Source organism: Microtus pennsylvanicus, chromosome 9 (assembly GCF_037038515.1).
Source record: "Microtus pennsylvanicus isolate mMicPen1 chromosome 9, mMicPen1.hap1, whole genome shotgun sequence".
In the NCBI taxonomy this organism is placed as follows: domain Eukaryota; kingdom Metazoa; phylum Chordata; class Mammalia; order Rodentia; family Cricetidae; genus Microtus; species Microtus pennsylvanicus.
In genome coordinates, this window is record NC_134587.1 from 77,549,597 (window position 1) to 77,621,685 (window position 72,089).

General features: G+C 44.0%; 1 protein-coding gene across 2 annotated transcripts; it reads right to left on the bottom strand.

Moving 5' to 3' along the window:
• Window positions 1-23,340: 23,340 nt before the first annotated feature.
• On the bottom strand, window positions 23,341-57,858 carry Lonrf1 (LON peptidase N-terminal domain and ring finger 1). 2 transcript variants are annotated; one of them, XM_075986536.1, is made up of 12 exons: window positions 57,069-57,858; window positions 41,769-41,887; window positions 39,837-39,959; window positions 36,618-36,767; window positions 35,892-36,129; window positions 35,692-35,788; window positions 33,985-34,099; window positions 32,469-32,590; window positions 29,922-30,080; window positions 29,653-29,815; window positions 26,746-26,898; window positions 23,341-24,736 (listed from the first exon to the last, which is right to left on the bottom strand). In XM_075986536.1, exons 1-12 carry the CDS (start codon window positions 57,751-57,753, stop codon window positions 24,578-24,580), a joined length of 2,283 nt encoding a protein of 760 aa, XP_075842651.1. In that variant the 5' UTR covers window positions 57,754-57,858; the 3' UTR covers window positions 23,341-24,577. The 2 variants fall into 2 exon arrangements, with proteins under 2 accessions (XP_075842651.1, XP_075842650.1); XM_075986535.1 differs by having other exon boundaries at window positions 35,889-36,129.
• Window positions 57,859-72,089: the final 14,231 nt, after the last annotated feature.

Consider the following 72,089-nt stretch of genomic DNA (forward strand, 5'->3'; position numbering starts at 1 on the left):
TCTCCCCTTTTTGTCTAAATAAGACAGAACTAAACCAAATACAACTACATACAATAACAACAAATAATAAATATAACAAACAATATTGAGAACAAAAGCTTTGCTAAACATTCTATCTCAAGGAGCCTAAATAATGTAGAGAGTAACTACAATTATATAATCTTCAACTCCATCAAAGATCTCAGAAGGGAATAAATATTACTTAACAAACGAGATATATCCAAAATGTGCAACAATTGACAGAGACAACTGACTACCTGGGCAATCACCCAAAGTCTCGTTTGCAATGTTGAGTCAACCAATTTTGGCTAAGGCCTAACATAACTGACATACCATTATTAAAGGCAAGGAACTTTTCAAAACTATCTTACCCTGTCTTGGCAGGATATGACAGTCCTGTTTTGTCCATTGATGCACGTTCTGTATCTGTGTCAGTGGCTGAGGTATAGGCATTTCTTTGCCCAAAGGCCAGTTCTGCCAAATAGAAAGGCTCCAGGTGGAGTGTCTTTGGTGCTCAACATTCTCTCGGGAATGGAGTGGTATTGCCAGGAGCAATTGTGTCTCACTATCACGAAACTCTGAGTTAGATTAAAGGCCATTTTCTACAGCTCTTTGAAGAGGTTGAAGATTATCTATCTATACTGAGTATAATCTCTCTATATCTAAAGAACCTGATTAGTCTGATTATAAATGACAAACTTAGATGACTATTTATCTATATAATTCTCAATATCTATCTAACTTAAAGACTAAGACAATAAACAACTGTGTAACAAATGAGGATAATGACCTCCAAATATAAACACTGTACAAATATACATTGCAATATGGTAAATATATATCAATGCACAAACATTATATAAGTATCTTAATCAGAGGTAGAAATGTACATTGCAATATGGTAAATGTATACACTATATATATCAATACAATATATGTCAATACATAAAAATGTTTTAAACAGACATAGAAACATGCATGCATACAATAGTCAATATAATTTAACTTTGTTTCAATATACAAGAATTGATACCAATATATTTGTCTAAAAGCAGTAACTCACAATTATAAATCTATTATCCCATCATTCCCTCTTTTTTTTTTTTTTCAAAATGATCCCTGAGCTTATAAAATTCCTCCCCCAACCTCCCAACCCCTAAATGATGTCCCTAAACCCAGGGGTAAACTTTACTGGGAGAGGGGACGTCGTCCTCTAGAATTACTTCCAGCTGTCATGGGGGCGACGTTCTTTCTGGGGGATCCTGTGAAAGTAAAATGATGGTTAAATTTCAAGATCAATGTCTTTTAAAATTGCAAATAGTCTCTGAGTATTTTGTGGAGGTCTGGCCAGAATTTTGTACAAGATGTGCACCATTTCAGCTAACCAAGTTGGGATCGTCTTGTGCAGCTGGTATCCAAAACAGGTCTTGTAGTAGTGCTATCAGTATCATGACGTCATATCAACCAGGTAGAGTTGTTGTTGTGGGGCCCCATCTTCTTCCTGGAAACTTCAAATGTCACTTCGAGAAAAACTCATTGTTCATTGTGAAAAACTTAAACATTAATCATATAGACATATATATACATACATATATATATTCAATAAAAGGCATGATACATATATTCAATGAAAAGTATGATAGATATGAAGAAAAGCAAGGATGTTTTCTAAACTCATATTTCTTTCTGTCCCATATCATGGCTCTTGACATGAGACAGAAACTCCAGAAACTCTGGGTTTTTCTCTTACTAACAGGCTTGGAATTGGAGAGGGACTGAGCCAGAGTCCAACTTCAAAACCAGCTCTATATATTTATAAAGAAATGTTTAATAAGATATATAAATAAAAATTAATACTTACAAAATGTGTCCATCCATCAGTAATTAAATATTCAGGGTCCCTCAATTTCTTTGAAGATGAGTATTTTCCTGTGGAGATAAGAAAAGAACCCTGCCTCCAAACCTGTCTGTATTTCTTACCATCAGTATGTTCGCCATCCTTATGAAAGAATTGTTATTTATCTTTTCCAAGTGGCTTCTCTTCTTCAAACCGAACCTTTATTAATTTTGATGGTATCCATAATTTTTCCTCACCTGTGGAGATAAGAGCAAAACCCCTTCCCCAACGTAGCACATATCCTGGCTTCCATTGTGAGGTCAGCACATCCTTGAAATAAACTGGTTGATTTAGTTCAGTAGACTTTTCCATTATCCAATGTCTTTCTGCAGCCGTTGTTCCCTTCTCATTAGCGTTGAGAAAATTCAAGGTTAACAAAGCATTATGTAGCCTATTTCTGGGGGTGTTTTCCACCCCTTTCTGTTTGTTCAACATATCTTTTATAGTTCGATTTGATCTTTCTATGACTGCTTGACCTGTAGGATTGTATGGTATACCTGTAACATGCTTGATATTGTAATAATCAAAAAACCGTTTCATTTTCCTAGAAACATAAGCAGGACCATTGTCCGTTTTTATTTGTGTAGGTATACCCATGATAGCCATGACTTCTAATAAATGAGTGATTACTGAATCAGCTTTTTCTGAACTTAAAGCAGTTGCCCACTGAAAGCCTGAATAAGTGTCAATGGTGTGATGAACATATTTTAATTTGCCAAATTCTGCAAAGTGGAACACATCCATCTGCCAGATTTCATTCCTTTGGGTGCCCTTTGGATTAGCCCCTGCAGGCAGTGGCGTTTGGTTATAGAAAGAGCAAGTAGGGCATTTCTTTACAATCTCCTTAGCTTGTTGCCATGTAATTGAAAACTCTTTCTTCAAACCTTTGCTATTAACATGATGTTTTTTATGAAATTCAGAGGCTTGTAGCACACTACCAATCAGTAATTGATCAATTTCTGCATTACCTTGTGCTAGAGGACCTGGCAGACCCGTATGGGATCGGATGTGTGTTATGTACATAGGGCAAAGCCTGTTCCTGATCAAATCTTGAACCTGGAGAAACAATGAGGTTAGTTCAGTATCATCAGGTATAAATTCAGCAGTTTCAATATGTAAAATAACTCTTTCTGCGTATTGTGAATCTGTAACTATATTAATAGGTTCTTTAAAATCCCTTAGCACCATAAGAATGGCATATAATTCTGCCTTCTGGACAGAATTATACGGACTTTGTTCCACCTTATCCAAGTCTTCTGATTTGTAACCTGCCTTCCCTGATTTATTGGCATCAGTATAGAATGTACGGGCTCCAGTTATTGGAGCATCACGGACGATTCGAGGAAGAATCCAAGAAGTTCTCTTTATGAAGTTAAGCCGCTTGCTTTTTGGATAGTTGTTATTAATGTCTCCCAAAAAATTAGCACAAGCTCTTTGCCATGGTTCATTATCTTCCCATAATTTCTTTAGTTCATCAGCAGTGAAGGGCACTATAATTTCTGCTGGGTCTATGCCTGCTAGTTGACGAAGTCTCAGCTTGCCTTTTATAATTAACTCAGAGACTTTTTCCACATAAGTTTTCAGTTTCTTACTTGGTTTATGTGGTAAAAAGATCCATTCCAAAATAATATCATCTCTCTGCATTAAAATTCCTGTAGGAGAAATTTTTGATGGTAGTATGACAAGAATACAATCGAGCTCTGGATTCACCCTGTCCACATGTGCCTGTTGTAATTTTTCCTCAATCATTGTCAGTTCCTTTTCTGCTTCAGCTGTTAATTCTCTGGGACTGTTTAAATCTTTATCACCATCCAAGGTTTTGTTCAAATGAATTATTAGATCAGGTGTTATTCCAATAGCTGGTCGTAGACTGGAAATGTCTCCTAACAGTCTTTGAAAGTCATTAAGAGTCCGTAGGCGATCTCTCCTAATTTGTGCTTTTTGTGTCTTAATTTTTTGCAAACCTATTTTATAACCTAAATAATTAACAGAATCTCCCTTCTGAATCTTTTCAGGAGCGATTTGCAATCCCCATTTAGGTAAAAGTATCTTTATTTCTTCAAACAGTCTGTTCAAGGTATCCATGTTTGAATCGGATAACAAGATGTCGTCCATGTAATGGTATACTATAGATTTGGGAAATTTCTTGCGTATTATTTGCAATGGTTGGTTCACAAAATATTGGCACAGGGAGGGGCTATTTAACATACCCTGGGGGAGAACGGTCCAGTGGTACCTCCTCGAAGGTTGAGAATTGTTATAAGTAGGCACTGTGAAGGCAAATTTTTCTCTATCTTCTTTTTGCAAAGGTATAGTGAAAAAACAATCCTTTAAATCAATAACTATGAGAGGCCATCCTTTTGGTAATAAAGAGGGCAAAGGAATTCCAGATTGCAGAGGGCCCATAGGTTGAATAACCTTGTTGATGGCCCTGAGATCTGTCACCATTCTCCATTTACCTGATTTTTTCTTAACCACAAATACAGGAGAATTCCAAGGGCTGGTAGATTCTTCTATATGTCCAGCATCTAATTGTTCTTGTACCAGCTGTTCTAAAGCCTGTAACTTTTCCTCAGCTAAAGGCCATTGCTTTGTCCATATTGGTTTCTCAGTCAACCATTTTAGAGGCAAGGCTGTTGGTATCTCTGAAGGGACATCAATTGCTTGTTCTTGTACAGCCCGAATGGCCGGTTTTCTCCATTTGTAATATCTTTTAATATTATTCTCAGAACTATAGGCTCTAGAAGTAGCAGGAATGTTAATTTCGGTATTCCATTGTTGTAATAGGTCACGACCCCATAAATTCATTGCGATATTGGCTACATATGGCTTTAATTTTCCTATTTGTCCCTCTGGCCCTATACATTCAACCCATCTCGTGCTCTGCCTTACTCGAGATAGGGTTCCAATTCCCAGGAGCTGAACATTTACATTCTGAAGAGGCCAATACGGATGCCAAGATTCTGGGGTAATGATACTTACATCAGCACCTGTGTCCAGCAGGCCAGTAATAAAAATGCCATTTACACACACTCTCAGTTTAGGTCTTTGATCATTTATAGAAGTTTGCCAAAACACACGTAACTTATCTTTCTGATCATTATTGCTTGTAACAGTAGGCATGGGGCTTCCTAATTGTCCTGATGAGGCACGTTCTCTGCAGAAACTGGATATGACTGAACCATGTTTGCCATGGGGGCCTGTGAGGCCCCCCCTCTCACGTTTCCCGACTGTATCAGGTTGCCTTGTCTATCTCTTGTAGACCTGCATTCATTCGTCCAATGTCTGCCTTTTCCACATCTTCTACATAAACCTGAAGGCTGAGTCCTCCTATTTCTGTTATTTCTAGAAGATGCATTATTATTATTATTGTTTCTGAAAGATGCATTATTATTATTATTATTTCTGAAAATCCGTTGTCTACAATTCCTTTTCATATGACCCATTTTGCCACAATTAAAACATTTGGTATTCTGGTGTCTCCTTTTACCATTGGAAATTGCTTCTTCTACCCATGCTTCAGTGCCATAATCAAATGTATCAACATTGAGTGTATGCAAGACCCATTCTTCCAAAGGCGCTGATCTGAGCTTTAAAGGCCCCAAAATCCTTTTGCATTCCACATTTGCATTTTCATAAGCCAAAGACTCAATCATTATACGTCTTGCTTCTGGGTCAGATATCCCTATTTGTACAGCCTTAGTTAATCTTTGTAAAAAGTCACTAAAGGGTTCTCTCTGACCCTGTTTAACTCTGACAAATGATTCTATTCTCTGTCCTGGGTCTTGTACCCTGTCCCAAGCCCTTAAGGCTGCTGTAGTACACATGGAGAGTGTGTTTTCATCCAAATTAGCTTGTTCCTGAGGGTCGGAAAAGAGCCCTTCACCTATAATTTTATCTAGGGAAATGTCAATTCCCTTTGCTTTTTCCTGCTGTTCTAAGAGTTTAGCCTCTTGCCTGAATAAGCATTGCCATTTCAATTGTGGTCCACTCTCAAGTACTGCAGAGCTCAGCTGGAGCCAGTCCAAGGGGGTTGCTTTGTTTGTCGTGGCCCAAGATCTTAGCATCTCTTTAACAAAAGAGGCTTGCATCCCAAAAGTCATGACAGCCTGTTTAATTTCCTTGAGGTCATTCATACGGACAGGCTCCCATGTATCCTCCTTGATGACCCTAGGGTTTCTGGAACCAACCACCTTCTCTGTTGTTATTACTGGAAAGGCAGGTAGAGCTGTTGGTAGAGCTTTGTGGAAATTGTCCCGGAGAGATTTACCCACAGATGTAGTTAAAATTTGCCCTTCTACCCTTTGCTCTTCTTCATCAGAATTTAGAAATTCCTCAATCTTTTCAATTCTATTCACTATTGCCTTCTGCAATGTCTGAATCTCCTGTCCAGAATTATGTTCCAAAGCCTTCATTGAGGATTCTAAAGTATGAAGTTTGTCCGTTAGAGATAACATCTTATCTTTGGACATAATTTTTATGGCATAAACTGTGCCTTCTTGTATTGACACTCTTTCCATCAATTTGTCATAAGCTTTAGACAAAATCCAATTGTCACATTCAGCAGTTTTGATTCTCTCAGTTAATGTTTCATTTCCTACAGAAAGGGACTGAATCTTATTGTCCAAATCAGCTGTTCCCTCTTCCATAGTAATGAATTTCTCCTTAATATCAGCCACTAATGTTTCAGTTCCTACAGAGAGGGACTGAACCTTACGATCCAGATCAGCTGTTCCCTCTTCCATAGTAATGAATTTCTCCTTAACATCAGCCTGGAGAGCCTCAAACTGATTCTTGAGAAGATTGTTATCAGCCTGGAGAACTTCAAACCGATTCTCGAGAAGATTGTTATCAGTCTGGAGAACTCCAAACTGATTCTTGAGAAGATTGTTATCAGTCTGGAGAACTTCAAACTGATTCTTGAGAAGATTGTTATCAGTCTGGAGAACTTCAAACTGATTCTTGAGAAGATTGTTATCAGTCTGGAGAACTTCAAACTGATTCTTGAGAAGATTGTTATCAGTCTGGAGAACTTCAAACTGATTCTTGAGAAGATTGTTATCATTCTCAATTGTTTTTAAGCGTTCTATCTCTGCCTTAAGAATCCTGGATTCATCTCGTAAAGACTTTATCATATTTCTATTATCAAACCATTTGGTGCCAATGAAAACTACGAATCCCAGAAGGATCCATAGAGGTGGCGTGACAGACACCTCTTGTAAAATCTCCCACATGGTACAATTAAAAAAACTGTTAAATTCTTGAACAGTAATGTGTTCAGACATTTTATTTATAAAAGAAAAAATTTTTTACCTCCAATATTCGGTTCCTGCCAGTTGTTGGTCTCTGTGTTTTTGGAGCCTGTCCTAGAACTAGCTCTTGTAGACCAGGCTGGCCTCGAACTCACAGAGATCCGCCTGTCTCTGCCTCCCAAGTGCTGGGATTAAAGGCGTGCACTACCACGGCCTGGCAGGCCTCAAACTCACAGAGATCCGTCTGCCTCTGCTTCCCAAGTGCTGGGATTAAAGGCGTGTGCTACCACTGCCTGGCAGGCCTCAAACTCACAGAGATCCGTCTGCCTCTGCTTCCCAAGTGCTGGGATTAAAGGCGTGTGCTACCACTGCCTGGCCGGCCTCAAACTCACAGAGATCCGCCTGCCCTTGCCTCCCAAGTGCTGGTATCAAAAGCGTGCGCCACCACTGCCCGGCCAAGTCACTTTGTGTCAGACCAAATCTGCCGCTGTGGCAGCTTTTGTTGTAAAACCGCAGGTACTTAAACTTCCGCTAATTCAGGCAGTGGGGTTCCGCTGTAAAACTTAGCCAAGGCAGGCAGAATGGGCCTGTGTGGCCGAGTATGTCTCGGACTCGGCACTAGGGCCGGAGTCACGAACTGAAAAACAGCACCCAGGAGGGTGCTGTGTTAGCTAGCGGGCTACCCGCTTGAGTCGAGGGCAAAATAGCCCGACGTTGGACGCCAAAATGTAGCGGCGTAAACGAATGCAGACAGTTTGTAAAAATATATATAGTTTTAATGTAGAAATAGACTTACAGAACCACCGTTCCCGCGGAGACCAGGAAAGTAGAAGAGGCCGCTCGGAGCACGCTCGCCAAATTTATAGGCAGACATTAGCCCGAGGCGAACACGCCCCCTAAGGGGCGGGACTTATCCCTACACCCAAAGGACTGTGTGTTCTACTACGGAGAAACTTGCTCATCCATATTCATGGTTGCTCTGTTTGCAGTAGCAGGCAAAGGGAAGCAGCCCAGATGTCCATAATAAGATGTGGTAGATTTACATAATGGAATATTAGTCAGCTATTAAGAAAAGTGAAATTCGAGGCGAATAAGCAGATCTGGACATAATCGTTCTGAGTGCTGTAATGCAGATGCAGAACCCTCCTGAACTTATGTTTGCATGATTTATCATTTATGAGCCTTTGTTCAGCCCTGCCTCTTGGCTCATAGCCCCCACTGCTTCCCAGCTCTCATGGAATTCTGGTCATGTTTGCGCGATATATCTATCTTCCTACTAAACTAAGTTTCGAAGGAGTGGCATTAACACCCAAGCAGCTGTGTGAGGGCCGGGCACAGGGCAGACTCTAACAAGTAATTTTAAGGACCACAGACCTGAATTTTAAAATGATGTTAGCTTATCTAAAGGATCTAAGTTTTCTCCCTGTTGCCAAATGCCAACCTTGAGATATTGCCAAAAGTCGCTTGCAAAGCTTGTGTAAGAATCCAAATAACTTAATGACCAGATTGCATTATACTAATAAAGACACGGGTACATGTTGGCCTCCAAAATTCCATTCTCCTGTAAAATCTGTTCATCTTTTTTAACTTTCTCTTTATTTATTCGTTCATCTTTCTATCTTGACACAATGGGGAGGTTGCCGATAGCGAGAAAGCCACGCAGTCGGTGCCTCTCCAGGCATTGGTTGACCGACTCCTGTGTGCCTTGGTTACGGGAGCCCTTAGGATACTCTGACGTGGGGCAGGAGCACAGGCTACCCTTGCTTGTCTCACAGTTCACAACTCCTCTCAGTAGACTTGTGGAAACATTTCTGGAGCCAAAGTCATGATGGCTCAGAGTCTGTGGTGCCGCTCATCCTGGACTCCTGAAAATCCCCCAGCGCCGGGTCCCTACCATCAGCTACAGTGCATGGTCTAGCTGCTTTCCTCCTCACGGCTGTGTTGACGTCTTTGTGACCCGTCTGAAATTATAACCGAGCTTTCTAGGGCTTCCATAAGAAAACACCGCAAAGAACAGAATCATTCCTTCATAGGATGAGGCTACAAGTCCAAAGTCCGTCTCCCGTCTCCCCCCCCCCCACTCTTTCCCTTCCTCTCTCACTCTCTGGCTCCCTCCTCGTCTTCCCCCATCCCTGTTGCCCCCTCTCAGAAATGATTCTCCCCCCCCCCCCACCGCCCCTCCATCCCTCTCATCTCTCTCACGTCTCTTATTCTCTATTTAGGAAATAATCACCGCCCCCGGGATTGATCCTTTTGAGAATCTTCCACCCTAACATTCTTAGGCTTGTGGATTCTGCCCTTCTGCTTCTATGGTCACAGGGCTTGCTGGTCTTTGTCTGCTCTTGCCTTTCAGTGGCCTCTCTTCTCCATGGGGTGGCAACCATCATACTGGATTAAAGACGCCTTCTTCAGAGGGACCTCTGAAGATGTTTTAATGTAACCACAACTGCACAGATCCCATTTCTATATAGAGATGACTCTCAGATATTCAGGGTTAAGACTGCAACATAGAGATTTTGGGTGACAAGCAGCTCAGCCTACAGCAAGCAGCTTTAGTCAGCAAAGCTAAACACTAAAAATAGCCCAAATGCCCTTCAACCTGGGAATGAATGAACAAACATGGTATTTTTGTACAACAGGATATTACTCAGAAACACAAGCAAATGATTTATGGATACGTACAGAGCCTTGGATGGCACTCAAAGGCCTCGTGCTAAATGGGGACCACATTCAGCATTGGTGCAGAAGCTGCTGCTTACAGCACTGTGTATGAGGGAAACACACAGGACAGAAAACAGATCGCTATTTCCAGGTATAGGGAAGATGGAGAAACCATTTCAAGAGGGACTTGGGACTGATAATTATCATCAGCAGCATCTTGGCATGAAGCTGGCTCTATGACTGTACATGTTTGTAAAAACCCATAGAACCACACCCCAAAAGGGAGAATTGAACATATGCAACTTACACATAGGATGCTTGGCCAATCCCCCCCACAATGGTATATGGAAAACCGGATATCAATGGCTATGGGATGAATATAACTTGTTTCCCCCAAAAGTTTGTTGAAATTGAATTCTCATCAGGACATGCAGAAATGGGACCAGGGGGCAGGGTGGGACATTGAAGAGGTGATTGGGGTTCTGCCTTCGTCCATAGGTGAGTCTGGTCATGTGATCTATAGGATGGTAGCACAATGGATTATCTAGAGAGTGGCTCTGCTGTGGAAGCCAGTCTGGCTCCATCTCGTATATGTTCCCCACCTCTTGCCATGCATGTCTGATGCCATCTTGAATGTAGGCCCTCAACCATGGACCAGAGTGTTGAGCCAAAATAAGCTTACCCAGGGACTGGGAAAATGGCTCAGTGGGGGAGAGCCCTTGCCTTGCAACCCTGAGGAACTGAGTCAGAAGCCCCATGTGGACCCCATGGGACATGCGCATAGATACACATAGATACACACACACACACACACACACACACACACACACGTACACACACCATATACACACAAAAACAACAATAACAACAAAAAAATAGGCTTTACCTATACTATGGTATTGTATTCTTAGCTGTAAAAACTGGAGAAGACAGCCACATATGAAACACACACATACACACACACTTCCCCAACTGTAGTGGTTTGAAAGAAAATGTCCCCCATAGGCCCACAGGGAGTGGCACTATTAGGAGGTGTGGCCTTGTTGGAGTAGGTGTGGCTTTGCTGGAAAAAGTATGTCTCAATCACTTTCTGTTGACTGTGGATCCAGATGTAGAACTCTCAGCTCCTTCTCCAGCACCATGTCTGCCTGCACACTGCTTTGTTTCCTGCCATGATGATTATGGACTAAATGTCTGAACTGCAAGCCAGTCCCAATTAAATGCTTTCCTTTATAAGAGTTTCTGTGGACATGGTGTCTCTTCCCAGCAAAAGAAACCCTAAAACACCCTCACACACAAGCATTAGCTTAAAATTGATCACTAACTTCAAGGTGAAAGTCAAAACTACCAAACTTCTAGAAGAAAACAGAAAAGCCCTCACAACCCAGGAGAAAGTAAAGTCTTCTTAGATGTGATATGAAAAGCAGAGTTTATATAAAGAGAGGGAGACAGAGACAGACAGACAGATGACAGACAAGAAAATAGACCTTCACCAAAATTTTAAATATGTATGCTTTACAAAGGAGTCCTTTCTGGGATATTTAAAGAATCCTCAGAGTTCAGTAAGAAAACAAATGACATCAAGGAGCAAGATTTGGGTAAGTATTTTTGAAAGTGGATAAGCATAAAAGATGCCCACGGTAAATAGACGTCAAGGCGCTGTAGATGGCGATCCAACAACCATGTTGAGAACGCTTTAGAACAGCTAAAATAAAACAGACAAAACAAGTGTTGGCAAGCACTTGGAGCAGTTGATGGAAAGAGCCAAGCATCGCATTACTAAAGGGAGTATAAATGGTATTGCCACTTTAGATAACTAATTGCCAGGTTTTTACAAGGTTAGACATGCATTTAAATATTATTATTATCTTCTTCTTGTTATTAGTGTTTATGTGTGTTTGAAACAGGAGGGGGCATGCATGTACCATGGCATGCTTGTGGAGGCCAGGGCACAGCCTTTGAACCCCTCCTTCTATTGTGGGCTCCAGGTAGTAAACTCGGTTATCAGGCTTGTGCTGCAAGTATCTTTGCCTGCTGAGGCATCTTGGTGACTCCCAAATAAACAATTAATATTCGCCTAATTTTCAGGTCTATGAAAACATATTTATGCAGAGATGGCTACCTCTCTGGAGGGTTGTGACTCCTGGGTCCCATGAGAATCCTGTTTAACCTGATTAAGGAACTTCTAGAATTTTCCAAAGTGATCGCACCGTTTTGCATTTCCTAAATTAACAGACTATCAGGGTTTTAATTTTCCACATTTGGAGCACCACTTCTGGTTTCCCGTGGAGCTCTTGTTGGTGGTGGCAGCCGGGGTTGATGGCGAGAGACTAAGGGTAATGCGTGGCTGTGTTCTCGCCCCTCTGACATGGAAGAGTTCTTGAGACCAAAGGCACACTTTCCTTTCACTCTCCTGTCTTGCACAGGATTTCTTGAAGCCTTTAAAAGACAAACAAAATGCCCTTTGTTATGCCATCTTGTTTTCTTCCTTTGGAGTGTTTTAACAATTACACTGCTTGCCAACGATACGTCTGTATGTTGCTGTTTCTTATTTATCTTCTGCTCTATTTGTTCCTAGGTGTGTATGTCCTCCCTCCTCCCTCCCATTCTCCTCTCTCCTTCCAGCCTTCCTGTCTTCCCTTGGAAGAGTCTGACTTAGCTTCCTGGAGTAACTGACTCATGGGGCTCTGCCTTACATCGAGGCCAGGTGAATTAAGATAGGGACACATTCATTTAGCTCTCCTTAATAATCTTGAGGAGTGAAGAAGACATTTTGATTATGCACAGATCGTAGTTTTTTTTTCTGGTGTAATTATTATAGATGAAGGCTCCGCTTGTGGTTTTGTTATCGAGTTTTGACTTCTGCCAAGTGAAATTCCATGGAGATGAGAATACCCACCTTGAAATTTGATGGAATCATGTAAATATATGTCGAGGTAATTATCATACCTGTTGGGGCTCGCCTCTCATCACGGGGATAAAACTACTTGAGACAAATCACCTTGCAAGGAGGAAAAGTTTGTTTGGCTCATAGTTTTCAGTTCATAAGCACTCGGTCCTGTTGCTGTGTGGCCAGACGACATGCCATTGCAGAAGGGCGTGAGTGAGGGAAATGGCTCACTTATGGTGCCTGGGAAATAAAATGTGCAGAAGGAAGAGGCTGGGTGGGGATATCTCCCTCAAGAGCAGGCCTCCCTGTCCTAACTTCTTCCCAGTAAGTCCCACATTCCACACGTTCCACCCTCTGCTGAGGTCACCACAAGCTGGTGGCAGAGCTCAGGGGCTTGAGGGACATGCCCACTAGGAAGTGGGATGAACTCTATAATCAGACCAGGTAGTTAAGAGCTGCAGAGGAAAATGGATAAGAGGATTTCACATTGCTTGAGGGCAGAGACGTGTGTGTGACAGGGGAACTGGTGTTTTTTGCTCAGCATTAGAGGATAACCAGAATTTTACAACTTAGGGCAAAGGAACATGGCTTTTGGGCCACAGAACCAGGGCGAAGAAAAAGACCCTTAGTCTGTTTCAGGATAGGTGGGAAACGCGGCAGGCTGAGGTCAGAGCCAAGGAGTCGGACTTTCTCCTGCCCTTGACTAGGGCGAGCGAGAAGAGAGAAGCAAGGAGAGAGGAAAGAAGCAGTGTGAGGAAAGATCATCCTGGGAAAGGAGAGGACAGAGGATGTCGGGGAGGGGCTTCCAGAATAACTCAGGGCTGAGGGAACAGTTGAAATAGTCTCTTGTGCCAACACATTTGCTAGCGACTTCTCTAAAGCAAAACTAAGACCATGCTCTTCCTTGTCTACTTTTAGGTTGAGTATACATTTTTTATTATAAATTTAAATGACAAAACACACTTTTCGGCATATATTTTTTAAAGATTTTATTTATTTATTTATTTATTTATTATGTATACAACATTCTTCCTCCCTGTATGCCTGCAGGCCAGAAGAGGGCGCCAGATCTCATTGCAGATGGTTGTGAGCCACCATGTGGTTGCTGGGAATTGAACTCAGGTCCTCTGGAAGAACAGTCAATGCTCTTAAGCACGAGCCATCTCACTTCCATGTACCTAGCAGAATAAATTTCAACTCCACTCTCCTTCAAGAATGTTATGGGCATATGTCTAATACTTGAAAGTCTATTATTTTTTGGCATTTTAAAGAATTTTATGTTTATGGTGTTCTATCTTCTTGTACACCTAAATGTCAGAAGAGGGCATTGGATACCATTACAGATGGCTGTGAGCCACCATGTCGGTGCTGGGAATTGAACTCAGGACCTCTGGAAGAGCTGCTAATGTTCCTAACCACTGAGCCATCTCTCCAGTCCCATGATACATTTCTTTGCAACAGGAAGTGTGTATATTTTATTTACATATTATAAATGTTTATCTCCTTGGCAACGAAGCTCTAAAAGAAGGAATATTTCCTTCTGGGTTGCGTTTCTTCTGGCTTGAGTGTACACATGGAAGTGTAAGTAGTGATAACTTAGAAGTGATCAGAATTCTAGATGCACATTGTAGATTTTGATAATTTGTCTACTCATGAAATAGATTTTCATCCCAGATAGAGTATTAAAGAACACAGGGTTTGCCCTTCAGGTGTTTTATTACAACAATAACAAATGTAATTAAGCCATCAGGAAACAGAAAAGCTTCAAACTTTCTAGGCCAATGGGGATATCTTCAATCCAGGAGAGTCTTTATGTCTGAGGACTTGACCCCACATGTTTTTAGTAGATACAATTTGTGGAGCACTCAACTGGGCCTCCCAGAAGATAAAGTTGTACCCCCATCTTCAATTCAGTGGGGTCACAGATGTGAGAGTTCTCAGAACAACTGTGTAAGCGGGAAGAATTTTTGCAAACATCCTCTTCCCCGACCGTAGGATGTTAACACTTTGAATTCCCGATTTCCACCTTTGCTTTCTTCTCTGAGGTCCCAGCACAGAATTTGGGAAGTGCGAATGCCTAAGCAGCCATACATAGCCAATGATGGGGGAGAGGATTATGGGCAAGAAAGCACATGAGTCCAGCTTCCTCCTTAGCACCCATAGAACCCTGAGTGGATTCCTGACAGCACAAAGAACTTCCAGCATGAGAAGCATAGGAGACCTTGATTTTTTTCTCAGTTATTTGTATTTATTTTTAGGACAGAAACCAAGTAACTCCTTTGTCTAATCAGAACGGAAGGTACAGAGTGGTGGATCCCTAAGGCCTCTGGGAGGGATTTGTGTCCTAGCGTTCCTCATTATCTCTGGTTCCCTGAGGAGGAAATAAGCAAAATCTCCCAAGCAACCTTCCCTCCTGACCTCCTGCCTCTTCCACGTGATGACAAGTTCCAGGGTGTATCTTATCTATTACAAAAATATTTTTAGCTTTGAAAAACAATCTTTTAGGCTAGAAAATTACTAGAATCACATATCTGCTATCTTCTGCAAGCCAGCACTGTTTTGGTTTTCTCTCCCAGGTTTGAGATCTCAGCTTATGCTAGAATCCTTGATTCCGTTGATCCTCTGTTGCTCCGCCAGCCAGGAGACCTCCTGGTTCCTACTGCCTAATACTCTCTTGAGGTGCCCACCACCCCACCCCCTACCACTCCGACCCAGCTCCTTTGTTCCCCTTTCCTTGGCTCCTGAACATAAGTACAGAGGATCTGAGCCTAGGGACCCAAACTCAGGTGTGAAGCAAACATTCCCATCGTTTCATCTTAACAAAACATCAAACGCTGACTCTGAATTTACACCATGGTGGGATTGTTGGGGGGGGGGGATCAACTCCTATCATTTTATAAAAGTTTGCCATCTCCCACCACACAGTTGTTAGGTTTCTAACATCCAGGTCTTTGGGGGGGAAAGACAGATCTCCGTAGCAGAGAGTATATTTAGCCAATAAAGTCCTAGGTTCAGTCCTTAACACTTAATATAAATAAAGCAAGTCTTTGGCATGCCTCTGTTTTCTGCTTGGTGATACAGACCAGACTCTGCTGCTATGCCTACCCCACCACGAGAGACTGTGTTCATTTGAGCTGAGAGCCAAAGGAAACAAAGACTTCTTTCCTTCAAAAGACAAAGACAAACCACAAAACTTTCGGGGTGGTGTGATGGGCGAGCAGGTAAAGGCATTTGCCAAGTCTTGAGACCTGAGTTTAACCTCGGAGTTCCACATGGCGGAGGAAGAGAACAGACTCATGGAAGCTGATTTTTGACCTCCACACATATTACTTGTGCTGATTCTCCTCCACCCCATCCAGGGTTGGGGGGTCTCAAATGTAATAACTATTCACATCAAAATAAACAAGTTCATTACAGGTCTGGGGAGGCTGCTGCTTCTCCACTATTCTTGGGGTGTGAGGCACAGGAAACAAAATGGATACTGCAACCTATGGTCTCCATCTACTTAATTATACTCTCAGCCACCACTCTCTAATGCCTTGCTAATCAAGATATTCTCCCGTGTGACACAAAGGGGTCCCGTTTTCTCCTAAGATCCCAGATCTCGGAAATGTTTTATTCATCACTAATGCATAGGCTTTGTTTCTCTCATCATTTCAAACCTTGCCCAATTGCTTAGATGATGGTGATGATGATGATGGTGATGATGATGGTGATGATGGTGATGGTGGTGATGATGATGATGGTGATGATGATGGTGATGATGATGGTGATGATGATGGTGGTGATGATGATGGTGATGATGGTGGTGGTGATGATGGTGATGATGGTGGTGATGATGGTGATGATGGTGGTGGTGATGATAATGGTGATGATGATGATGATGATGGTGATGATGGTGATGATGATGATGATGGTGGTGATGATGGTGATGATGATGGTGGTGATGATGATGGTGATGATGGTGGTGATGATGATGATGGTGATGATGATGATGGTGATGATGATGGTGGTGATGATGATGGTGATGATGATGGTGATGATGGTGATGATGGTGGTGATGATGGTGGTGATGATGGTGATGATGGTGGTGGTGATGATAATGGTGATGATGATGATGATGATGGTGATGATGGTGATGATGATGATGATGGTGATGATGGTGATGATGATGATGATGATGATGGTGATGATGATGATGATGATGGTGATGATGATGATGGTGATGATGGTGATGATGATGATGGTTGATGTGGGAGTGTCATATATCAATCTGTTGATTTCATTGGCTAAGCAATAAAGAAACTGCTAGGCCCATTGGATAGGCCCACCCTTAGGTGGGTGGAGTAAACAGAACAGAATGCCGGGAGGAAGAGGAAGTGAGGTCAGACTCCACAGCTCTCCTCTCCGGAGCAGACGTAGGAGAGACGCCATGCTACCTGCTCCAGGGAAGATGCACGCTATGAAGCTCCGACCCAGGATGGACTTAGGCTAGAATCTTCCCGGTAAGCGCACCTAGGGGTGCTACACAGATGATTAGAAATGGGCTAAATTAATATGTGAGAGTTAGCCTAGAAGAAGCTAGATAGGAATGGGCCAGAGCAGTGTTTAAATGAATACAGTTTGTGCGTTGTTATTTCGGGGCAAAAGCTAGCCGAGCCAGGCGGCTGGGGTGTTGGGGACGCAGCCCCACCACCGCTCATATTACTACAGATGGTGATGATGATGATGGTGGTGATGATGATGGTGATGATGATGGTGATGATGGTGGTGATGATGGTGGTGATGATGATGATAATGGTGGTGATGATGATGGTGGTGATGATGGTGATGATGGTGGTGGTGATGATGATAATGGTGGTGATGATGATGGTGGTAATGATGGTGATGATGATGGTGATGATGGTGATGATGATGGTGGTGATGATGATGGTGGTGATGGTGGTGATGATGGTGATGATGGTGGTGATGATGATGGTGGTGATGATGATGATGGTGATGGTGGTGATGATGGTGGTGATGATGATGGTGGTGATGATGATGATGGTGATGATGGTGGTGATGATGGTGATGATGGTGGTGATGATGGTGGTGATGGTGGTGATGATGGTGGTGGTGATGATGATGGTGGTGATGGTGGTGATGATGGTGATGATGGTGGTGATGATGGTGGTGATAGCGATGATGATGGTGATGATGATGATGGTGATGATGATGATGGTGGTGATGATGATGGTGGTGATGATGATGGTGATGATGATGGTGGTGATGATGGTGATGATGGCAATGATGGTGATGATGATGATAATGGTGGTGGTGATGATGGTGATGATGATAATGGTGGTGATGATGATGGTGATGATGGCGATGATGGTGGTGATGATGATGATGGTGATGATGATGATGGTGGTGATGACTGTTGTTGTTTTTTGAGACAGGACTTCTCTGTGTAGCTCTGGCTGTTCTGGAACTCATTCTGTAGACCAGGCTAGCCTTGAACTCAGAGACCCACCTGACTCTGCCCTAGTGCTGGGATTACATCACCACCTGGCTCAGTTTTAACAAGAAACAGAACAGCTACCATTACGGTCTCCCTGTATCATGCCAGGCTACTTCCAGAGGCCAGAAATGTAAAACTAAGATATCTACTTTCAGTGGCTATATAAATTATGGGCATGCAGCCACTCAGTAGTGAGGGATACGAACATTTCAATTTACTACCCTGTCACCTATGCACAGAATGGAAAATTTGGTTATAGATCTTCACACAAACAGGGCCTATCCTACATATAGCCTCTCATGTGGACAAAATCATCATCTCAACACGATGCTCTAAGACGGCAGTGTGAAAGAGCACGACTTTGCATCCTGACTACAGATTCCTAAGACAGCAAGAGTTGTTTCTCAGACATGTAAACAAAAAGCAAAACTCAAATTGCAACTCAAATCTCTCCACTTCTTATCCAACTCTAGACAGAGCTCACTCAGCCTGCAGCAGTTACTAAAGTCCCCACAGATAAGTCCAGAGCAGCGCCAGTGTCTTGGATGTCAGGAAAACCGAAGCTGAGGGTGTTGCTGCATAGTAACTACTGAAACCTTCCCAGCATGCTCTTCTGTCCTGCTGTCATTTACCTGTGATTCCTAAGAGTAAAGTGCTGCAGACCAAAGCCAAGATTCCCCCTCTTAAATCCCAGATTATATGAGCCACTTTCTCCATGTCCAGTTCCTCTGTATTCCTGCCCTATAGTACAAAGCTGTTTAATGTTCAAAGGTTGCCTCTTGTTTCAGATACTGCTGGTCCTTTTGCAGATTTACATTGTGTTTGTCTTCAACTCTTATTTTGAAAAGGGGAAATCTGAAAAAAAAGGGGGGGGGGATCTGGGAGTGGAACTTGATTCTCACTATCTTTCCTGTCACAGGAAGTGACATCCTCTGACATACAGCCACTTAAGAGCTACAGCACTTGGGAGGTAGAGGCAGGTAGATCTCTGAGTTCAAGACCAGCCTGGTCTACAGAGTGAGTTCCAAGACAGCTAGGGCTACAAAAAAGTCTTTATAATCTTATGAAAAGTCTATAGGTCTGATGACAATTAGGGCATAAAAATGTCATACTACAAAGTCATTTTATTTTTAATATTCTGTCCATCGTCTACATTTTAACTGTAAGAATGTCCTGATCTCCACAGTTCAGCATCCTCATTGTTATAATGTCTTCAGACTGACTTCTCTTCATATATCCTATTACTGAGCCATAGCAAGAAGACACCAAAGTCACTGTTACTGGCATATGGGCATTCAGTTCTTAGCCATCTAGTTCTGACGTACCTCAAAGACAGTGAACTTCTCAGTGACCACAATGCACACTCAGACACGACAGTCTCGATCCTAGCTCCCAGTTACCTTCATAAAGCTAGGTTTCCCACAGAGAAGCCAAATTACACAAGAATACATCCTTACATTTCGGTTTGCATCCCATCTTCTAATCACTGTGTTACATGCTGCAGGGTAACCATGGTATAACAACAAAATTGAATCACACATTTTTGTTCATTAGTCCCGACTGAATACTTAAGTTTCTCTTTGCTGTTTAAATTGTTGATTATTTCTGTCTTTGCTGTTCTAGAGCCATTGAAAAATATTCCACCTATCATGCATGTAGCTTATTTACTTTTAAATTACTCCAACCCCACCCAAATTCTATTGGCTCCAAAGTATGGACATTGTAATGATCTTGATACATTATGAACTATCGCTGTCTAAAGAGCGTATCAATTTACCCTGCTTCCCAAAATACAGGGCCGCATCTCTCTCGAGCCTTTCCCAAACATATCCTAATTCCATAACTGCAGAATGCACCCTTCACATGTAAAGCCTATGCCACCAATCACTTTGGAACGCTCATTCCGATCTGATTACTTGATGTGGCAGCAAGGCAGATCAAGGCTGCCTGGACTCAAAGCTTCCGTGACCACGTGGCAGCCCTACAATCCTCAGGCAGTTAGATAATCACTATGCTCAACACTTTGGCTTCTCCCCTGTATTCGAACACCTTCCTTACAGGATTTTTCTGAGGGCAGTTGTGATGCCCACATCTTAGGGTTACTATTACTGCGATGAAACACAATTTTTAAATGTTTACTGATTTATAATTGTGTGTGTGTGTGTGTGTGTGTGTGTATGAGTGTGCGTGTGCCAAAGCATATATGTGGCAGTCAGTTCTCTCCCCCTGGCTCATGGGTTCTGGGAATTGAAGTCAGGTCAGCAAACTTGGTGGCTAGTGCCTTTGCTGAGCCGTCTTACCAACCCTAACAATTTTTTTTAAGACTGTCATAGTAACATTGGCTTATGCAGAAAACTCATGTTCTTAAATTTGTGTCCTTCATCACTGGTCAATGCTAGATGACGTATCGCTATCGCTGTTGTCTTCAGTTGATTATGTGGATGGATCTGGTCCCTAAAAACGCATATAGAATGTTGCTCAACAAGACTCATGGAAAGTTACTTCTCTCTTTCCTTCTGCTAGTAAGAAATTTCTCTTAGCCAGCCAGGCATTAAATTTCCTCTAACGATTATTCATGTCCATTGTCCTTCACACTCCTATTCTCATCCTCTTGAACTCTATGTCTCTAACGGCAAAGGCTTTTGCCCCATCCTCCACTGGATTCATTATCTGCCCTCGGGCTTCTATTTGGCTCAGCGACAGACTTCACTTTGATTAATTCATTGGTTGAATGTTACTGAAGTCCCTAACGGTGGCGGAGATTGAGAAACTTTCTTGGTTCTCCCATATTTGGGTGGATTGTGACATGCCCTGATCGCAGCACACTGCTGTCTTATCTTTAAACGTCGAGGACTGGCCTGTCACTCATCGTTGTTGCTGGAGATAAAACATCTGGGGTTACTGGTCCCGTGGAGGTAATCCAGCTATGCTGACCATGGGACATTTGGGAACATACTGCTCAATGTGAAGTAGTCTAGTAACTTACCTCTGCATCACGGTTCTTGATTCCACAGGAGATCAGTAGCTATGCAAGGTATGGTGAATCTTCTCCGGCCCAACTGCTGTTTCTGTCTACAGCACAGCCGGGGTGGGGGACAAGTTCAAATTCACACCAACATTCCCTAAGTATGTTTGCCAAGATCATCTCTGAGAATGTGTGCGTGGGAGGGGGGCTGAGCTATGTGCACTTGGCCTACAGTTAGTTCTCCACTTCTTCAAAGCCATGATTTCCTCTGGCCAAACACGCCAGCTTTCTCTTAGACCTAGATATTCTCAAAAGCACATGCCAGTTCTTGAGGCTCTAACATCATATGCCATCTTCACTGCTTTCCTTTGCATTATTATTGAAATCTGGGGAGAAGGAAGCGATTTGCTCATCCATAATCTCCTTCCTCAACTGGAACTTTTTCTTCCCTTCTAAAACAGAGTCTCCTATGTAGCCCAGGTCATCCTTGAACTTGTGATCTTGAGTGATGAGATTGCAGATGACTGTCCCCACAATCAGTGTGTAAGCACTTATTTCAGCTCTGTTCGGAGGTCAGTCTTTGACCCCTAAAGCTGTCTGAACTGCTGGAGCAGTTGGAGAGCCCCCAGTGGGGTTTGTGAACAAGTCTCGGGAGCAAAATACAAGGAAAATGCTGTGGCATTCACAGTCCCCTGGCCTGAAGCATCTGAGTCAGACCTAGAAGAATTAAACAGCAGGCAGGCGTAAAAAGCAGCAACCTAGACACTTTAGCTAAAAATATTATACCTATGATGTTACATAAGCACCTAAAGTGATAAGGCAGACAAATTTGTTTCTTTGCTTTCCTTTTTGATAAGATATATAAAATATATGATGAGAAAAAAAAACAAAGTTAGACTTAAAAAGTCTATAGACTGCCATAGAGCATCTGCCACAAAACCAGAATAAATAATAGACAAGGCCCACACACTTCCATTGGTGTATGTATGCATACCTCTATAGAAACCACTCAAAGCCCACCTTCGTGTGTAGCACACACGTACACATTAAACACGTGGACTTAACACCAGGGGACTACTTTCACTGTCTGGTGTTTTGAGAAACATAGCGGTAAACCATTTACACACATTCCCATTTTAGTAGGCACTTAGCAGTATTTTTAATTACAAGAAAGTTTAACAATCCAAAACTATTGATAAAGTACTAGTAATGATAAAAGAACTATTAATAAGGAAGCACTGGGTAATTTATTATCCATTCATTGGCTGCTTTCTGTGAACGTTCTTCTTTGTTAATGGTGCCAGGGATCAAAGCCAGGGCCTGGCTCATGCTAATTTTCCAACAGAGACTAAGTTGCCCACACTGGCCTAAACTCAAAATCTTCCTGCTTCAGCCTCCATAGCTATAGACCTGTGCCAACAGATGCTGGGGATGTTTGTGCCCAGGTTAACTGTGGGTCTGAGTGGGGTCTTCTGAGTCTTTCCTGCACAGGTGCAGCCAAAGGCGTGGTTTACAGGCATGGGGATGTGAACCTGTAATTCCAGCAGTTGGAGTCTGGGCCAGGAGAGTGGCAGGTCTGAGATCTGCCTGGGCCACGGTGAAATCTCATCTGCAAACAAAACCAAAGCAGTATCGGGGAAATCTTAAGGACCTGGGGACAACAATGACCAAGCGTGTACAAGGAGTCTTGATGGGCAAGAATATAGACAGAATTTTATCTTTAAAATTTTAAATTCATTAGTGATATGTTTTTTTTGCATATTTAAAAAGAATTATCTTTATCCTATAGGGACTTTTTTTTAAGGTTAAAAAACAATACTTTAGAAAAAGGCTGTTGGACCTGAAGCCTCAAGATATCACATTCTTTGTTTATAAAGTGTTTTAAAACCACAACTTGCTGGAGGCGGTGGCAGACGCCTTTAATCCCAACACTCAGAGACAGAGGCAATTGGATCTTTGTGAGTTCTAGGCCAATGTGGTCTACACAGTGAGCTCCAAGACAGCCAGAGCTATGTAGAGACACCCTGTCTCAAAAAACACTACCCCCACCCCAACCAAAAAAACCTACAACTTAAGCCTCATGCCACAAAACAGGAAACCAAACATGTATGTTCATATATATATCTTGGTCCCTGTATTGATTTTTTACATCACTTTACAATTTAAGGGAAAAAGTATTATGAATTTAGCTTTTATTCAAAATTAAATAAGCAAAAGCAAAAATTTTAAGAAACTTGTACAAATTACTTACATAAAAGAAAGATAATAGAGACAGTCACAAATCTGCAACAAATAATTCCCAAAGGGTAGGTAGGGCAGCATGGATCTAACCATGTCACAGCACGGTACTCTAACTGGGGTATGAATAAGGCATAACTAACGTTGGCACCGAGACCAGAGGAAAAACAAAACAAACCTTACAAGCTTAGTTCTACGTTGAGCTCCTCCTCCCCCAGATCCTCGACGGATTTATACGCTACCTAATTCCTTAATACAAGCTATCATGTCAAACTCTAAATGACAGAGACGGGCAGTTAATATGAAAAGCCCCCTAGAATGTACAAGCTAACTGGGTGAACCGAGTTCTCCATCTACCTTTATGTACATTGTAATGTAAACCATATTTTCACAGTTTTAAGTGTTTTATGAATGGATGCACAGTACCATGTCAGGTCTGCAGTTGTTCCTGGAGACTGGCTCTAGACGGCATCCCTGCCTGCCGGCCGCGGGGATGCAAGGATTTACATAAATAGGAAACTGTGTCAGAGTCAATGGCCAAGACAGTTCAGCAAGAGCAGGATTTCCAACAACAAAGAATGATACTCTGTACCATTGTTGATATACTTGTGCAAATAGAAGCATCAGGACAAAGAAATCTGAGGCAAATTCGATCTGCGAAAACGCCTAGGACTACCGCTGTAAACGTGGGCAATAGAGGACCCTCAGCAAGTTCACTCTCTATGGCTTTTTTTTTGTCTTTTAAAATTTAAAGCCAGAGTAAAAGCACACACACTACCCATACAAACACACATATGCACGCACGCTTGCATTCACACAGGCACGCGCGCGCACGCACGCACACAGCATCCACACAGAGTACTTAGTTCAATTAGAGTAGGGTACATAGTGCAACTTCATCACAACGTAGAGGTTTAACACACATTTAGTGTGTGTTTTCTGTGCAAGTTCTTAGTGGTCTAGGACCCAGTAGAAGGTATTCATTTGCAGATCCACGAGATTCAGGAGGTTGAAGAAAAAAAGAGTTTCCTTAATTCCTACACCAGCACTGGGTGTGCAAAGGCAGCGGACAATCTGGCCATCGACGGAGCCAGATTAGGGTGACTTTAAAATGAGATCCAGCCGCTCTCGGCCTTGGAGCTAAGAGCAAGCTAAGGAAGATCCAAGCAGTTCGTTACTTAGATTGGTCTCTAGAGAAGTAAGTCAGGATATGCTGTATCTTTGTTAGCCGCTCTTCCAGAGACTTCATTGACAGTACGGAGAGCTGATACCGAGGGTCTACAGGAAGGACTGCCAGCAGCCACCAACACCACGCAGGCCCATTGGGGGTCGCCTAAAACCAACCAAACAGTTCAGAGTGTTAAGAAAATATAATAGTAAACACTACAAAGCAACCATGCTAGGTGCTACCAAGTCTCTTCATCATATAAGGCAGGGGATTATTAAGCCCACAGACGCTGGGAACTGTATGTAATCACCCATGGTCTCTCGGCTCCCATGCTATGGAGTTAGGATTTTACTCCAGTCCTGACTCTGCAGCCCTTCGGCAGGTGTCTGTGACTTCCACCCACTATAGACATCAACAGCAGCTCTCCATCCAACAGTCAAATGTCCCCAGTCCTGCCAAGTGCCTCACGGGGCCAAACCCTGGTATTTAAAGCACTGCAGGAAGTTAATTGATACTTGAAATTTTTATTCAAAAATTAGAATCCTGAAAAAGAAGAAAAAAACTTGGCTTCCCAATTTGAAAGATTAACATGTCTCTGGCAAGGCAGTTCTTTCAGGAGCAGCCACCAAGACAACAAATTTAAGCAAGAGGATTTGAGAGCCTTCCTATTGCTCACTGTGCTGGTGTTCACAAAGCACGAGACGCCAACTTTCAGAACAACAAAGGAACCGCGACAGTGCGGATGGGATGGCTCCATTCATTGGCTGCTCTCAACTTGGCTTCATGTCTATGTCCTTCTGTGTCCCAGACAACATTTCCCAGAACCCTATCCTCCACATCTCCAGGTTAGACTCAGCCAGGCCGATGGCACTCTTAGCACATGCCAAAACTGGAAAGAGAGGTCATTATTCTCTAGAAACTCTTCCAAAGTGTGTGTGTAGGGGCGGCATTCCAGAGGATTCTAGAAAACCACCCACTCGGCTGATGCTGACGGACAATGGGCACTCCCTGGGATCCTCAAACTGTAGCACTTTCCTCACAAGTTTGTGTGAAGCCCGGTGTTCTACCATTCCAGATGCATCACTGCGACATGCTGTGTGACCTCTCCTCCAGTCTCCAGTGGCGGTATTAACTGTCCATCATACAGCACGCTCATTCCTGGACTCCACTCAGGGGCGGCCTTGTTTCCCTGACTCCTAAGGTATCATTAATGGAAACCAGTGGCAGTGACTGAACTACAGGACAGAAGTGAGGGCAATGGGGAAATACCGCCAGATATTTAAAAAAGTTACTTTCTAAAGATTTTAAATGTACTTTTCTACTTTGTCTTATGAAAGCCATTTCTATACTGTTTGGCCAGATTCAACACCAAAATGGGCAAAGACATGGCATAACACTAAACACAGCATGGGTCCTGTCCTCAGATGAAAAGAGAATCACTGGGATTTGACAGGCTCAGACCAACCTTTGAAGGATGGAAAGAGAGATGGTGCCTCACAAGGGGATCTATTATTGCTTGATCTTCGGATGTTTACATCTATTCTACTATGGCATTATTATCTTCTAACCATAATATGCTGATTCAATTCAAAATGCTGTGCCTAACCCTGGTTCCTCGTGGGTCTGTGATTGGATTCCCCAAGGCAGGGAACTCCTCATGGTGTCTGCAATTGCTCCTACAGAGCTCCATGCACGGAGGGTACCTGAATCACATTACTAGTTAGGTTCAGCTTTACCAGTACTTGAGTGGACCCTAAGAACGATAGTTATGATAACAGAAATGTCAAACACAGATAGACAAGAGGGACTTGAAGCGGTGCATAGGACATAGGGATAAAGGAGAGGTGAGCAGAGTTTCTAAAAGATGGAAAAACCATACATTTCTCAATGGTCAAAGTGGCAGTTGATGGCTCGGAAGTACAGTGGCCTCACAGCCACAGTTTAATGGCAGCCAGTGTTCCGTCTGAAAGCCCTCACCCCTCTGGAAATCCGCATACAAGCCCTTCCTCCCTTTGAGGCCCTCTTTCCTTGAGGCATCCTTGCATGCAGTAGGTATCAGTGCTCTAGAGAATGTACTTGTAATTCGAAAAATGGGATCAAAGAAAATAACACAAGGAAATGTGTAAAGTTATTGGGTTTATGAAAAAGTGAGACCGTCGGTAGCAACATCTTACCTGGAGGTTTTCCTCCCTCTCAGGCATTGATCCAAAGTGTTGAAGGATTTGGCTTCGAAATCTGTCTCTTAAATTCTGAAACCAGCTACAGGCTTGTGAGTACACCAAGTCATGAAGCTCCCTCAGACTCTGGATTTCATCTCCATTCTCAATCTAGAAAGAATGGCTGGTAAGATCTCTGGGTCCAATTTCCCAGCCCTTATCATAAACCACACAGAACACAAAAAAGCGCCGCTGAACAGAGGAATGTTCAGCCTTATGCAGTATCAGCTGGTGTTTCCGCCCTACAGAGTCCTATTGGGAGTCACCAGGAAGAGCACGGCCTGATCTCCACTGAGAGCAGGCAGCAGCCTGACCGACAGCCTGAGAAGAACCAAGTATGGTGGACAATGAGGTCTGGTTTGAAGGGCTGCACAGATTTGGAATAAAACAGTTACTTCAATAAGAAGAAAAATGGGTCGCCTAGGGTACAAACCACATGGCAGAAAGCAGTATTAAAAGGGCAGCCATAAACACATCTTTTCAGAGAACTGGGTCAAAACACAGAAACAAAAAGCAGCAAAAATACTTGCCCCAAAATTGGCAAACCAAAAGGCAGAGAACAGAGTATACAATTTTCAGCTTCCACCATAAAAGCTGTAGCCCCTCCATGAACTACTCCATGAAACCTTTAGAGCCCAGATGGTGAGTGTGAGATGAAAGGCGTCTTCCAGCCAGGAGACGCACAGAACACAGGTGGACAGTCAAGGTACTCATGCATTTTTATAGGCTCTACCGCGCTCCTGTCCCACTGGCCGTGTGCCTGGATGGGCTCTGTTATGGCACATTAATTCATCCGAACAAACAGCAAGCAGGTGCCTGCAAGACAGTTTGCTGGGTAAAGAGACATGCTACAGAAACTGACAACCTGGCTGGGGACCCACATGGTGAAAAGGAAAATGGACTTCTAAAAGTCGTCCTCTGAACCTCACATGAGCACCATGGCACTTGAGTGCCCTGTCCCCACACCGAATGAATGAATGAATGAATGAATGAATGAATGAATGAATGTAATATTTTCTAAAAAGCAGAATGACTCAGACTTTCATGTGTCAAAGGATGACTAACACAAGACAACAAGGGGACTCAGGGAGGTTTTGAAAGACAAAAGACATAAAAGGCCACTCATTTGACTTCCGAAGAAACTAAACTAAAACTTGAAAGTCAGCGTTAAAATCAGTCATGATTTTCATGACACGATATATCCATGAGCTGTGTTTAAAATGTTAAAATGGTAGAGAGCTTTGTGTCAGACAAAAACAAAACCAGCCAAGAGGCAAACAAATTTCAAAAGCAAGCTTTTTTAAGGTTAAGGACACTACTACAATTAAATGGAGCTTAAAATTTCATTAGACATTACAGAAAGTAGAATTACTACCACAAAAAGAAAAGGTAAATAATAAAATTGAGATCTTCCAGAACAGAACAGAGAAAAACAAAAGCAAAAAGCCAAAACATATGAAAGGGTAAGAAGAATCCCTAGACATTGTTATGGCCAAAGATGAGCCCTGTCTCCAAAACATGGCAGAAGTTTCTAAACACACTTCCAATACGTTACCCTCCTAGATATGAGCTTTCAGCCATATATATTCAGTTATACACGCAAGGGACTTTTTCATAAAATGTGATATATCATTATACAAATTTACCTAAAATTAAAGTAGGCTCAAAAGTTTTACAAAGAACACTGTCTTTTGCAAACAATTCCATCAGCCAAGCATTATCAATCAATTTTCAATGCATTCAATATTCTTCCCTAACTGACAGAGCAAAGTATCCCCCATAACATCTATTTTTGTTTGTTTGAGACGGGGTCTACATAGCCCCATCTGTCCTGAAGCTCACGCTGCAGACCAGGCTGGCCTCAGACTCAGAGACCTGCCTGCCTCTGCCTCCTCCCGCATGACATCGTTCTAAGAGAGAACGGGCAACACCAGGTCAGTCAAGTCTATCACCACAGAGGCCGTCAGCATGGTGCAAGGGCAAGACACAGCACTTGGAGTCAGTCAGCTGTCAATCACTTTTGTTACACATCCTAGATCCCTGGCAAACGAAGCACTCTTGCTTCCTCTCTCTGGCTGCTAACTGTGAGAACTCCATGGACTCTCTGTGAGGGTGCCTAAGCCCACCAGTCAAGAAACATCGACTGAAATGAAGGCCAAAACAGATCAGTGAATAGTGACAACGTAAGACCTATGTTTTATCCTGCCTTTCCCATAGAAACCACTTCAATTTGATACAATTCCAATTTGGTAAACTAGGTTCTGACAACATTGAGAAGCCACATCGACCCGGTAGAAAGATGTTGGTCACTATAACCTTCCTTAGGAAAGCTATCAGCAGCACATATACACTGGCAATGTCTTATCTAGGACATCCTACCATTTTAAAGTAGCATCCAGTTGTATTTATTTTTATAATTAAGATTGTTTTTGACATAGGAAAAATCCCAACACACAGTGCAACCAGGAAAGAATTTTGTGTTTACTTTCACATTAAATTTTAATCTATGAATGATAATAATCTTAATTATTAATGAATCGAATAAAATAAGGTAAAGACAAACTTAAAACTTCGATGACCTAGAAGTTCAATTTAGTCAGTTGCTACTGTTAAGTGGTTCCTGTGAACACAGTACTGCCTGGGATGCCTGGGACATGAGGAGGCTGCGAATTCTCATCCCCATGTTCTCCTGAAGGAGCAGATGACTCAAGATCGAGGTAAGGAAAGGCAACTGGAGCTAATCCTTAAAAGTGGCAATGATGACTAGAACTGGTTCCTGTATCCAGAAAAGCTCCCCTACATGTAGGTACTGAGCTCTAGGATGCGAGAGCCCAGAACACACCTGAGAAAGAACATTTTCAATACCTTAACATCTTCCAGATACTCAATGTCTGCGGTGCAGTATCCATCTTTCATTCCTCTCTTTAAGACTCGGAACCGCTTTCCTCCAACCGTGTCGACCACAGACCTTCCGTCAGGTAAGAAATGCACATTTCGAATTTGTAACATACAACCGTAATCTGCAAAACTAAAAGAAAACCAGTGTTTGAGCAAACGTGTGTGAAGTCTCATCCAGACACAAAGAAAGATCCAGTGTAAACAAAGACGTCAAAGGTCACAAAGAATCTGCCTACCTGTTTTGTGTATCACTGACACACATCCCGAACTGCTTGGTTCCAGTCTGTATACTTCTTCGAATCATGAGCCTGTATCTGGGCTCAAATACGTGGAGAGGGCAAGGCACAGTGGGATAGGCCATAGTGCAAACAAATATTGGGACATTCTTGGTTAAGCTGAAAGAAAAGAAGTTTCATTGTTATAGGCCAAATCAAATGGCAAAAATATATCAGGCTTACAACAGTAAAAAAAACGGATGCAAAAACAACAGCAAGGTCTATGTTAAGCACGTGCTCTCCATTCCTGGCTAGAACAGGAGCAGCTCCTCTTCCTCAAGTTCACACTGCTGTATTCTGTTCCTCTTATTCATAAGCCTGAATGCTAGAACAGTGGGGATCATATAGAACTATTTTAAGAATCAAAAGGAAGTTTATCATAACTAACATTGTACATTGAGAACTTGTTTCAAAATACTTCCAACACAGGACAGAGTTACAGCTCTTATCACAGAACACTGAGAAGAAAATGGGCTCCTAAAATGGACACAAATTCTTAAGCATGGTGTTTTAAAGCTATCAACAGAGATAACTAGATAAAATAATGCTCTGTCAGGTAACTTAGATGACGTCACCTTTCTTCTCCCAGACTGTGAACAGTGAGAGGGCAAAGGGCAATGCCCGGGTGGCAAGGATGAGAAAGCCTGGCCTTGTGGGGGCAGCGGAAGAAGAGATAAACATCCTAGCGCCTGGCTCCACAGCAGAAACCCCACAGGGTTTTAAGGTAGGAAATGTTCATTTTTCTTTGGATCAGGGATTTTCCTTTTAGAAACCCTTTAGATGCAGAGAGGGATATTCACAGCAGCACTGTGGGGAGTGGCTGGAAGCTGGCAGCTGCAGGAGGAGACCATAGGGCATGGGCAAAGCATGGGGTGGCCGAAGATGGAGGGCCAGGATGCCCACCAGGAGGCCCAGGGCTGCACTGACTTACAGTGTGCCAGCACTGTGAAGAGGAGGGAGGGATAAGGCAGCCAGCATGGTACCCGTCTACTGGAGTAAGTGTCTGCTCTGGTAAGGTCATGGAGGGCGCATTCCACGGCTACAGCTCTGCTTCCTTCCACTCCCTTTACATATTGCTGCCACGTGACCACTAATGACCTAAGGACACGCGATGCTCAACAGGAAAGCCCAGTTAAAAAAACAGCCCTGCTAGCAAGCACGGATGTCCCCAGCTTCTGGCCACCGCTCTCGGCTTTCCACTTGCTGACTCTCTCCTAAGGGCGGGCTGGCTGCACTACTCTGCTCCAGATCTGTAGCGTTACCTCCGCTCTCTAATCTAGGCTTCTCGCTGAGTATCAAAAGGAGGCAGAGTTTTCAACTCAATATCTTCTATCATAAAACTACACAATAAAACATCAGCTTCGTGGGAGGACAAACCACTGCCGGGCTGTAAAAGAGAGCCAGGAGCTTTTGTGCTGAGAACCACTAGCCTGGGAAGCCTTCCGTGGGCACACTTGGGAGAATACAGGGCACACGCCTAATTCCTTCTGCTTTAAGACTGAGAAATCCAGCACGTTCTACTTGTGTTTTGAAAACAATAGAAGCAAGCAGTTCCTCAGGAATAACAACACACAAAATTAGCAGTGTTCTTCAGTGTTCAGTTGCAAGAAGTGATGGAAACAGTTAAATTAAAAACCCAGCAAAGAAATTCAAAGATCCAAGATCAAAATAGCAAAAATATTCAGGGAAAGGGGGAAAGAGAACAAGAAAGAAGGAGTGCATGGCAGCAGAGCGTGCAAACGTGCCCAGCTCACGTCAGTCCATGGCAGTGGGGACAGCTGCGAGCACCCCAGAGTCGCCTCTGGATGTTTCCTCGTCCTCCTGCCAACCTGCATGCTCTGCCTGCTGCTATCTTTACTGAGGGTTTGATCCCTGAGGCTTCCCGTCATGTTTCATTCCTATCCCATTCCAAGTCTCTAGCCCAATGGTTCTCAGCCTGTGGGTTATGATTCCTTTGAGGGTCATATGACCCCCTTACAGGGGTCGCCTAAGACCACTGGAAAACACGGGTAGCTACATTATGATTCATAACAGTAGCAAAGTTACAGTTAAGAAATATCAACGAAAGCAATTGTATAATTGGGGGCCGCCACCACACAAGGAACTGTATTAAAGGGTCACAGCATTAGAAAGGGTGAGAACCACGGCTCTAGCCTGTTAACATGCCTGCTAATGTGGGCAGATGTTCCTCCTGCTCTGGGATGAGGGAAACCAGATCCCATCTGCCTTACCTAGTTCGCCTCTACCTACTCCACCACCTGCTGTCAGGGCAGGAAATCCCTCCATGACCTCCAACTTTGCTTCAGTCCAGAGCTGCAGCACTGGCTCTCCGCAGAACACCCGGACTCTCCTGATCGCTTCCTCGATCCCGTCTCCTCAAGGCAGGAACCCTGGTCAATAGTTGGTTACGATACACCTCTGTGCAAGACTGACTGGCTGAATCCTGCTCACTCAGGAAGGGCTCTCGTGCTGTTTTCATAATCTTAGCTAATTTAATAAGACACTTACTGTGAGAGCTCGGCCGTTTCTTCATCGTAGATTTTCTTCCTCTCTGACAGCTCGTCCGGAAGATACTTCACTATTAACTCTTCCAACAGCTGTGTGACACAGTACCTCCTGTCCGCTAGATACTGAAAGACAGAATTACTTCACACTCCAGCAGATGCTTGTCTACTGTATAAAGCAGGTAAGAGTTTAACGGAGATCAAAGCCTCTGGTATGAACTGACACACTCGACTCTGACTGCATTTAATCAGTGAGGGGAGCCCTGCAGTTTGTGCAGCTACACAAGAAACCTGCCTGGGCCTCTGCTCCAGTGCGGAAGACTGGAGACACAGCTGGAACCAAGCTCCTGTGTAGAAACTGCCCTGCTAGGAGTTTTACTGGCAGCAGCCAGCCTGGGCCCTGCCATCTCCCACAACACACGCCAATTTCTAAGAAGTAAAAGGAAGATGTGGATGAAGAAAATAATGCACTGTCTTATCTCGGAGACTCAAAACAATTCTTGTTTTGTCTGCTTTCAAAGATGAAGTCTCTACATCACTTTTGTTGTTGGGAGTGCTGCTTGCTTCTGTGAGATAAGGTCTCACTGTGTAGTACAGGCTGGCCTCAAACTTGAGGTTTTCCTGCCTCAGCTACCCAAGGGCTGGGATTAGAAGCTACTAATCAACTAACCACTACTACTCAACCCTCAGCCACCCGAGCCACCAGTTAAGTAGCCACATGTGGCTGGCAGCCACCAAACTGGATAGGAGAGCTGGACCATTTCTACACGCAGAAGACTCTACAGGTCAGTTGCTCCAGGTGATAAGGGCTCTGGAACAGGCGCCCAGTCTGGGTGAGATGCAGGCCAGCAGAATTTGCCCTAATAATGTCATCATTAAAACCGAACCTTTCCCTGACCAGGCAACTGAACTTTAGTCTCTTCCCAGCTCTCAATTTCTCTTTTCCTGAACAACATGGTGTCCCAGTAAAGGTTTCCATTGCTGTGACCAAACACCATGACCATAAACCAAGTTGGGGAGGCAAGGATTTATTTGGCTTAAACTTCCACATTGCTGTTCATACTGAAGGAAGTCAGGACAGGAACTCAAACAGGGCAAGATCCTGGAGGCAGGAGCTCATGCAGAAGCCATGAAGAGGATCTGCCTACTGGCTTGCTCCCTATGGCTTGCTCAGTCTGCTTTCTTACAGAACCCAGGACCAGCAGCCCAGGGATGGAACCACCCAACATGGGCTGGAGCCTCCCCCATTGATCATTAAATGAGAAAAGGCCTTACAGCTGGATGTCATTTCAGTTGAGGCATTTCCTCAACTGAGGCTCCTTCCTCTCTGATGACTCTAGCTTGTGTCAAACGGACACACAAAACCAGTTAGTACAATGGGTAATAAGCAGTGTGTACTTGGTCAGACAGAATGTATAATGCGAGTCACTTTGAAAATAAAATCACTTTTTGTGGCTGAACAGAAACCAAACCATGCTGTCAAACTTAAGGCCAATAAACAGATACAAACGCACACGAACCTCTTTTAAGCTCTCTTTGCAGAGCGGACAATATGGCGTGTGGTCTAAACAGCGCTCAAGACAATTCTTACAGAATGAATGTCCACAAGGGGTTGTTACTGGCTCAAAAAACAACCTGAAATTGAAAAAAGTACAAGTTAGCTTTCATGCCATAAGCGTCTGTTAATAATGGACCGCAACACATGTCTCTATTTAGAGGAGGAGGGAGGCCAAGCTAGGGTGCAGGGGAGGAGGAAGAGGGCAATGCTAAGTATACTGTGCTCTCCTTAACCTTCTGACAAATCGTCATCAACAGAAGCATGCTCCAGGGGCCTAGAACTGTGCTGACTACTGCAGCGACCACTAGACGGACACCAGTGGCCACCAAACACTTGAGTGTAGCCAATCCAAACTGAGCCTTGAAAACAAACTCAAAGTAAATGTAGATGTCAAAGCCAGCTCAAAAAAATAAAATAAAATAAAGTATGCCAATGATGGTCATCAGATTTTTATATAGACTCATTAAAAATGGTCCTTCATAGTTTGATAAAAGTCTTGCTTCATAAAATAAACTAAAAAAGGGACATTCTGAGCAAACTGTACAGACACAAGTATGAAGATGCCATGATGAATTCATTTTGCATAGTAACTTCAAATTTAATTTAGGGAAAGAAGGACTTAGCTTGGCATGGAGGAGCAGGTATTTAAGCCCAATCTTTTTTTTTAAGATTTATTTATTTATTTATTCATTCATTTAAAATACAGTGTTCTCCCTCCGGCCTATATGCCTGTTTGCCTGAAAAAGGTCCCAGATCTCATTAAAGATGGTTGTGAGTCACCATGTGGGTACTGGGAATTGAACTCAGGACCTCTGGAAGAGCAGTGCTCTTACTTAACCTCTGAGCCATCTCTCCAGCCATAATCCCAATATTTTAACCTAGCACTCTAGAAGATGAGGAAGAGCAATTATGAGTTCAAAGCCAGCACAGGCTACACAGTGAGATCCTGCTTCACAAAAGGAAAACATAATAAATATGACTGAGGAAGGACTAGAATGTAATATCAGATATGACTCTCAGTACAGAAAACTGTATTTATTCTATAATTATTTCATAAAGATAACCCTCTGGCTTTCCCAGCATACTGCCAGATTTGTATATGCTTTAGAAATCATACGGTGTCATCCTTGGATAAGGAAACTGAGCTTCAGAATGAAAAGACCTGCAGAGGAGCTCATAGATGCTTATGCTCAGCCTAGTATGGCCAGTCCCAGGCCGTGGACAGGCTGTGAACCCGCAAGTCTACCATAATTCATGGAAATGAGAGAAGTCCTTTCAAATGATTCTAATGGTCAGAATCATAAATATTTACATAATGGAAATCTTATTACATACTATTTTAAGAGGACTTGATGGTTACTATGAGAAGGACAATACATAAAATACATAATTTGTATTCTTATGCAGTACATTACAATTTCCCACATTCTCTTCCTAGTTGACCAACCAGGTTCACCCTACACTGAGGTACAGGCTGTGCAAACACTGCCTTACTGAAATCTGAGATTCAGAGATCTCTTTCCTCAAAGGTGTAAAAAGCTAAACCTAGGAGTAAAATTCTACCTTCTGATTTTTAACCAATATCATGACTTTATCTTACCCAACATTACCTTTAGCTATATGACATTTCTATTAATATAGTCATCTTAAAAAAATGTGATATACTTACCTCATACAGAGAGAACATTCAAAATCTGAGACATCTATTAATTCTTCTGGGATGTCACCATAAGCTAACGAAAACACACAGTCTTCACGGGGAGATTCTATTGAAGAAACAGACAGGGTTTTACTACTTAGAGAAAAGGTTCAAAGGCCATCCTGAATCAGTACCTGTCGGGGAGGAGAGCAGAGAGGAAGCCTTACCACCTTGCTTCTTCAGCTTGTTCCTCCCATCTTCATTAATAAGCATGTCCTGCTCTAAGAGAGACAACTTCCTTTTCAGCAGAACACCTCTTCCCTGAGCGGACAGTAAAGGTTCCGAGGACACGCGTTTTAAACCATCTTCTCTGGCAGGCACTGCTGCGGTATTGATGGCTTGTGCTGACCGAGCACGATTTAAACTCCCTTTGACAGGCTCTGGGGCATCCTCTGGCTGTTCTTCTGTCTACAGAACACAATAAACAAAGGTAACTCTCTTCTTCACCGTTTATTCTTCTTGCCCAAAAGAAACATGGAAGCGAGATCTTAACTCATTTAATAAAACATTTTAGCTCTAATACTGGGCAGCGAAATGACTTCTGTCAGTGTTTACACGGCCTTAGACATCAGCTGCTGATGTCACAGTGAGGTGGAAGGCAGTGATGCTAACGGAGACAGACGCTCCGAGATGAGAATAAAATATTTACAGCCACCTGCGTCTTCTAAAACACTGTCCGTTCTCTGACAGTTAAGTGACCTAAAATGGTCGTCAAAGAAAACATTTTACATACCAAGCTTTAGTATAAGTCAACAGCTGCAGACAGGATCCTGTAACTATAACTGGATAGGCAACACACGCTTAAGCATGCCTTAGTGCTTGACCACGAGAAAGTGGGGTCTTAGCTGTAAGGAGGCTGGGGTACAGAGCAAACGGTCATCTTTTCCACCCCTTACCTGCTTCAGGCTGAGCTCACCAGGAGAGTGAGGCTCTTCCACTACTGAAGGAAAACCAAAAGGTTTGTTTTTACTACACGGTAGGGAACTCCAGGAAGACTCCTTCAGGCCTTCCTTTAAGTTGTCAGGTGACAACAAGTCACACAAGATCTGTAAGAAATAATATAAAAGTATAACAGAAGACATATACTGTCTGTAAGAAATAATATAAAAGTATAACAGAAGACATATGCTATCTGTGAAGAATGGCAACATAATTACCTATTCAAATTCTGGGAGGTATTTGCAGCAACAGGAATTATTTTTAGTGATCAAGGGGAAAAATAAACATATTTTAAAGTTTCTCAAACCAAGGTATGTCTCAGCAGGGATCATAGCACTTCAAGAAAAAAATGAGGGGGAGTCAAACCTTTGCAAGAAAGGAAGACATAAAGTGGCCCAGAAGGCACTCAAGGGAAAGGCTGGCTTTTTACATAAGGATGATAAAGGGAAGGGATTTTATGAGAAACAGAAACTAGTCTACCAGTGAGCCTGATGCCATCAGACAGACTGAGGTGTCCACACTAGTGTGTTTTCAGGTTGGAGCTTGACTACTGTGGTGTTGTGTGAACCAAGGAACCTGGACCCAAGCACAAAACGCTAAAGGTGCCCGTGTTTACACTGAACTTAGCCTGTCACTGACCAGCTACCCAATGGTGGCTGTACTGCTGGGCACTTGCTTGGGAGCAAAGAGCTGCCCTGCGACAGCTAGGAGCTCAAATGGAGCTGGCTGCACGACAGACACTTGAGGGTGGTCCGGTGAGCAACACATGCCAGTCACTCACATAAATAAACAGGCTTATTAAGATGGAGGGAATGCCTGGCTGAAAGAAAAAGGCGTTTTATAAACTGTCATATTTCTATGTGCAGCGGGGTTAGGTCTCTTGAGTGTACCATCGCTCAAACACACAGAATTTGGTTATCCACAAATCAGTGTAAGGAAATAAACACAGTGTGAATAGAGCAAGTCTGTAGATGCTCAAACAATATCCACTTACTAGAAAGCCACCTAGGGCCTGGAGATGAAGCTCACGGGTAAAGAGCTCTCATGTGACACTCTCACACGCTCAGTGTGAGCCCTAATACTGAAAAACTAAAACATCAAAAAAAATCTATGCACATACACATTTATAGTTCCTCTAATTAGAAAAAAGAAAACACTAAACACATCTTTACCCTAGTCAGCAACTCCTCTCCCAGGTATTTGTAATGAAATGCTTTGAAACAACAGTACAACAAACACTGCGACCACCACCACCTCCAAAAGAGTACCACGGAAACAAAGCAAATGAGGATCGCTACCAACTGAAAACCACAAACTCTGGTGTGTTCATGTAGTGGGACACGTGGGTCAAAACCAAAAACTTCCCACATAGAGTATGTAAGCAAATGGAAACCCAGAGTACACATCGCATGCCTCACACAAAATTCTAGAATAAGCAGAGTTCTCCTGCGGGGACAGAAATCCCAATGGCAGTTTCCTTGGGAGCATGAGGTGGGGACTGACTGCTCTGGGAGGCTAGGAAAAGCCTGGACGGGGTGGGCGCTGTCACACTGCTTGTCCGCTCCTAAACTCTCACTGAACTGGACATTACCTACTTTGTATGCACAATACTCCACGGTTCATAGACTATCGTTGTCAACGAGGAGGATACCCACCAGCATGGAAGGTGCAAGGTTCAAGCTCCTTAAGTGTCTGTAGTCTCACCAAGAGCTAATGGCAACAGACACGGGGTCAGAGGACGAGGTTTGTGAAGATGCTGGGCTAGAAGGTATGTGCACACCTCGCTGCTGGATTCTTTTTTATTATTATTATTTATTTATTTAGTAAAGATTTCTGTCTCCTCCCTGCCACCGCCTCCCATTTCCCTGCCCCTCCCCCAGTCAACTCCCCCTCCCTCATCAGCCCGAAGAGCAGTCAGGGTTCCCTGCCCTGTGGGGAGTCCAAGGACCTCCCACCTCCTTCCAGGTCTAGTAAGGTGAGCATCCAAACAGCCTAGGCTCCCACAAAGCCAGTACGTGCAGTAGGATCAAGCTGAGAAGTCGCTGCTGGATTCTTAAGGGAGGAGAGGATCGAGAAAAAAATCTCAGAATTCTCCTAGTTCAGGGCGCACAAAGCTCTCCAAACCAGCCTGTTAAATTTATTTCCCCAGTTCCAGGGGTGATGATTCTGTGAGATGGGGCTCAGGACACCTTGTAGTTGACATAGACCCAGGGGATCCTTATGAAAGGCCACACTCTTAACACCACAAAGGACAAGTGACGTGGCATGTTTTGTGAGCACTGAGGTCACATGGCTAGACTCTAAATCAGAGGATTTTCTCAAAGAATTTTCCAAAGACCCTCTCTTCTCATATGCTGTGTCAGTTCAACTAGAGCTAATTTTTTTTTTTTTGATGACATTGTCTGTCTAACTTGGTTTGATCCGGTCTTCCCTCTGAAGTCATTTGATCACAGAACTCTTGTCTCTCACTCTCCACTCCTTCCAGTCCCCACTGTCTACTAAAATAACAGCCATGTCAACCTTTACAGGGCAGTCTATGCAGAGATGTGTGGAGCGCTGAGATAAACAAGGCAGAACAAGCTGTCGGGGCAACACGACCATCAACCACGGGAGGAAAAGGGCCTGAGTGAAAGGCACAGGCAGGTCCTGAGATTCCTGAGTGGGGGAGAATGGAACACCTCCCAACAGGGACTACCAGCTTGGTTCTGACTGGACAATTTTGGAGTATTTACGGAGAGATAGCTTGGGGGTGGGACATAAGTCTAAATACAAAACTTGTCCGTCAGCACCTTGTATGCATCGGCGGTAACTCTGTATCATGTTTTCAGTGCTCTTGTGCTTTGTGTTTGACTGTGACTAATCAGTCACATGCGAACTTTTTCACACAAGGCACGGCATTCCATCCCCAATGCTTCAGGTGTTTGATTTCACATTAGGGATGTTGAACCTACATTTGGAAGCATCTGTATTATTAGCTAAGCTACCACACTGAAATATCTGTGAATGAAATTCATTGATTTCATCAAGAACTCAGTATCTGAAGATAAAACCGTGCTTGCCCCACTGCTCCTCAGAGAAAATTCCTCCCTGCATCCCTTGTCTCCCTGTTTTATAAGGAGCTTTGTGGGTGTCAGCCTGGCTTAGACGACAGACGATTGGCAAACATACTGCATTACCTTTTCTACCTGTAGCTTTGCGGGTGCAAAGTCTTCATCAAGGGCTAAGCACTGGAGGAAGAGCTGTAAAGCATCGCCCAGGAACCCCGCGTCCTGCAGAACCTTCCCCTTCCTGAAGTAGACCTTCAACAAAGCACACACACCAAACTTTATGCACGGAACTCTTGGCCAAAACCCCCCAGGAAACAAAGGATTCTCAGATATGTGGATTCTGCAACCGAGAAGGACAACGCATATGTGCTACTCCAAAGAAATGTTAGTGGGGAAACTGAGGCCTCAAAGTGAATGAACTGATGTTCATAGCAGTTAGTGTCTCTCAAGAACAGAGATACATCTTCACTTGAGAGATTACTGATGTAAAGACTTATTCATCTTTTATTTGTGCGTGTGTGCGTGTGTGCGTGTGCGTGTGTGTGTGTGTGTGTGTGTGTGTGTGTGTGTGTGTGTATGTGTGTGTACGCAGGTGCTCAAGGAGGCCAGAAGAGGGCATCTGAATCCCCAAGAACTAGAGTTAACAGGTGGTGTGAACAGCCTTCCATGGGTGCTGGAAACTATGGAATGTATCTTTCTCTTTAAGTCTGTCTTAAGAAAGTACTTATAGACACAGACTCATCAGAATCCTGTTGTCTTACTTTTCTCCATTATATGAATTCAAGTCCTATTACAATAGGTGAATCCTAGGAAACACATGAATTCTGCAAAGATTCAGTGTGTGGGCTCTTCCACAGCAGGCAGCTTGGAAACATCTTATGTGGTCAGAGGGAAGTGATCTTATGAGCCCCAGGATCATGAGAACTAAACAGCGTTTTAAAGGAGCTAAATACTGTCCATATCCATTCTTAGCTATCATTTCAATTGGTGAAGAAAATCACACTTCTTTTCAAAAAATAATTTTGGGTTATTTCATGCATATGGAATTCGGCTTACAGTATGTGTGTGTAGCAGACGCATGCCTGGTGCCTATGGAAGCCAGAACTGAAGTTACAGAAAATTCTGAGCTGCCACATTGATGTTGGGAATTAAATCCAGGTCCTCTGGAAGAGCTGCCAGTGCTCTTAATCACTGAGCTATCTCTCCAGTATGAAAACTATACTTCTTATTACACTGTTTCAATGAAAATACCAGAGAAATTGTTCCTTTTTAAGTCTTAACGCTATTTGTCTTGTGCCAATGACCAGGAGAGCATATCAGGAGAATGGTAAATGGATCACATCTTATACACCTCCCTCGGTCCTTCTAAAATCCTCCCAGGCACAGCCAACTTGTATAAATTCACTGTCCAGTCACCCCACGGCAACCCTATCATCTCACAGAATCTCCCAGCTTCAAGGACCATGCTCTTTCCATCACAAACTCTTTCAGGGAGTCAAGCTTGAATCCATCTTACAAAACAGCAAGTTGAAATTTTTATTTAAAAATATGCATAATATTTTTCTGTGTCATGAATCGCTTGTAATTTACTTGAGAAAGAAAGGTGTTGGACTTTTTGGGTTTTTTTTAACAATTATTTTTTTTCCTGATAAGAAAATTGGCTTAATATACTTAACTAAATTTCTAGGAGGCTATATATTTCTTTTCAGAAATGATTTTCTTTTGTGTATATGTGGTCTTGTGTAGGCAGGTATGCACAGAGGCCAAAGGCCAATCAATGGCACCCTTCAGGTGCCACCTTGTGAGCCCCAGGGCTCTCCCTGTCTCTGCCTCCCTGGCACTTGGATTATTAATCTGTGCCAAGACACCTGGTTTTACATACGGGTTCTGAAGCTTCTTGAACTCAGGCCTTTAAGCTTGTTTGGCAAACACATCATTGACTTAGCTCCAAACTACGTATTCCATCTGAGGCCAACCACACATTGTGTTAAGACTCGTCACTCTAACTGAAGTCCCTCAGAGCTGCACTTTGAAACCCATGCAGATGTGAAGTCACTTTACCTCGGGCCAGTTGGGAAGCTGAAAGAGAACCGCGTTTAGATCCTCGATGGCCGCTTTGAACTCTTGGAGGCCAGCATACGACTCTGCTCTGTAGATCTTGAGAGTCAGGTCAGTAGGCTCTGAAAGAAATAGTTCACAAGGATCTGGTTATTTTAGAAAGATTACTATGCTAATCTTCAAAGTATTATTATAAGAATGACCAAGATAAAAAACACTGATGACAACTTATGCTGGAGAGGTTGTGGGGTAAAGGGAACACTCCTGCATTGCTGGTGGGAATGCAAGCTGGTACAGCTCCTTTGGATGTTAGTGTATCGATTTCTCAGAAAATAAGAAAACAACCTTCCTCAAGGCCCAGGAATACCACTTTTGGGTATATATACAAAGGATACTCAATCGTGCCACAAGGACATGTGCTCAACTATGTTCATAGCAGCTTTGTTTGTCATAGCCAGAACCTGGAAACAACCTAAATGCCCCTCAACTGAAGAATGGATAAGGAAAATGTGGTACATTTACACAATGGAGTACTACACAGGAGAAAAAAAAAGATATCTTGAATTTTGGAGGCAAATGGATGGAGCTAGAAAACATCATTTTGAGTGAGGTAACCCAGACCCAGAAAGACAATTATCACATGTACTCACTCATAAGTGGTTTTTAAACATAAAGCAAAGAAAAACAGCCCACAAATCACAATCCCAGAAAACCTAGACAACAATGAGGACCCTAAGAAAGACATACATAGATATAATCTACATAAGAAGTAGAAAAAGACAAGATCTCCTGAGTAAATTGGAAGCATGGGGACCTTAGGAGAGGGTTAAAGGGGAAGGGAGAGGCAGGGAAGGGAGCAGAGAAATATGTAGAGCTCAATAAAAAGAAAAAAAAAAAAGAAATGATTTGTGATTCCTAAACCAATATAGCATTCTTGCAACAATTTCTTATGTCAAAAGTTGAACAGAAGTCTTATCATAAGATTATTTTAGTGGTGAGAATTATAATTAGGAATACTGAAAATGTTTTTGTGAACAAAAATTACTTGTATGAAGACTTCTCTTAGCTGGCACATCTTTAATTCCAGCACTTGGGAGGCAGAGACGGGCGGTGATCTGTGAGTTCAAGGCCAGTCTGGTCTACAAAGTGAATCCAAGATAGCCAGGGATTTTACACAAGGAAATCTTGTCTTGAAAAACCAAAAAGAAAGAAACCTACTTTTTCCCCTAAAAAAGTACCCTCTAAAGATTTTCAAGTCATGTTTTGCCTGTTTAGAACACTTGCCTTTTTTGAGACTTTATAAATGAAAATAGAATTATATTCCTCATCCTGAATCCAAGATAGCCAGGGATTTTACACAAGGAAATCTTGTCTTGAAAAACCAAAAAGAAAGAAACCTACTTTTTCCCCTAAAAAAGTACCCTCTAAAGATTTTCAAGTCATGTTTTGCCTGTTTAGAACACTTGCCTTTTTTGAGACTTTATAAATGAAAATAGAATTATATTCCTCATCCCCAAAATTTTAATTTATAAATTACTGTTTATAAAAACAAACAAACAAAACCACTTCAGACGATAGTTCCACAGGCATGGGGAAGTGACCAAGGTTTGTCTTATGAGGGTGTAAGTGTCCTGATTCTAAAGGGAATGGGCTGAAAAAAATTATGTTGTGGTCAAATCTTTCATTCCCAGCCACAGAGGACTCGTACCTAAATACACACATCTAGTTTCAAGAGCTCCGGGAAGTCACCCCCTGTTTCCTTCACTGTCCTCTATGCGTATGCCTCGGAAACCAAACTTATCCAATCAGCACTTAATTGTCTTCTTCTAATACTGTAATTAAGTATTATAGGCAGACAAACTGTCAGCTGAAATCTAAGCAAAAATTTAATAAATTATTGATGAGGTTCAGCTGAGCCTTCTTTTAAAACTATTCATGTTGAGCCTTCAAAACCTTAAGTTAATAAAATAAATCATTTGTTGCAAAAAGGACACAATGTCTCTTAATGCCTCCAAAAATACATTTAATAAAACCCGCTCCTGGTTTACTCTAGTTTTTAAGTCAATGTTTTCTACAGATAGCCCCCACTTTAACAACTCAATTAGGCACTGCAAAAAGTTTCTGCAGCAGGCTTGAGAACTGGAATGATATTGTTCCCTCAATTCTACATCAGTGAAAAACTTTGAATTAATATTTCATGAGAAATACTTCCTAAATAATAAGAAATGGTAGCTGCGCATATGAGCTCACAATGGTGGTAACAGCATGCACAAGCCCCATATATCCTCAAGCCAGAGCAAAGCCAGCACGGAGAGGGGAGGTGGCCATGAAGTCCCTCCCCAGCGGAGGATGAGCTTGGCAACTGCCGGCTGCTGGCAGACAAGAACCCATTTTCTTTAAGACTGCTGCCAATGGGTAGGTCAACCACGTTCCAGTGTAAGGTCACACATCCACGATTCCATGCGCCATGCAATGGCATTTGGTGGGTGGAAGAAGAAAAAAGGACACAAAAGAGGGAGGAGAAGGGGATCTGGGAGGAGCTGGAAGAAAGGGCGACTATGACCCAAACTTGGGGCGTGCAATTCTGAAAGACCTGAGAAAAGTACTTTGAAAAAGACATGACAAAAATTCCATGTTTCTTCTTAGAGCAACAACTTAAAAACAGATCTCTGAACAAAACTGTGCAGAAATTTAAAAAGCCCGGTGATGAATTACCAAGAACTAGAGAGGTCCTAGCACACAGTTTGAATCTGTGAGTGCTCAAGCTCCGTCCGTTACACTCCACCTGCCTCTGGGCACCTTACAACCTAAAGAGGAAGCTCACCAGCAGCACTGACTGGGGAACAGACTGTGTGGCCATCACTGCCCAGAGAGCGAGTAGCAAAGTCTCAGCATCCAGGAAGTGGGATGTTCATCACAGCTCAGGGGCTTCCAGCTGTCTCAGCGGGCAGAGACCCATCTAGAGGGGTTCACAGCGGACGCACAGCCTACTCTGTCTTTGGACCCCTTGGTGGGCTTCTTCTACTTCCACATGTTTACAGCAAGTTATCACACACTTGGCACATGGTACACACTCAGATCTTCCCATCCACCTGCTAGGACTGGAATGTGAAGCGGCTTCCTCCTGCTCCCGTGAGCACTTGGTCTCCAGCTGCTGGCAGTTTGGGGAAGTTGGTGAGGTTATTGCACATGGGGTCCAGATGACAGATATACTGGAACACGGTGGTGGGGCTAGAGGGGTATAAGCTAATGCAGTCAGCCCTAGTTTGCCACCACCATGAAGCCACCCAGTGCCAGGCCCTCCTAGTCACGATGCATAAACAAACGCCATTATAAAACAAGAGCAGAAGCTGTCCTCACTCTGACAAAAATGGAAAAGGGGCCAAATCTTCTCTACAAACACTCAGTTGCTTAAGCCCCCAAACCCAGCCCTAAAAAGTGGGTGTACTCTAAGAGAGGAGCACAGAATTTAAAACACTGCCCAGCTCCTTGTAGATCAAATGTTACCTAATAATTACTCTAAGTGACTCGAGCAGTGGGGCCAGTGAGTTTACACCCATCACTTCTGAAGAGAGCGGGCCCACCCCACTTGATCACGTCCCATACTCAATTCTACAAGGGAGCCAAGCACACCACTTAGTATACTCAAGACACAGAATCTTCACTCTCCAGATAAACTTTCAAGAAAGCCAACCAAAAACAGCAATCTGCACCGGCTGTGCCATCAACCCAAGTCTGAAAGTCAACCATGATGAAGCACCTGCTCTCTGCGCTTGAACACACCAGAGTAAACAAAGGGCTTTATCACCTGTGACCTCACGGAGGCATCGTAGTCCACTACTGCAGGGCCCACGGCACCGAGCACATGCCTGGCATGCTATGTATACACTCTATTCAACAGTGAGGCATTGGGATGGCACGGTTCAGGCTAACCACACTGTGGACAACTGCCGTGGCTCTTACAGCCTGGCATGGTGTTACACCATGGAAGACCCTGAATTAGAGGCTAGCCTGGTCTACCTGCTAAACTCTAGGGCTACATAGTGAGACCTGGCCAAAAATAAATAAATAAAAAGGTGTGGTGGTCTTGAACTCTGACATAACCTAGCTGCTTCCTGCCCCCAGGACCAGGCATGGAGCTAGTCTTTGCCATTATCTACGTCTAGGGTCTGTGCCCCCAGTCTTAAATTTCCAGCCTAACTTCACAATCGTATTTCCGTCCACCTGCTATAGCTATCCTCAAATCACCTTGCTCGCCATCAAGAAGTACTCTCACTGTTCTATTAGTGATACAGCTGATACCGACTCCCCAAAGCAAAGCTATCCTCGGCGTTGCCAAGTCTCTCTTCTCTCTTCCAGTTCTGCCCGTAGACCTAAGTTAGGCTTCTAGACTCTCTTCAGGGTTACTACAAAAGTCAGCGTTCTCCTGCCACTGGCTTCACCCTGCCTTCACCATCCACAAGACACAGGTGTTGCCGAGGGCCCTGCCTCTTGCGGCCTTTCTTCTTCTTATCACCCCCTCCGCCATTTCAATTTCCAACTAGAGAGGACTGCTCTGTGGATGACATTCTCTGTCCTGACTCCTCCCTTTGCTCAGTCTTCCTTCCTCGTCATTCTATCCCTTACGAAGCCCTCTTCTTCGGATGACTTTTCCATCCAACATGACTCAGCTCCAACCTCCTCCCAGGATGTTTCCCACTGGAGTCTGCCTTGCTATAGAATACCATTAGGATTGGCCCCTGCTTGCTGTCATCTGGGGCAAAAGACAAATATCCTTTACTTCATTACCTATGACTGAGCTTTTAAAACTTAAAAAGAAAATTGTGTGCATCAGAACAGGTGTATACACATCACAGCACCACGTGAAGGTCAGAGGACAAGCTCAAACATCAAGTTCTCAGCTTTTTCCTAAAGAGACGGCTTCTCTTGTTCCCACTATAGAAATGCTAGGATTACAGACACACGGTGCTGCATCCATTCCTACCTGAGTCTTCTACTAGAGATTCCAACTCAAGCCCTCAGACTTGCACTGCACCTAGCGAGACATCGCACCACCACTGAAATGCACTTTTATGAGACGGGACCTGGGGCTTAGGCCTGTAATATCGGCTACTAGGGAAACAGAACCACGACCATCTCAAATTCAAGGCCTGACTAGGTAACTTATTGAGGCCTGTTAAAATAAAAAGTGAAGAGGGCTGGGGGCAAAGCTTGGTGCTGTAGGACTTTTCCAGCACGCACGAGACCCTAGCTGTAATACATGTCGCTTGCCCAGGCTGGGAATGACAGACTCAAGATTCTCAACCCAGCATTCTTGCCATTTACCTCTACGCTGCTAGTAATGAGAAATTAGCACAGGACTGACGCCTGGAAGATGTGGCGTGCTACACTGTTTGCAGTCCTTCACTGTATGCGCACAGCATTTGAAAGCGGCTCCATCTGGAGATAAGTGCCCTCTCCATCACTTTTACTCTGTGGATCCAGCTCCGACAGTACGTTGTGACCTACGGGAAACACCAAGACCCGACCCATCTGAACTCCTCGGTCGAGTTCTCATTTCCTCTTGCACTTGGTACTATCATCATCAGACAGCTAAACTCTGCTGCACAGCTAAAGAAACTAGGCGAGCTGCCCACGCACGACATGGGCTGAAGGAGTTCTCTAGCCATGGTTCCTCATCGTTGTGTCTGTCTTCAGGGACCCACAACATTAGCAGGAATCTTATAGTTGTTTCTTTAACCCATCTTAAAGATTTTTTTTTTTGCCATACTGCAAAAGTTCTAAAATGCATACTGAGAAATTGAAAAATAAAGAAAATTAGGAAATAGCTGGGGAAGGCAGTGCATGTTATTAACTTCAGCATGTGGGGAGGTTGAGGCAGAATGGGGAACTTGAGGTCAGCCTATACTAAATGAGTTCAAGGTTAGCCTACATGACACAGAAAGAAACTACCTCAAAACACACACTCACACACACACACACACACACACACACACACACACACACACACACTATCATTTCACTCCACATCACCTCTAAATAACCATCAAAAAACAAAACTGAGGTGCACTGGCTGCAACCTTCATCCCAAGAAAGGAGAGCAAGATAGGGTGGAGGCGGCAGTGGGGACAGGTGGTACTCTGGGCAACCAGGAAACTCGTGACCTAGTGACAGACAAGCTCCTGTTCCAGCTGTTCCAGCAGCACTGATGGGCTGAGGATCACATGTCTCCATCATCACCCATAACTCAGCTATTCTCTCCTCCAGGAAATGGACGAAGGGTTCTAAGCAGTCACATGGTAGGAATTTGGGAATCCACTTGTGCACCGGCCAGGATTCTCACCAGCTCAGTCAGTCACATGGTTTTCAGGTTAATCAGTCTTCAAATTCCCCATGGTGCCAAATATACCACCATCACCACACTGCCAAATATACCACCATCACCGCACTGCCAAATATACCACCATCACCGCACTGCCAAATATACCACCATCACCACACTGCCAGGTCCACCACCATCACCGCACTGCCAAATATACCACCATCACCACACTGCCAAATATACCACCATCACCGCACTGCCAAATATACCACCATCACCACACTGCCAGGTACACCACCATCACTGCACTGCCAAATATACCACCATCACCACACTGTCAAATATACCACCATCACCGCACTGCCAAATATACCACCATCACCACACTGCCAAATATACCACCATCACCACACTGCCAGGTACACCACCATCACCGCACTGCCAAATATACCACCATCACCACACTGCCAAATATACCACCATCACCACACTGCCAAATATACCACCATCACCACACTGCCAAATATACCACCATCACCACACTGCCAGGTACACCACCATCACCGCACTGCCAAATATACCACCATCACCACACTGCCAAATATACCACCATCACCACACTGCCAGGTCCACCACCATCACCGCACTGCCAAATATACCACCATCACCACACTGCCAAATATACCACCATCACCGCACTGCCAAATATACCACCATCACCGCACTGCCAAATATACCACCATCACCGCACTGCCAAATATACCACCATCACCACACTGCCAAATATACCACCATCACCGCACTGCCAAATATACCACCATCACCGCACTGCCAAATATACCACCATCACCGCACTGCCAAATATACCACCATCACCGCACTGCCAAATATACCACCATCACCGCACTGCCAAATATACCACCATCACCACACTGCCAAATATACCACCATCACCACACTGCCAAATATACCACCATCACCACACTGCCAAATATACCACCATCACCACACTGCCAAATATACCACCATCACCACACTGCCAAATATACCACCATCACCACACTGCCAGGTACACCACCATCACCGCACTGCCAAATATACCACCATCACCACACTGCCAGGTACACCACCATCACCACACTGCCAAATATACCACCATCACCACACTGCCAAATATACCACCATCACCACACTGCCAAATATACCACCATCACCACACTGCCAAATATACCACCATCACCACACTGCCAGGTACACCACCATCACCGCACTGCCAAATATACCACCATCACCACACTGCCAGGTACACCACCATCACCACACTGCCAAATATACCACCATCACCACACTGCCAAATATACCACCATCACCACACTGCCAAATATACCACCATCACCGCACTGCCAGGTCCACCACCATCACCACACTGCCAAATATACCACCATCACCGCACTGCCAAATATACCACCATCACCACACTGCCAGGTCCACCACCATCACCACACTGCCAAATATAGCACCATCACCGCACTGCCAAATATACCACCATCACCGCACTGCCAAATATACCACCATCACCACACTGCCAAATATACCACCATCACCACACTGCCAGGTCCACCACCATCACCACACTGCCAAATATAGCACCATCACCGCACTGCCAAATATACCACCATCACCGCACTGCCAAATATACCACCATCACCGCACTGCCAAATATACCACCATCACCGCACTGCCAAATATACCACCATCACCGCACTGCCAAATATACCACCATCACCACACTGCCAAATATACCACCATCACCGCACTGCCAGGTCCACCACCATCACCACACTGCCAGGTCCACCACCGTCGCAGCACGGCCAGGGAGATTCTCACCCTTCCCAGGAGATAGCCCAGTCAGCTGTGACCCGATCATGTATTATAATAAGCATGACTCCTATCTTCATGAGGATGAAAACCATATATAGAGACTAGTAAAGACAGAGAGTGCCTGCCACCTCAGGGTGTGTGTCAAAAACCAGCAATGTTATTAAATAGCCATTTCAGCCCCCGTGACTAAACTGCTCTGAATTATTTTGAAAATCTATAAAGAATAGCTTTACAAACTGCCGTGTTTCTTTATACAAATTTTAAAACCCACATCTAGTTTCATACAGAAACGAAATGTGATTCCAGTTTGATTACACCGATAACCTCTCAATACTGAAATCTGTCCATCCATCCATCCACCCATCATCCGTCCATCTAGCCAACCACCCATCCACCACCCACCCACCCATCCATCACCCATCCACCAACCCTCCACTCATACACCCATCCATCCACCCCTCACCCCCACCAACCCACCATCCACCCCTCACCCCCACCAACCCACCATCCACCCCTCACCCCCACCAACCCATCCATCCACCCCTCACCCCCACCAACCCATCCATCCACGTGTCTGAGTTTTAACAATCTCTCACTGAACCTGGAGCTCACCAAATCAGCTAAACTGGCTAGTCAGCAAGAACTAAGGAGTTTCCTTCTTCCTCCCCAGCCTTGGGACTACAGGTATAAACTAGTCTGCTCAGCTTTCTCCACGGGAGACGGGCACAGAACTCAGGCCTCCATCCTTGTGCAGAAAGCACTGTACATATCGATTCATTTTCCCAGCCCCATCTGCGGGTTTTATAGAAAGTGCCACTATTCTAAACAATTTCAGACGGCTTGGAATGGGTGAATTGTACAGATTAGCTGTATTATGGAATAAGTGTTTTAAATATATTATCTATTATAAAGAAATCTCTCGTGAATGTATCATTTCGGAGTACTTGATAGAAAACATTCAAGTTGGAAAGGTTATGCACATTCTGGTAATCAGAAAATAAGCTTAGCAGTGATTCATTTTATTAGCATTTTGAGAAAACTTACTGGTTACATCTATCCCTAGATAGATCAAACTATTTACCTCCAAAGTATATAGTCTATAAAAGGTTTCAATGATTTTTAAAACTCTAATTAAACACACAGTTCAAAATCTAAGCATGCTACTTTGTCCTAAGATTTCTGAAATTTTCCAATAAATCACAGCTGGACCCACTGGCCAGTCCCTATCTATACATTTTCACCTGTGGATTAAACTAGTGTTGAGATTATTTTTCAAGGAGAACAAAGTGTTAGGCACAGTCAGATAAAACTCTGAGTCAGTTTTACCAATCATATTTATTTTGAGGTAAAGATCCATGAAGTCATATAATGGGAAGATAATGCCCTACCCTCAACATCTTATGCCACATTAAATTGGACATTTCAATAAAAAAGAGATCTGCATTCTGATGGCGATCCAGTAGAATTTAAATATCACCTAGCTGTGTAGGCTATTCCACTTAGGCATGTACACAAAATACGACGTAACAGGCTAAAGACACACCCGTATGTGATACAGGACACCCACCATTAAGTTTCTACATTCTATGTATGCACAACATGTCCTCAATGATGGCCTTAATATTTCTCTTTCTTATTGATATATCAAACTATCAAAATAGCCAATGATTAACAAAAAATATAAACTTTTCTATCACTCTTTGAGTAGTCACAGGAGAAAGATCCCGAGTGTGGATCCCAAGATGAGGGGTCAGATTGCCGTCAGACAGCTTATTTCTTGGATTCTGCGTTTCCCCACCTAGAAAGTGCTTCTCTATAAAATAGTTACACTGGAGGGCATGGTGGGGGCAGCAATCAGGAGGCAGAGGCAGGAGGATCTCTGGGAGTTCAAGGCCAGCATAGTATACATATATATGTGAGTTTCAGGACAGCCAGGACTGTTACACAGAGGAAGCTTGTCTCAAACAAAACAAAATCCCCAAAACTTAAATCATATCTCAAAATCTGAATAAAATAACATATGAAGGAAAGAAAAATAGCCTAGATGGGTCTGTCGCACAAGTACTCAAGCAGTAACGACACTGCAACAATTTCAGAACGTCACAAAAGCAGTGGATCAACTCTCTATGAGTGTTTAGAAAAGGATGTTCCACCTTGTCATTTACCCACATAAATCCTGGACTAGATGAGAAACGTCTCTAGGGATCAGTAATGTAGACTGGACCTACAACTGTCCTGCGAGAGTCGAGTGCTCTGAGGGAATTAATCTGCGACAACTCGATTCCAATTCTGAAAATACCTCGCAATAAAAGAAATGGGATATGGTCATACAATGTTATCTGAAACGTTACTTGAGGAGGATGGAAAGACGGCTCAGCAGTTAAGAAGCACACTTTGCTGCTTTTGCAGAGAATCCAGGTTCGAGTCCAGCACCCATACCAGGCAGCTCATAATTGCCTGTAGCTCTGGTTCTAGAACCCCTGACATCTCTTCTGAAGGCACTGGTACACACTGATGCATATAACAGATACATGCCTCTGTGTGCGTGCACAAACACACATAGACAATTTAAAAAATAACCAATCTCTAAAATAATGCTATTTTAAATGAAATAGAAACAATTTTGACAAAAAGTTACAGTACAAATAACTCTCAATCCAAGGCAACAATGTTTTGGTATACTCTGTGTTGTTTCATGAATAAAAGACAGGCAAAATATGGAGAGTACTACTTAAAACAGGACACTTCAAAGATATTTATAGGACCAGGGTTTTCCATCTTCTTCAACAAAAAGACTGCTACTATAATCAGGCTTTTTAGTGGCACTACACTGTAAAGACCTTTCAAGCCCTCCATTAACTGAATTACTGGAGTATCAGTTCATTAGAATTTAATAATTAATAAGTTCAATTTTTGTATATTTTGAATACATATTACTTTGCTACAATTAAAAATAATGACAGGGGCTTTATTTTGTTCTTTACCTTATTTGCAGAACCTAAAACATATATGTTCCTGACACATCAAAGACGCTCAGTCAATACTTGTTGAATGAACAACAGGAAGAGTTAATATTCCTTATATGACAATGCTTTAATCCTCTCCATTTTCAGAGTGAAGTCACCTCCTTTCTGTTCAGTTCTTACCTGACTGTAGTCATCTAAAACTCGGGCTCTGGTTCCCCAGCCCGTTAGCTAGATGCTTGCCTTCCCAGTGGCATGGATTTTGTGGGGTTCAGCTAAGATGACGGAAATGAAGAAATTCTGTGAGTTATGAGATGCACATATCTGACCGTGATAAGTTCTTTGTGCGGTGAGGATATAAATACATTTTAAACTACTGAATTGTCAAGACTAAAAAACCCCTTTACACTCTCTTTAAACATATTCGGAATGTATTTGATTTGACCAATCTTTTTATAACTGAATCTCTGTAGTATCTTCCCCTCAAACTGATAGCACAGCTGCTACTAACTGACACATACAATCTACAATCAGGATCTAGCCTTTCCTTGGTAATAATGTATATAGAAACTGGAATTGAGCTTGAAACCACAGGCTTAGGTTTCAGTTTCAGCTAGTTCACCCAAGCATAACAAAGCATTCACGTTGTCAAACTATCTATGGTTTTCTGGGAATTTACTGTCTGCGGCACTTTTTGAAGCAGCTCACGTGTTTCCACTCAGTTAATTCTCACAGCGGCTCACGCTTTAGACAAGGAAACCAGAGCACAGAGAGGTCAGGCCACACACCCAGGTCACACAGCACGTAGAGGCTGTATGGGGACTCTGTCAGGTAGCCTGCTTCCAGCGTGCAGAACTTGGTCGCGAGCCATAAAACATCATTAGCTTTAGAGGCCTCAACTTCCTTCGGAAGGTTCTCTGTAGGACCCACTTATACAGATAAAGCTACCGACAGTCAAGAACTATATAATTAATACTAAAGACAGAAGTCTGGGCAGGTGAAACAGCTCATCTTGTAAAAGCTTTGCTGCCAAGCCAGTCCCAGGTTCAGCACGGAAGAAGAGAGGCGAGTCCCACAAGTTGTTCTCTGACTTCCACAGGCACACCACGGCATCCATGTGTGCACATGCAATAAAGTAAATGGGTGACAACACCAAAAAGTCCCTTTTCCTTAAGCTAAATAAAAGCACACACACACACACATGCACACACGCACACACGCACAACTTTTTAAAAGCCAGTTCAAATCGTCCATTACACTACTCTGTTACTTTCTTTGGAGAGTGGGGAACACAGGACAGGGGGAGGCCAGTGTAAAAACCCAGTATAAAAGGCAGCAGCCCAAGTGGGATCAGTTCAAAAGACTTGAGTATAAAGATTCAGTGCAGGAAAGACTTTTACATAAGCTCCCTGAATACTAAGAAGAAAGTTATGAAACATCTGAGAGTTAATACCAAAAGATCAATGGATTAAATGTTATCTAAATATATTTCAATGCAACAGAACCTTATGTAATCTCAATGGGACTTCTGATTTTGGCAAGGGTTTCCAAGCTTTCTTTTTCTGTCGACGGGGAGAAGTTTGGTAGTGTGTGGGCCAACTGCAGACTGGATTTTTTTTTTCCCTAATAGTATCTGTGTCATTTTAAGAAACATGAAAAATTACAGCAAGGGATTTTTTTATTATCAATATTGACAGTACCATTAATAACTACAGTTGGACAATTATAAATGCACTTCAAATGTTTACCTAGCTACCTCACCAACTCCAAAAAAGTCAACTCTGACAAACTGTCCGGGCAGACTTGCGAGGCTAGTAGCTTACAAACTGTGGTGGGCTGTTTGTTTTGCAGGGCGGGAATGTACAGCAATGTATTCCACGTGCCAGGCAAGCAGCTACCTCGAGCTATACGCCCACTCTTATTAATGCCCATAAATTATGAAACCTACAAATTTATCATCTACCAACTAAAATACATTTTGTCTGTTTTCCCTTTATCTCACACAAAGAATTCAAAAGATACAAGTTACTATTCTCCTTGGTACTATTGAGATACATATGCCGGTGTAGAATTACTGATTTTTGACAAGCTACAAATAAGAAAAAAAATTAATTTGACAAGCTACAAATAAGAAAAAAAATTAATAAGCCAATAAGCTAAGAAAGCAAAAGGCAAGAGACCTGAGTTCTAGTCCTGCAAAAGTGTGGTTACGTAGCTTGTGGGCAATCTTACATGCAGTCTGTGAAATTTGGGAACAAGAGTTCGGCCTTCACAGCTTTTTCTATTAAAGATAACATCCTGGTCTAAGCCCTAGAATCAATACTGGGCACAGGATGTTAAGTGAGTCCCTACTTAGGAAATGTACTTACTATTCTCCCATAATAGGACCTGAATTAACTTAGATCAAATAACTACCTCAGATGCTGGAGGCAAATATTGCTTCAAGTTTCATTCTCAATTACATACAGATAACAAAAACCCTTCACTGGAAATATACATTAAAATTTCTTTTAGAGGAACTATAGAGATGGGTGGTGGCTTGTATAGGCGGCTCAGACCCACCACCAAGGTGACTGTGGACAAGTCACCTGTCCTAGTTCTGCCTCCTCATTAAGGTCAGACCATAGCCTGTTACTGATGATTGGGCCAGGTGGGGCCAGGTGAGGCCAGCTTTCCCACTCGGCTTTATTCACCCAACTGGCTAGAGTCATCCCCACCAGCCTGTAGCTTCCAAGGCTTTCTTTTGTTCTGGGTTTATCATTCTAGTTTATTAGCGCCTACTCCTCATGAAGATACTGGAAGAAAATGAAACCGTGCCCCATTTGTGCTCTGAGCTCCAGGGGTATGACTGAAGCCACTGTCACCTGCTCCATAGGAATAAAAGACTCACAAAATTATACTTTCTGTTACAAGGTTTATAACTTACCTAAAACCTAAAATCAGTTCCTATTTCCAGTGTCACTGATTTCCTGGTGACTATTCCCATAAGTAATTTCTCCTATCGGGCAACAGACACAAAGCATGCCCAACAGCAGGTGACCAACGATGGCACTGTTAACATTTAGGCCTGATCGGTCTTTCATGTAGGAGGCTGTGAGTCTAGGAACTGTTTAACAACATCCTTGGAAGGGCTACTAGATGTCTTTACTGACACGACCCCCACAAGGGGTGCCCACTCAAAGGTGTCTCTGGATGTTTATCTCTGTGTGCTTTTCTAGATAAGGTCCCCTGATGTAAAATACCCAGGAGTTAAGTCTCCACAACCGCCCCCCTCCCACCCCGGTCCAGTAGAGAATAAACGAATTCAAATATTTAAAAAGGGGAACTTTTGGTTTTACTAAGTTTGCATGACCCTTTTTCGCAGCCTAAAACCATCTTAAGAAAAACATTAACCAGGAGACAGGACAAAGCTACTGCTTCTTAGAGACGAAAATATAAACAAAAGACCGACAAAGCTTCCCTTCACAGGTCTACTTGTGAGTAAGGCAAACTCTTGATGGGAGGCTACCTCTCCACCAACACCAGGGGTACGTGGGAGCACACCCACAGTCTATGGAAGCTGGATCTGAGATAGGCAGGTGGCGGCAATTCCAGGAGCAAGCGATCGTGCAGACGCTTTCAGGTAAAAGTTGACTGACCACCTCAGGGGCAGCCGGCCACTAACTCCGGGCCCGGCCTCCGCTGGGCCTCTGGGTGCCGGTGCCCGCGCCGAGCTCCTGCCACGCCCACCGAACGTCACCCGTTACACAACGCCCCCCCACCCAGCTTATGCAATTCTGCCCTCCCGCGGCTTCCAATTGCCCCAGTGACTTTAGTGTTAGACCAAGGTAAACGCGGTACCCCCGAGCCCCGCCTCGTCCGGGAGATGCCTGCCCCACCCCGGCTGGGGTTCCCGGACACCGCGCAGCGGGAAGCCCGCGGCCCCTACCCACCCGTCCACCCCGCGCCCAGGCTCCGCGGCCCGGGTCCCCACTCGGCGCGCGCGCACGAAAGAAACTCGCGTCCGCGCCCCTCCCCGCGCCGCGTCACTTGCGGCTCCCAGGCGATCCCCACCGTGACCGAAGCACCCCGGGGCGCCGCCCCCTCCCACACCCGCGATCCCCGCTCTCCCGGCCCCGCACCGCAGCCCCGCGTCACCTGCTCGCAGGGCGTCGCAGGCGGCCGCCAGGGCCTCTCGGTAGCGCCCTTGATGGAGTAGCTCCCCAAGGCGGCCGGCCGCCCGCGCGCGTTCGCGCTGGCCCGGGAACCACTTCTCCGCCAGGTGGTTGAGCACGACGCTGGTTCGGAAGTCGGCGATGGCGGCGGCCAGGGGCGGCGGCCGCGGGGTCCCCTCGGCAGCGGCGGCGGGCGGCAGGCGGTCCCGGCACAGGCGGCAGCGGGCACGCAATTCCCTTCGCAGGCAACGGCGGCAGTAGCTGTGGCCGCACGGCACGGTCACCGGCTCGCTCAGGAAGCCCCGGCAGCCCAGGCAGCTGAGCAGCCCGGCCGCGCCCGCCGCGGGAGTCGCGCTCCAGCGCAGCCCGTGGCGGAGCCGGTAGCTGAACACCAAGCAGTCCACTAGCGACCCGAGGCGCTCGGGCCTGGCCGGGGCCCCGCGGCGGAGCGCGGCCGCGAACGCCTCCAGCGCTCCCTTCAGGTGGCCGCCCAGCGCCAGCAGCTCGCCCCGGCGGAGCAGCAGCTCCCAGCGTCCCGGCTCCGCGCCCGCGCGCTCCAGCCGCTCGCCGCCGCCGCCCACTTCCCACGGCCCGTTCCGGCTCCGCGGTCCTCCGGCCGCCTCCCGATTCCCGCCCGGGGACGCCCTCGCCACGGCCGGAGAAGACATGGCCCGCGCAGGGCTGCTCCGCCACCGCCGCCCGCCGCCACGGTCCGGGAACCTCCGGGGCGCGCGGCTCCGCACGCGGCCGGCGAGCAGGGGGGCGTGGCGCGCGGACATGGCGGGGCGGCGCGCGCCCGGGGAGCCCCCGGGGGGGCGGGGTTTGGGCATGCGGGGCGGGGCCTGGCGAGGCCGAGCGGGGCGGGCCTTGGCTGCCGAGCCCGGCCTCCCGACGCGCGCTGGCCGCCCAGTTCCCGGGAGCGGGCCCACCGGTCCCGCCCTTTCTGAGCCCCTCCTGGAGTGGGACGAGAGATCAGATGATCCCCAGCGGGGATCCTAATTGGCTTCTCTGACAAGGAGGGCAAGGCTCGTGACTGAACAAAGCCCGTAGTTTGCCGGGCGGCCTGCCCGGTTGACACCTCCTGTAGTCGCGGCCAGTCCCCAGGCCTATATGGTGGGCGTCTGCGCACCCGCAGTTCTGTGGGCACAAACCTGCTGCACCTGAGTAGGGACCTCGGTCCCTCCAGGAGGTAGTAGGAAGCCTTAGGTGACTCTGGATGCTCGGGGTTAAAGGTGACAAGAATGAGCAGAGGGACAACGAATGCACGGTGTGATGACTTTGAGACTCACATCTGAAATCGGACGACTTAAGACACACACACACACTCCACGTCCTGAAGTCTCTTCCTCCCAGCATGCAGAGTTTCTCCTGTTGCTAGGTTAGTGCTGACTTGTGTTGGAAGTTCTTTAAGAATACGAACGACAGAAGTGAACTGTCCTAAATGAAGCCCGGGACTTGGTGTACTACCTTTAAATTTAAAAAGTGCATTAAAAAGTGCAATAAAAAAGTGCATAAACCCATTAAACTGTAAGACAGACCAACAGATGCACTTAGAGAGTCAAAGTCCCCAAGTTCCTCAGGTGCGTTCCAAATCCTACATATACACACTAATTCACAGTGGCTTAATGTTCTTTCTAATGAGAAAACGGGGGAAAAATACTTTCCCAATGACAGAGACCAGGTCACTACAATGCAAGCCGTCTGCAGCTTTGTCGACAGAAGATGGTTTGGCTCCTATATAATGGGTTAGTTCCTTTAAATGTGACAGCGGCCAGTTTAATACTCTCAATGGAAATATTTATAGATTTGATTACAGGGTACTGGATTGTTAATGTAGGAAGGGATTTGAGGCTTTTGGTTCTCTTTCAGATACTTGGTAACAGGAAGAGAAACATTTGTACAAAAATCCCACGTGGTCAGATTTATAAAGAGATTTTAAGATCTTCTCACTGTGCCAGTGTCATACACAATGTTTAATAAACTGCTGCCTCCCTTCTGCAATTTTTACTTGCGATTTTCAAAATAAAGCAAGTCGATGATCATGCTGTCTGAAGTTAGCTAACAATTAATGAAAACCGCTAGTTTCCACAGAACCGGTAATGAAGGTCCCCAAGTGTCTTCCCACTCCACAATAAACAAACCCCGTCTTCAGAAACGATAGCGGGGACAGGAAGAAAGAAGCAGGGAAAGAAGGGTTAAGAACGTCTCAGGCTTCTGCTCGCTCTGTAATGCAAAGACTTTCCTATTGCTCAGAAGGAAGCTGCAGTCAGGCAAGGAGCTCGTCCTCATCATCTGTGGTGGGAGCACAGGGGAATCATTCATGAGCAGAGCCTTAAATCTAAGTTACAACAGGCAGAGCAATCATGTTTACCTTATCTGTGTAGCTCTGGAATGGAGCCCAGGACCTCCTGCCTGCTAGGGAAGCCTCCTAGGATGGAACCACAGCCCAGGCAGAACAATGACTTTAGTTAGATGCCTAGATAGTCACTTAAGAGTTAAAAAGTCTAACCAGTATAGCAAACACGCACACACACACACAATTCACTTTTAGGCTTCATTCTTGTCCCCGGTAGTTTTCAAAATGTGCCCCAGCAAACATTTCATTAAGTGCATTCATGATTAGACAAAGTATGATAAACTGATAAACACATATTTCTTTCCAGATACAGTTTAAGTCAGGTTTGTTACGAGATTTCTCTCAGAAGGAAAATGGGTGCTTCGGAAAATAAGATGAAGAGTCCCTCTGTCCTTAACGAATGTGACAGATGCACCTGATGCTGGCATGACATGAAGAGGCACAATTGTGATAAGGCTGGGGGGAGGGGACCGGAGGAGGAACCACATCCTGTTCTCCGTGGCATTTGTGAATGGTTATAATTCATGTTTGCTGGTTTATACATTTACATAACCTGTTCTCTCTCATTTATGTAACTTATTTATGTAAGAGGCTGTGCTTCCACTGTGGCCTTTGTATGCAGCACGGCTTCCCGGTGAATCAGGAAGCCTGAACACAGTAACCACTGGTTTTGTAACAGGTCATTCTTCTGTCTTTCTGTACCACCAAAAGGGGTATGCCCTTTGAGGCAATTGCCTCTTAAACACAAAGAAGAGAGAAATCAGTGGCTTCATTCATTTTCTAAAACCTAGCCTTTGGTCTCTGACTCATCCAGCAGGCTGTGATGAGAAAGGAGGAAGGAGCCCTGCAAGCCAGCGTCTGGGCAGGAGGCGTCTGAGGGCTTCGAGAGCTCGTTCCTTTCTTCCCTTGAGCACTACTGACTTTTCTCATTCTTTGCTAACGAAGTAGTAAAGTCAGGAGATTTGTATTTCATTTCAGTTTTTTTTTTAGTGTTGTCTTCTAAAATAGACCAGTTATGTAAGAGAGTCAGAAGAAAAGCGTATCTGTTTCCTAATTTGGAAAATGCTTATCACCGTCATTCCATACTTATCCCTCCTGCCCACTGCCGCACCCCAAGACTTTTCCTGATATAGTTAGAATGTTAAGAATAACATTGACACAATGGTTTTCTTGCACACAATTCAGCAGAAGGGCATTTGAACCTCCTGTGTGCTCAGTCAATGAATTTACCATTTGTTTTTCACATTGTCGTTAAAAAAGGAAGACAGTCGAGTTTAAACTTGAAAGAACATGGGCTGGGGAGTTATAACACAAAGGTAGAATATATACTAAGGCAGTCCCGGGTTCAATTTTACACACATATAAATGCATCATATATACATACCTACCCTAACTACATACGTAAATACATTCATACACACACACACACGCACACACACACACACACGCGCGCACGCACACACACACATGTCCATCTCCTGGTTCAGGTTAATGACATTCTAGCAGTTAGAAACTAGCTAATTCACTGAAAACTCAACCATAAAATTTCATATAACCAGCCCATATCCCATAGTGGTTGTATAGGTGAAGCACCTATTCAAAGCCCAACTTCTTCTAAGTCTCATTCATTATATATGTTAGCAGAACTGAGAGACCTCTGGCTTGACCGAAGTCCCCTAGGGAAGGGAATCCAGACACCTTAGTGCTGACTGTGTTCCCTGGGTTGTGGGAGGAGGTCATGGGCTTCACTGGCCTCCTATTTGCCATCTGCACAGAGGACAAACTAAAAGTGGCTCTGGGTTGCCTTCTACCCCTGGAGCCTTGCTGGAGAGGCTCATATGAAAGCAACGGCAGGGGGAAGAGAGTTTCCCCAGCTCAGGAACACAGCAGCATGACACCTGATGAAACGGAACAGAAGGAAATGGCTGGAAGGGAGGGGACCGTATTTTGAGAGCTGTATGTTATTGCTGCACCCTCAGCTCTGCTCAGAGCAGGTGGGATGAGCCTCGGGGATCATGAGCGTTATGCAGCCACTGGCCAGGGATCCCCTAACCCCAACACAGCTGCTTGCCCCCACCATAAGTCTGGGAGAGGCTGGAGACAAGCCTGGGGGGAGGGGGGCCTGTTATGTAACAGGCATTTGTAAGGAAGTTTATATAAGATGCTAAAAATACAGTATATGATCGCTGCGATGATGTTCTAAGCAAAAGCCCTAATGAGGACAACCTGAGCAGGTTAAATAGAGGTGATCCTGCGCAGACGTCTAAACCCGGTGACTCGCGGAGGCAACTGTCTGAGGACCGTTTTACCACTCAGGCGGAAAGTGGTCCTGTCTGAGGACCACTTTACCACACAAACTAAAATGCTTGCTATCCCTGCGAGGAGTACTTGCCCTAACTCTTCCAAAGACTCCGGGAGCACTGAGCATGTAATCGCTACTCTATTTCATTATATTCAAATGGGTGTGTTGGGCTCTTCAAAAGAAATCAGCCCAGTGATGAACCTCATATGCTAGTTAAATTCTAAGGACTACTACCCATGAGTCCCCGGGGTAATTCTCTGCCTCCTTAGTACCATTATCACCTGAACACACACACACACACACACACACACACACCTCAGTACCATCATCATCTGAACACACACACTTTCTATTATATGAACACAACACACACTTTCATACACATATGCGCGCACACACACACACACACACACACACACACACACTGCCCCCTAGAACATAAGCCCCTTGGGATCTGGAATTTCTGCTCTTTTTTTTCACTGATGAGTCTTTGGCAACGAGTAAGGCATCCATAGGTAACTTTTGAACGAGCCCACACACAAAACCTATTTTTTGGCACTAACATACTGGAACACCTATTTTTCCCCTTTCTTCCAGATGTGTCTTGAAAGCATCTTCTTAAAATTCAGGAGGAGTATAGCCTTCTGTGTGATGGTGTGGAGAGTTTGGGAAGTCACTGGGACGTGACAGTTGAGCCTTCATAAGTGACAGAACTCTTATAGGCAGCCCAAGGGCTTGCTCAGTCTCTTTCTAGTGTTAACTGCTAGTATTACTATTGTTGTTATTGCTCCAGTGCTGGAAATAGAAGGACACCTCCATTAACTAGCCTACAAGTCTTATTGAATGACTAAAATTTCAGTGGACAGTTTAAATGTTGCAAATTTAAATCCGAATTATCGTGGGCTACCTTAAACCTGAGTAGGCATTTATTGCCACTCCAGTATGCCATGTGAAATCCTTAGAACTGTTAGACCCCTAGCTTTCACCAACATAAAAGCTAAAAATATTACCAGATAGCATCTGAGTCCTATAGTTGAGATCTCCTGTTTCCTGTAATCTGTCTACAAGGTGTGTTCAGCTATGTGTTTAAAAGGTTTTTCTGATTCATAGCTTCCTTTGTTCTGGTATGGTAACTGTTTCATGAAACTCTTACCATGTTAGAACCTAGGATCTGAGGCAACCTGAGGATGTGTTTTCAGACCATGGCCACTCATATTTGGTAACAGAATCAGCCTTTTTATTCCCTTTGAGGCAAAAGCTGTACTTTTTTCATTGACACTGTTATGCGGGGATATTGGAAGAAACTGACCATATGTAACCTGGAAGAAACTCAACTGTTCAGGCATCCCAACCGCAGACTCCTGGCATCCAGAACCATGGTTCACAAGCTAATTCGTCCCTGATACTTGGTCATAGCAGCTGAGTCAGACCTGGTCTCAGTGTTTCCCCTCTATCTCTTTCTCTCCCTCCATCTGGCCAGTCTGACAATCCCTAGACTCTACCTTCAGAATAAATCCTGAGTCAAGTCTTCCCTCTTGGCCCTTCCCTAGAACTCCAATAAAGATCCCGGCCCACCACAAATAGCATCTTTTGTCTTAAACTCAAAACAACTATTTTGTCATTGTTCAGGTACAAGACATTTTTCATCCCCAGTAGAAACATATATAAAGAAAGTTATATTCAGAAAAAATATAAAGTAAGCCTTAACAATTTGGGCAAAGGCTTTCACGTTATTAATGGCATTGTTATATTGAAATACTTTCTACATTCCTAAGAATATTAGCATAAACTTGAAGATTTGAGATTTGTTGGGGTACCTATAGGGTTCACAATTGCTCAGAGTATACCAAACTCCTTCCTTTCTATTACTATCTATTGGTTTTCCAGAGATTCCTTTCCATTCTCCCTCAAGCTGCATCCAGAATGTCATTACTTTTCATCTTCCCCTATCTCTTCCCTGTCTCCAGTCACCAGTACCTCTCACCCAGACTACTGCAAGAACTTTCCACCCAGCCCCAGCCTCTGGCCTTCTACCGCTTCCTTCTCTGCTAGCAAGACAGCTGAAAGTGTCTGAACCAAGATCACATTCCTTAGAACACAGCCTCTGCTTCCTGCTCAGAAGAAAACGCCAAGCCATGACTGTGCCCCAAAGTCAGCCCTTGATCTGCTCCCCCCTCCTGATGTCTCTAGCCTCATCTGCTGCTGGTCTCCCCATTTTTCAAACCTCTCCAGGCCTGTATAGGGCTTTTTTTCCTTCGGTCTCCCTCGCCTGGGATATTCTGTAGACACCCTCAAAGTTACATCACTCTCTTTTTATTGGCTTTTGCACAGATGCCACCTCCTTTGGTAACTTCCTTGCCCCATTAATTCCCATATTTTATCTTTGATAACTCTCCCAAGTTACTATATACTTTTATCCTGTTTGTGTCACCCAACGAATACACATTCTACTGAGGATTTTATCTGCATCTCTCTCTACTCTCTATTGGGTGCCAAAAACATAGAACAGGGTATTGATAACAAGATGAATAAGATGGTGTGTACTTGCAAACCAATTGCTCAAGAGGATCATGAGTCTGAGGACAGCCTGGACTACATCTTCAGATCTGTCCAGATTTTTCTTTTAAATTGAAAAATTGAGAAAAGAACTCCAGGACTACATATAGAAACGTGCTTGCTTGGCCATTCAGTTTTTTTCTCATGGAAGCTGAGGACATGGTCACGACGAGAAAGAAGAAGGATGCGAATGGAGGCAAGGATGTGCGGGGACTCACGAGATAGTAACTGTTTTCAAGAGACACACGTAGAATTAAAGTTTCCATATCAGCCTGCTTGAAAAGGACATTAGCCTTGGTGATAGTCACTGAGTAAACGTCCTCTGGAAAGTTCCCGAATGTCCTGGGAGATGCCCTTGGTGTTGCCTTCATTTCACACGGTCTTGTTTCATGCACACATTCCCAAGATTGCACAGCCTGGCTGGGCTGCCTCCCTTGGACGACTAAGCACATGGGACGTTTTTTCCTTGCATATTCTCCATTTCGTCACAATTACTTTTTAAAACCCTGGCCTATTGGATACATCATGAAATCTTTAGGGTTGCAATTTATAAACTACTGAGTGACGTGGAGAGAGTGCCTGGTTATATGTTTCGCCTGAAAGATTAGATGGAGTAGGTCAACAGGGTTTGGGGGACTTTGATGGGGGAGAAGATCACGCATACAAAGTATGAAGGCCCCGGTACCCGGTTAGCCCAAGTGGTCTGCATCCCAAGGCAGTCCACAAATTCACTGCTCAAATGGGAGAGGTGATTGATGACTTCACAAGGTAGAAGAGTCCATGTGTTAGTCAGTTTTCATCGTTACAGCAATTGGATATCCCAGCCCATCATAGGTTAGGAAGCTATCATGGTGGGGGATAGGGCAGAGCAATGGCTCATCTCATGCCCAAAAAGCAAGATGGAGGAGGAGGTGGGGTAAGGAACCTGGAATTTCCTTCAAAGACATACCCTCAACAACCTGAAGGTATTCTATTAGGCCCTACCTTTTGAATGTTCGTCTACCTACCAATCTTGGGAGCAAGGTTTTCCATGGTCTTTTCTAAGTACATTTAAGACTAAATTATAGCAGTTCATAGCCAGGAGATGAAAATGTACAGATCAGAGTAAAGACAAGGATTTAATGCTAGAACAAGCAGCTAAAACTGTAGTTGAGAAAGTCAGAAGAGACAAGAATCAAGATAAGGGCTACAGCCAGTAGAGGAACATACCAGATAACTCACGTCAGTGTATGCTTTAGGTCACACCATTTCAAGAGCCTTGGACAAAAGAAAGTTGTGTCTCTTTTCCTTTTCAGAAGTAGTTAAAGAGAATCCTCTTAAATGTAAATGACATTAAGGAACACAAAGAGCTCTTTCATCTAGTGTGGAAAGCAAATGTCTCAGTCTGCTCCTGCTGCTATAACCAAAATATTTTTTAAAAAACCATAAATACCTTGCTCATATTATAGGAGCTGGGAAATCTGAAATCAAAGCACCTAGAGATTTGATGTCTGATTCTGCTATACCCATAGATTGGTGTCCCACTCAGCTATTATCAGAGGAGCTCCCTCCTGGAAGAGGTGAGAACTAAAAGAGAGACCCACCACAGGAGGGCGCGCAGAGAGTGCATGACCTTGGAACACCCAGACTGCCTCGGTGTAAGTTCCTCCTAAGAGCCCTGCCCTCTCGTCACGTCACAGAGTAAGGTGCAACACCAGAGTTTGGAGAAGGTGCTGACACTCATACCATAGTGGCCGAGGTTGCTTGCTGGTGCTGTAACGAGCACCAACAAAAGCAACTTGGGGAGGAAAGGGTTTATTTCATCTTATGCTTCCAAATAATACTCTATCCATGAGGGAAGTTGTAATCTCAAGACAGATTCTGGAGGCAGGAACTAAAGCAGAGTCTCTCTCTCTCTCTCTCTCTCTCTCTCTCTCTCTCTCTCTCTCTCTCATATATATATATATATATATATATATATATATATATATATATATATATATTTTGCTTACTGCTTGGTTCCCAGGTCTATGCCAAGCTAGGTTTTAGGTTTTTTAGACAGCCCAGACCCGCCAGCCTAGGGATGGTGCTGTTCACTGTGGGCTGGGCCCTCCCAGGTCAATCATCAATTAAGATGACAGAGAGGCCCACAGACTGATCTAGGTAACCCTTCAATTATAGCTTCGCCTTCCCAGTTGACTCTAGATTGTGTTGATTGGATATTGAAGCTAAGTGGGGCACATATCCCCAAAATGAATAAGTTGTACTGTTTGGTTTTGAACCAGCCTAAGAATGATGGATACAATAAAACACTGCAAAGGAAAACAAAGCTATAATAACACCAAAGCTAGACAAGAAGACAATGGTGAATTTCTGTCATGAATCCTTCAGCCTTTCTCTCAGTGAGCACACAACACACTAAATGAGATGGTGCACTGATTGATGTCATCTGTGGTTTCTATATTCTTATGCCTCAACTTAACCTCATCAGCTCCTATGAAACCAAACAGAAGCACACACATTAAATGAATAAAATGTCTTACAGCCAGAATGGCTTTGACCAGAGAAGTCTGATGGCAATATGAAAGACAGGAATGCATCCCAGCTCGTGTGTCAACTTGTGAAGAACCTTCCCGCTCTCACATGACTAGTGCATGAGAGCTCCCAGAATTCTGCTCACTAATCTTTGTGAAAGTTTCAGACCAGTGAGCCAGAGCCTTATTTCTTAGAAGACAACACTTCTAATCCAGTTGTGGGAGGGTGAGGCCTTCTGGGAGCAGAGTCAGTCCCAGGTTAGCTTTGACTCAAGTGCCTTTGGCTCTTAGCAGAGTTATGAAGTTCACGTACCCCTGTTTTATCATTGTTCACTATCCCATCAACATGAGCGTCATCCACAGAAGACACTTTCCAGATTTAGACAGAGCCTCTCTGGGCAGCTTGGTACATTCGAGGTAACCAAACAGCTGCGTGTTTGTTTTCCCCTCAATTTGATCTAGCCAAGTTATCTGGCTCCAAATATAGCTAGATAGCTCAAATAAGACCAGAAATAGATGAGTTTACTAAGTGACCTGTGGTGTCTGTTTACCTAAACAACCTGCTAGGAGCGTGCTTTGTTATGATTCTCAAATCCTTCTTGCGGGACGCATCTATGCAAAAGAATAGAGAGCCCTCGCGTGCACAGGGAAAGTCGGCAACAGCCAGGCTGGTGTGAATCTGACACTGTTCACGAAGTAAGACTGAAAATCATGACAGCAAACCACTTAGATTCTGTATACCCAGGAAAGAAGCTGTTGGAAGGCTGTGTGATGTGGTATTTCGAGATCATTTCTAAAACCCTTTCAGTTCACAGAGACTGTACTCTGGATGAGCGTCGTGGTCTAGAGATAAACTCCTAGAGGAAAATGAAACTATGCATGTCCACACGTAATATCTTTTGTTTTAATTATTTATTTTTTTTATTTAAGAAAGATGGTGGCGAAATCACTCATGGGCCCCAGAGGGGTGAGCTAATATCTGTGTCAGTAGACTAAACACACTTCCTCTTAAGTAGGTGGAGAGATGCTGGGTGGGGCACTACTATCCTTTCCCTGAGGCTACTAGGAGGTCAAGGTCAGCAAAGGACGAAGGCTTTAGACCACGATGGACAAGGGATAGATAGATAGATAGATAGATAGATAGATAGATAGATAGATAGATAGATAGATAGATAGAGGAAACCCCACAGGAAAAGAGCTGTGGGGTGGGTTGAGGCCCAGGTTGAGCATGGAAAAGCAAAGACAGGGGTGTGCCAGATCTCAGGCCATACTCTGTGTTCCCACAGCCCTATGTCCTTGATGGCTTCAATTTGAATACCCATGTCAGGAACTTCTTAACTGGCATAAAGGGTCAAAAGATGGACAATCATCATCTCTGTCCTTTTCCATCTACCTGCAAGACAAGTATAAACAATTTTGATTTGCACAGAGAAAACAAACCAACTGCTTGTCCCATAGATACACAGAGTTCGGGACTGGTTGTAATACAGATAGACCCATGCACTAAGAAGGGACAGTGTCAGGAGAGGGCATGAAATAGATAGATATACACAGTGTGCTGTGATGTCATTCTCAATACCTTGCCATTAGACACAGCATCCTCTGTAGAAAACACAGTCGTAAACATATATGCTTTGAAGGCATTGATCAGCACCCAGCTCCAGTCCCTTACATAAGCATGTTTATGTTATGTAACATCAATACCCAGAGCACCAAATGATGTTATGCTAAGTGATGGGACCAGAGAAGTACTGCGAAGCTCAGCACTTCCCAACAGCTTCCTTCCGATGGTATCTCTTAGCGAGAAGGGGCTCACCTTGGCAGTGCGTCTCCTGCAGGTCTGTAGTTGGTTTCTCTACTCCTATTGTGCTTTTTGATGAAAGCCTGACTTGAATTCCCATTGCTTCCATATATGCGTTGATTTAAGGAAGTATATTTAAAATTCTTCATAGTTAAAATAAAAACAAACAATAACAGAAAACCCACTCGCTGATGGCTTGCTGACCTGTGTGAAGTTTTCTTGCAAGACTCCCCTGTCTGGAGGTATTCAGACACAGTGACTTACGGCTTTGAAGGAGCTTAACTGAGGTCTGAGTCATTGCAAGTCATGTAGCTTTGAGTGCTACATAGCCTAACGTATCAGCAAATGTTGGAGCAAACGATTATACTAACATTACACCACAGTGTCTTTCTCGTAGTCTCCCCCCTTACGAGACTGCATTTCGTTAGGATTTCTCGCCACAGCAGGACTTGATATAAGTAGTGTGTCAGCCACTCTCTAGGTATATAATCATGTGTCCACACCTGTGTGTGGCCTCTAATTACGGTGACTCTGTTTTATTATTTTGAAACTCTGAGGTGAGGGATGGAGTCTCTCTATACATGTGTGTGTACACAATATACACATATATATGTACATATGAGACACATATATGATATATATGAGACATACATGGAAACTATATGACATACATATATATGCACACACACATATATGTGTGTATACACACACTGAGGTCACAGGCCTCAACACTGCCTGCAGAACCCTCAGTACATTCTGTGTACATACACACAGGCTATAGGATCTTGTCCGATCGTGGCTTTCAAGCCCATTGACAATATAACATGTGGTTCAGCATAGCTTTTACAGAGTCACACAGCAGTGGTGTTCCCCAGCACAGGCCATTTCTTGAGTAACAGAAAAAGCTTCAGTAAAGGACCGCCAATGGCTTGTTTATGATAATTCAGTGGCCAGGCACTCTGGGAGGCCACGTTAAAAGGAAGCAACGTCTAAGCAAAGTATCCATTTGTAAAAGTCTTACAGAGAAAGAAAAGAAAACCCCACCACACTCAAAGGCTAAAGAGAGTTTAAATGTGCATTCTGTTTCTAGGTGAGGCCAATTTATCTTAATTTTCTACTGTTACCATCCATGTCTGATCAGCCCATGAGTGCAAGTGTTTCCATAGACAGGCGATTCTTATTTAAGAAAACTAGACTCAAGGAAGTCCATGCTTCCCCAGTGGGTACACTGGGAGATGTGTTATTCTACACTACAAATGGCTCTTTACTTTACAGGACTACTCTTGTCGTTCTATAAATATTATAGAGCACATCTGGAAGATGAAATGAGTTAAGTGCATGTATGTGGTATGTTGTGTGTGTGATGTGTGTGTGTGACAGGCACACAAGTCCACATGTCTGTGTATAAAACACACAGGGTGAAGGATGTTTCCCTCTGTTGCTCTCCACCCGATTGCCTAGAGACAGGCTCTCCCTCTGAACTTGAAGCTGTTTGAGAGCTAGGATGGACAGCTAGCAAGCTCTTGAGATTTATTTGTTCCTACCCCCGAATGCTGAGGTTACAGGCACAATCACCCATGCCTGGCATTTTATTTGGGTACTGGGGATTTGAACTCATTTCCTTGTGGTAGCAGAACACTGATTCATCTCAGTGGTGAGGAGAGTTCTCAGGTAGACAGTGATGATGACTGTCATTGCAGTTTGAATCCAAATGTCCCTCATGGGCTCATGCTTGAGTGTCAACTGTCTACCTTGTGGTGCTATTGTGAAGGTCATAGAGCCTTTGGGATGCGGGGCTTTGAAAGTTAACCCACATTTGGTTCTGAGTGTGTAAGAACAAACTGAAGCAAGATCCCGAGACCACAGACTCGACTGCCCCTGCAACAGTGCCCTCCTTGCCATGAAGTGTAAAAATTTCATTGAAACTCAGCCTAAAGGTATTTTGCCATACCGATTCAAAAAGTGGCTAATGCTAGCACAATGGGCACATCTTTATTGCTCCCAATCTACACATTCGAACGGTAAGGGTGGTATGGCTTGGTTATGTTCCGGGTATTTTACCACAACTGAGACATGTCTATTGTTACTAAAAAAAAAGAAAAAAAGAAAAAAAACCCAGAATGAAGAGAAAAGATGCTGGAGATAATTCAGGTAAACAAATCTTTTAAAATTTTATTTTATTATTTTATGTGTATGGGTGTTTTGCCTAAATGTGTGTCTTTGCGGCATGTGCGTGCCGTCCTGGCAGAATCCAAAAGAAGGTATCAGATCCCCTGGAACAAGACTCACAGACAGGTGTGAGCTGCCATAGGGGGGCTGGGAATCAAACCAGAGTCCTGTGGAAGAGCAGCTCTTAACCACCAAGCCATCTCTCCAGCCTCTTAGGTAAGCAAGTCTTGATCTTACTCTCAGGAAGATGTAAGTCACTGTGAAATTTAAATGGGACATGACTACGTCAGCATTTACTTTCAAAGGATCAGGGTGGCCTCACTATAGAGAATGGATGAAAGACAAAGAGTAGAAATAGGAAGAATAAATTAAAAAGTGCTTGAGCCCTTTCCTTTACTCTAACTATTTGGTTTGACTTCAAAACATAATTTTTAATGTACTAATTTAAGGAAAAATAACTAAAAATGTATGTTATTTATTTCTTTATAGAATTTTTTCATTTTTATTTTCTTTCATTTGCATTTTAATCAGTACATAGTGGATTTTCTGACTAATGTAATTTATGAAAATATTATTCATAAACTTTCCAACATGACTCATTTGCAGAATATTGCTCTTGCTCTGAATTGAGTAGTGGATGATAGGAATATTCCGAATAATGTCTCATTGGGTGAACAGATGATTCTAAGTTATTATTTTCTTGACACCAAAGGTCGATATTATCTTTCCTTCCATATTATTTGAGCCATTCCGATCAACTCTGGGATCAAGAAGGGTCTTCCTGGAGAAGAGGCACATTTCTCAAAGTGGGCCACGTACCCCAGGAAGAGTCTGCTCTGAAACAAAAATAAATACATGCAGCACCCCAAAGTAAGGACAGGGCCAAGACACACATAGTACCATGGCAGGGATCCCACTGCTAACCACAAGATCAGGTTGCCGTGGCAAACCAAGACCATTTTTAAAAAAAAAATTTTTTTGGCCTTATTCCAGTTTCCAGATCCATTTCACGAAGCAAAGGCCATCAACTGTACATTGGAAGAATATTTTAGAACTGTTGCACAACCTGAAAGAGGTCCGGGAAGCCAGGCTCTGCTGTGTTAAGAAGGTAGCATCCAGTTACCTTGTGCATCTGCACAGTGAACAGATGAAGGAGAGGAAGAGCACACGGGTAGCTTTGCTTGGTCCAGTCTAAAAGTGCTGTACCTACTGTTAGTTTCAAAGCAGAGCTCCCTCAAACAGCAATGCTGGGGAAAACAAAACAGAAGGACTTTGGCTGGGTCAACAGAAGCCTAAAAGCGGTTCTT

Bases quoted from the DNA above. Each gene is read 5' to 3' on its own strand.
- Lonrf1 (XM_075986535.1), bottom strand. From the start codon at position 57,753: ATGTCTTCTCCGGCCGTGGCGAGGGCGTCCCCGGGCGGGAATCGGGAG. The intron at 34,100-35,691 runs GTAAGTATATCA...TTTCAATTTCAG, and splicing joins GAATGTTCTCTCTGTATGAG to GTTGTTTTTTGAGCCAGTAA. The intron at 26,899-29,652 runs GTATTGAAAATG...CATTCTTTCTAG, and splicing joins AGTATCTGGAAGATGTTAAG to ATTGAGAATGGAGATGAAAT.